General features: G+C 44.6%; 2 protein-coding genes and 2 long non-coding RNA genes across 7 annotated transcripts; 2 read left to right on the top strand and 2 right to left on the bottom strand.

Moving 5' to 3' along the window:
• Positions 1 to 273: 273 nt before the first annotated feature.
• On the top strand, positions 274 to 10,789 carry LOC125020203. Its single transcript, XR_007114177.1, has 3 exons — positions 274 to 474; positions 4,225 to 4,430; positions 6,650 to 10,789. It is a non-coding gene; the product is annotated as an uncharacterized LOC125020203 (long non-coding RNA).
• A 2,618-nt stretch (positions 10,790 to 13,407) lies between these two features.
• On the top strand, positions 13,408 to 63,393 carry LOC125019745. Of its 2 annotated transcripts, none has more exons than XR_007114119.1 (3): positions 13,408 to 13,722; positions 61,157 to 61,260; positions 61,339 to 63,393. It is a non-coding gene; the product is annotated as an uncharacterized LOC125019745 (long non-coding RNA). The 2 variants fall into 2 exon arrangements; XR_007114120.1 differs by lacking the exon at positions 13,408 to 13,722 and adding an exon at positions 58,740 to 58,995.
• trib1 (tribbles pseudokinase 1) lies at positions 19,581 to 27,338 on the bottom strand. The gene is made up of 3 exons (XM_047604705.1): positions 26,000 to 27,338; positions 24,906 to 25,198; positions 19,581 to 22,077 (listed from the first exon to the last, which is right to left on the bottom strand). The coding sequence occupies exons 1-3, from the start codon at positions 26,318 to 26,320 to the stop codon at positions 21,603 to 21,605; spliced, it is 1,089 nt and encodes a 362-aa protein (XP_047460661.1). The 5' UTR covers positions 26,321 to 27,338; the 3' UTR covers positions 19,581 to 21,602.
• Positions 63,242 to 69,547, bottom strand: cibar1 (CBY1 interacting BAR domain containing 1). Of its 3 annotated transcripts, XM_047604706.1 has the most exons (10): positions 69,367 to 69,540; positions 69,063 to 69,083; positions 68,559 to 68,793; positions 68,402 to 68,470; positions 67,502 to 67,603; positions 67,327 to 67,332; positions 66,270 to 66,374; positions 65,908 to 66,021; positions 64,923 to 65,042; positions 63,242 to 63,647 (listed from the first exon to the last, which is right to left on the bottom strand). In XM_047604706.1, exons 1-10 carry the CDS (start codon positions 69,393 to 69,395, stop codon positions 63,519 to 63,521), a joined length of 930 nt encoding a protein of 309 aa, XP_047460662.1. In that variant the 5' UTR covers positions 69,396 to 69,540; the 3' UTR covers positions 63,242 to 63,518. The 3 variants fall into 3 exon arrangements, with proteins under 3 accessions (XP_047460662.1, XP_047460664.1, XP_047460663.1); XM_047604708.1 differs by lacking the exon at positions 64,923 to 65,042 and having other exon boundaries at positions 69,367 to 69,547; XM_047604707.1 differs by lacking the exon at positions 69,063 to 69,083 and having other exon boundaries at positions 69,367 to 69,538.
• Between the last annotated feature and the right edge of the window lie 1,916 nt (positions 69,548 to 71,463).

Raw genomic sequence — 71,463 nt, 5'->3', positions numbered from 1 at the left:
CACATTTTGTGTTTTATTGGATTAGAACAGGTGATGCAAATAGGCCATAATGACTTATTCCCTCGAGCCCCTCGATGAAACGCAGCATATTGGTCATATAATTCTGATGGCCGATGGAGTGCAGGAGACGGGGAGACTATTGAGCGACAGCTTTTCTCTGCCAGGGTGCTGCACACAGCTGAGGGCATGCTCTAACTGGCACATGCCATCTGTCTGGAGGTTTGGGGACCGCGGTGTCGCTCCAAATGCGTGTCACTGCCGCTTGCACCGCGAAATGAGAGCGGGACGCCGGTCGATCAAGCTTTTTCACTGCAGCAGTTGGCCAGGGTTCAGGGAAACTGAAGAAGAGGAGGGAAGACTTCAGACAGAGGGAAGGAGATTTGAGTTCGAGGTCTGATGATCAGCCGGGACCCGGACGCCTCCTGTGACTTAATCAGCTTCAGGAGGTAGCCGGTCTCATCTCCCTCCGCAGAGGTAAGGGCTTTGTTTCACCTGGTTCTTTAGAGAGCCCATTTGTTCGGATGCAGTGTCAGTACGCCAAGCTTCCTCCGCTAATGATTCCTCAGGCGGTCGAGGTGCTGTCACGAACAGCTTTTTGCCAAAAGAGAGGATTGACTCCTCCCGGTACGGCACATCACTCTGCAGACTCCTGACTGCAAAGAGGTCAGCCAGCATGCTCCATGACATATCAGTATTCATGAAATTTCGCTTCATCCTCTGTACCCCCCGACTGTCTCTTCCTTGATCTCTAGACGTGTCGGGGGAGCACATTAGACCAAACGAGCATCTAACTACTAATTGCCGCTCATTTACATAAATGTGCGGCTTCCAGATGCCAGGAGTATGACTAGTAGGGAGGACAGCTGGCCGAGTGAACTCTGACCTATTCATTTTGTGTCTCCATGTTAGAAATGCCATTTATGAAAACCCCCTATAGTTTACAGTAAAACAGATATAATCAATGTTTTATAATAAAAAAAAAAGATACATTGCAGCGTGGAAAACTTAAAGAGAAAACTCTTCAAATAATTAAGAGAATCCATTATTCTAACCTCTTCTTCTCACACCGATCAGGCATAACATTATGACCACCTTTCTGATGTTCCCATGCCCCTCCAAAGCTGTGACTAATCTGAGAATATTCATGGGAGATGTTGTACATGTATCTCGATGAAAAGATGCCTCATGAAATCTAACGTGGAAAGCCATTGGATAATGTTCTTGCCAAAACTTCACACTTCTTTGATGCGTCGACACCAAGCAGATGACTACAAAAGTTGACCAGGTACACCAATTCGGCATAACATTATGACCGCCTTCATAATTTTAACATTTTAATTGTTTCGTTTTGAAACCTAGAGAATTAGGAGGTCAGGTCAACATGTTCCTTCAGGTGGTCGATGTTGTTTACTTCTCCTGTCGGTGGTTTTAATGGTTTTAACAGTTGGTGGCGTGGTTCACTTCCAGGTAGCTGGAAACAGTAGCCTGACAAAAGTCACTTTTGGATTTTAAAGTTTTAGGAACTCTTTGATGGTAGCCACCCGCCACACAGTAAAATCAGCATACCCAAATTAACACTGTAAGAGTTGATTTTAACACTTTTAAAGTGTCTATATGGGTCCACACCTCAGAGTGTTAATTTAACACTCTTTCGAGTCTTGGTACCTTTACTTAGATTTGACTCTTCTTGTAGTGAAATTTAACACTGCCTAACATCAACTAGTGTTAGTTTTAACAATGAACTCTCTCAGAGGACTATTTATTAACTACACAAGTGTTACCTCCATAACACTTAAAAGGTGTCAATATAATTCTTATAATCCTACAAAAAATACTTGGAAAATAAACTTTACTAAAATAAAATTGTAGTCATGTTTGGCTGTTCAAAAACATTAATTTTCAAACTTGCACCACAAATATTGGAACATGCAACAGTAAGGCACAATGTAGCATTAGCACCACTTTACCATGCTAGCTAGCAACTCCAAACCATTAGCATCATCTTATCACGTTTTATGAAAACATTTATTTTCAAACTTGCACCACAAATATGAGAACATGCAATAGTAAGGCACAATGTATGTATGTAGTGTTAGCACCACTTTAGCACACTAGCTAGCAACTCCGAACCATTAGCATCATCTTATCACGTTTTATATCTGTGGTTACAAAGTGCATGACTCGTCTCACTCAGCCAAAATGTCAAGCCAAATATACCGTTTACTGCCGTTACTCACTTTCTATGTTACAGTGAGGTCAGGCATGCATGCTAACCATGCTAACCTCTAGCTCATTAAGCAGGTGTTCAGGTGGTTAGCAACAGTGGGACGAGTAAAGTTTCCGTGACTCACCGCTGCAAAATGACTTTGGGTGCTTAACGCAACTACTATTTACCGACTGAGAGTTAATTATAATGGATTAACTCTACCCAGAGTAAAATTAACTCTACTAGTGTATGTTTACTTTAACACCAAGAATTCAACTCTTCTCAGTTTGCTGTGCAGTAAGTCCCCAGGAACTATATACATTTATTTTTTTTTTTATTTTAAATGTATGGTTGTCGGTTGTCTTTGCTACATTCAGGTGCTCGACTTAGTCATGTGTCGCTAGAAGTTCCTCTTGTGCCGAGAACATCGGGCACCTAGTACAGCGTTCTTTCATTTCAGTCCTAGAAACTGTTAAAAAGGTGGAGAACAAAAACAGAGCAAAAACTATGATGATGATTTGGGATGAAATGTGGACTGAACCTCATTATTTCTCAACCCAAACTTTGTTGAGAGGGAGGGTAAAGGAGAAATTGACAAAGAGTCAGACTAGACTCTTGCCTCTGGTGCTCACCATGAGGTCCAGCTCCTGCTCTCCAGTTGTTGCTTGAAACTCAGCTCTAACCCAAGACTGGTATGATGAAGAAAATCTGACAACCAAGCTTTCACTGGGGAAAAGGTAAAAATAAATCTTTATCTGTAGCTCCTCGCTGAGAGGAAATTATGAAAGACGTAATTTAGACGTAATTAAAGAAAACCAAGTACCAATTCAAAGTGTCCGCTCTCCAGCGCGCCTCACTCTTCAACTTTTAATGGACACCCATCTTTTCCTAACTCAGGGGACAAAATCTGAAAAAGGAAAACAGGGTATGTTGAATATCTATTAGCGTAAACTGTGAAACGTGTGAATGCTTAAACAGACAAAGTGTGAAAAAAGTTCAGTTTACTGCAAAAGCGCTGAAATCAAGACGCACGTCACAAAAGGGCGGCAAAGTAAGAAGTAAAGCGAATTGCACTGTAATCTTTATTCTCATCAAGTGAAAAGTACTGGAGCAAATCTAAAGAACCCCCGTTAACCCAGAAAATCAATTCGCCGTGGTATTTGCCGAGGCTGCTGTGCGCTGCCCAGGTAAGTTCACTCTTTATTTGTATTCACAGTGTGGGTAAAGCCGAGAATAATGAGCTCACACTCATGAGGCGCATTCTCTTCGCTCTCTGCCTGGCGGGTCAACCAAACAAGAGGAAATTCCAGCGGCTTGATTACGATAATAGCGGCGGCGCGGAAGACAAAGGGTGGAGTCATTTGCTTGGGGAGCGCAAGGCTTGAGAGTCTTATTCTGATTAGCAGAGGGGTGTTTTAGCAGCATGTAATATCAGGAATGTTAATAACAAACCAAAGAGTCACGCAACGCTCAATTTGAAAAACATCAAGTAGTCCAAAACTGAAGGGCATGTTGTTGTTGTTTTTTTGTTTCAGTGTTTCACACTGTATTTGGCACGATATGTTAAGCTTTCTCTATTGTTCTCTTCAGGGAAATACTCGGACACATCATATCTAGTTTATCAAAAAAAACACAAGGTTCCTGTTATTGTTTGCCGCGCTGATAGCGCTTCATTTTATTTCCGTAATTTGGTTTTTATTTTCAGTTTTATGCGAAGCAGTTTGCTGTGCTAGTTTTAAGTGCCTGCCCTATAAATAAACCTCATTATTACGTCAACATTGCCCTCGCGCTGACATGTATCTACCTGCAGACATTCATCACATTCAGCATCTCTTACCACAGGAGGCTGCATTCACGGCTCACAGCTCTGTGAGAGTGGGGCTGAGCTCTCAGGCCCAGCAGGAGGCTGCATATGAGCCCTATCATTAGGCAAAAAGTGTCACTATGTGCATGCGTTTGTGCAGAGACTATACTGGGATGCATTTTTTTTCTTTTTTCTTTTTTTTGGGGTCGTCCAGAACTTACCTGTCCTCGCCCGCCTGAGGCTTGTTCCGTACTGGATGCGGCACGAGAACGAGCCTCACATCCTCCACGCCTGCGCTGCAACCCATCAACCTCTCGCTTCAGCGGCAGGCGTGTGTGTCAACCCGCGAGAAGGTCCCTATGTTTGCAGAGGTCAAAGTCATCTGTCAAACCGGCGAGACGGCTGGCTGGCTCCACGGAGGTAATTGGTAGAGTTGCTTCCTTATAGGAGAAGCTTGACAAAAATCTTTCCGCGTGTCGGGGAGGTTCATTCGGGGGAGCACGGGCTTTTTGCTCGTGTGATATCTGGCTATGCTGAGAAGCAAACACACAAACCGAATGAGACGTATGGCATGGAAGAGACAAACGGTCTTGTGCACTGACACTTTTTGGCCCAGATGGAAAAAGCACAAAATATGAGAAGCGTTTACTGTATCTCCTACTGAAGCGCCCAGTGACGTCTCACTTGAGATGTAAATTGAGGCTGTAATGATTAAAGGAATCAGACCTGCAGCTTCACTGCTGTTAACACTAGATATGTGTTTGACTGAAGAGGTGGCTTGAAATGTGACATAGTTGTGTCTTAGAAATCACCCCTGGAGATGTTTTCGCTCCGGGCCAGGGATAACTTCCAATCACATTTTCAGGCCAATTTTATGGTTGCCAGGATACAAGACCTTCATATAAGGAGCGCTCCCAGTCAGACTTTAAGAATAGACAGCTGAGCCAAGTGGTGAAAAATCAGGGAGCTAGTTAACCATCTTCCCTCTTATTTCCCCTGTTTTAACTCCTCTCAGGAGGCCACGTTCCTGACAGCTGTGTCCGTTTCCTCGTCAATTAGCACGATATCGGAACAGGTGGCAGTGAAATAAGGTGGAACGTTAGACCATTGGCCACGGTAGAAATTACCAGTATTTGGTGAGGATAGCGGCAAAGTCAGTTATCAGACGCTTTTAGGTTGTTTCAGACATGTTTTGATGGTAGTTTCTTCTGTCAAAACCTGTCAGGTTTGTCTCAAACAACCTCTGATAAAAAAAATTTAAAAAATAGAAATCTAAAGAAAAGCTATCACATTATAGACACTGTGAATTGTGCCGGATAATAAAGTTGCATTTTGCAAAATTACGCTCAGGTCTTCCTAGCATTTTGATGTCTTAGAGCTCATTGTTTTAGTGCAGTAATCCACGGCTTGGGTGAAGCTTTTTTTTTCTTTTTTCAAAAAGCCCCAAATGAGCACATAAAGGTCACGTTCTACTTTCAGTGCTAAACAGACACAGTTACAACACTGAGTCTGAAGTGTCTTTCAGGAGAGCAAGGCTGCTTAAACATTTCTAAAAGGAGAGTAAATACTGGGCTTAGTCAGACACCTAACAGTGAATAAATGCTGTCGTTGCTCTATCCGCGTGCTTGCGTAAAATGGCAAATGTTTGCAAGACCATTGGCGATAACTAAGACGATATTACATCAGTGCTGTGTTTTCAGGTGACTTCGCTGCCCTCGTAAGGCCAAAACAGTCAGATGTTACTGCTTTAATGCAATTGTCACTATTATATACAGAAATGTGTACCACCCTGTCTAGTCACTGGGACATTTATGTACTTTAATACTGAGCCGACCTGCATGGCTCACTTTTCCAGTTAGACATCTCCAGAAAAGAACATTTCTATTTCTCAGCAGTAAAATATCCTCAGGGTGTACACGGAGAGACTTGTTCATTTTCGCCCATTTAAAGTTCCTCTAAATGGCATCTTACACCAAGGGCCAGTGACTTCCAAAGAATTGCTCTCCTAAATAGTCTGGGTCATAATGCTACTAATTAAACTCAAGTCTCATTGTTGTGTCTTAGCAGGGGGGCGTTGGGCCTGCGGCATTGAATCAAGGTTTTCTCAGTGTCCGTCTTCACATCAGCCCGTCCCCCCTGCTGTCTCTCCAAAATGAACGAGTCATTTCCAGGTCGCCTTAAAGAAGCAGTTACAGAGTTACCCGGCCCATCGCTTAAACTGCGCTTAAATGAAACTAATTAAAAGTTGAAAGTGGCCACCAATGGCGTTTAACGTGAGTGAGCAGTTTGTGGTGCTGAATCTTAAGCAGCAGATACAGCAGCTGTTAAATTAAGAGGAGATCCCTTCAGACAGAGGCATGTCAATGTGTCACGTAGCCCTGCTGATGATATTTCCTCATGTGGCCTCTGCAGAACTCTTTCAGGTTATTCCACTTTTATTTGCTCTGCTCATAATCTCTTATGGCTTCACTTGACATATAAAATAACATCAAAATGCACACAGCACAGACATATTTCAAGTTTGTACCCTGCACACACACTGTTAAGCTCCGCTCCTGACAGATACAACAATATCAATTTTATTTTGACTTTATTGTGATTGTGGATCCGTCTCGTCTGTTTTTTCTTCTACTCGTCAGGCAAGCGCTGGGCATGCGAGGTGAGGATGGGGCTCAGGGGCCCAGAGCAGCTCCATGAGATGACTCTGAGAGGTGCTACCTTCAGGCAACACTTCACTAAACAACTTTGACGCTCTCCTCGTGCTGTCTCATTCCCCCTTTTTTTATGGTTCAGTGGAGAGTGATTCCAGGGGAGAGAAACAATGGCGGGGATGAGGAAATGGAGGGAAAAGTGGAAGTAACTAGAGTAAACACAGACCGCTCAAGGAGATGGATAAAAAGGTGTAATGGAAGGGAGCAGCAATAGAAAACACACAGTCACTATTAATTGTGAGTGTGAATGTGTAAATGTGCCGATGACCTGGTGGGACTGCAGAAAATTGGAGCTGTGTATGTCCATGCAGTATTTAATCTATAAAACATGTAAAACTGTTTCCTGAATTAATATCCAAACATGGGGACCTGCACTACTAATAAGAAGGTTTAACTGCCAAATTTTAAAGCGAAGACACAGACTAGACCACAAGTAGAAATGACCCGACTGATAATGGGGATGTAATGTAGGTGTTGCTCGCATCAAGCTGCCATACAAAGGACCCATTTACTATGGTCACTTTTAAGTAAAAACATGCATGGAAATAAAATAGGCCCCACAATCGAACGTTGGGGTACACCACAGGAATAACACAAAGGTTTAAAGGCTTAAAGGTTACCTTAATGCCCACTACCTGATCTAGATCTGATGGACTCCATCAAACAGAGGAGCTGAACCAGTGCTGTGGTACATCGTGAAAGCTGAACTTGTGACATAATGTTAGAAGACATTTTTTTGAAAAAGAATAACATTTGATCAAGGCGGCAAGTTACTTCATTAAGTATTTATGTAGCTTGAATGAAGACATGCTTGAATGAGGACAGTGGAGAGAAAACCATAGAGCATCAGAGTGAGTGAGTAAGTAGGAAGATGAAAAGGTTTCTAGAGGATGAGCCGAGGGGACGGTTGGGGAATCAGGGTGCAGCGCCCAGGAGACCGATTAACACCATGCGTACATCTGGTCCACTCATGGTGACCATGGGGACAGCTGAGTTTAACGGGAAACAAGTGCCTTTATTCTCACCTTCCAGGCACTTTTTCATCATGTCTCCACTCCACTGTTTACACGGCGGATGAAGTGCTTCACAATGACTGGATAATTTGGCACTTGCATTGTGCTTTCCCATTATGAATCAACTCGTCTATTTTTACAATCAATTCCATTTTTTTTTCTTTGCAAGCTAACCTTGAAGATTGATTTGCTCTGACCTGCTTCAGCAAATAGAAACTCACTTAATTATATATTAAGTAAGAGAATGAATAAACTAGTAACATTATTTAACACATGTTATATGTACGCTGGCCTTAAACTTTGGATTCCTCCAAAGGAGGAAAGCTCTTTGATAATGGCTTTGTAAGCCCTCTGACGTGCTGCGATGCTCTCCAGCGCAACCGTAATTACTGCCTGACAGCGGGCAGAGGCCCCTCACAAAGGCTCGATAATCAGAGGCTGGTGATCGGAGCATGCAGCTCATGACCAAGGAAAGCAGCGGCGCTGAAAAGTAATTAAAGTCACCCGTAGTACGGAGCCATGCAAACTGCTCTCCCAGCTTGCTCCAACACCCCTCCTTGACTGCTCACTGTTCTGCTATTCTCTCTTTCCCCTTTTCCATCCTCATTCTCGTATCATTTTCTCTCACGTCCCGCTGCTCCACTTCTCCCTCCCCTATCTTCCTCTGAGCTCCCGTCTCGCTTTTCTCTCCCTCTGTCCATCATTCCTCCAGCCTGTGAGTGTTGTATTTTTTTCTCCTCTCCATCCATCACCTGCTGATTCATGAATGCAGCAGCTACACTTTATGTGCAAAAGCAGTGAATAAATGAACCACGGGATGCCTCAGCCCTCCTCCACGCACACACATTCCAAAACTGAGTACACCACAAGCTCCTGTCGCAGTCTACATTCAAATGTAATATAGCACAAATGCCTTAGGCCCAACAAATGCACACTTGCGTTCTTGCATTGTTTCTTTCCGTGTGTAATCTTTGCATGTATGCATAATTTATTGCCTCACGTAGATCTCTCAACCAACTTCTTCTTTTAAAGACGCCTGTCTAATATCATTCGCTGTGCGTGCTCCTTAGCTAATCACCAGCTAAGCCTTTGTGCTATGCAAAGAAGTGCAAGATTACCCCTTTCACTTCTCCCCCCTGTTCATAACCCCTTGGCTCATCCGTGGGGAGCTCAGAGTAAATGGAGAAAAAAAAAAAAGGGGTGAGGTCTTTGCGCAAGTATGTGGATTGGTGACCTAATCCCTTCTTCAACTTCTCATTTGGTTGGGGCGTCTCGGCCGCCACAGTATGGAGTTAATACTCACTCGATTAAACGCACACAGTCTTGCCCACTTAGGGACACGCCGACCAGGCAGCGAGCACTGGCGTGAAATGGAGGCGAGCAAAAAAGAAAGTGTTTGTGTTTATTCTCGCCCCTGATGATGAATAAAGTTCAGTTCCATTAGACGCAGCATGCTCGTCGTATTGTCATTAGCACAGGCACATTAAGTATACACTGAGTGATTTATAGAGGGGAGTTTCAGCTCGGTTTTACTTACCTGGCTCACCATCCTGGCTTTCAGCGGCAGTAGGATTTTCTTTTTTTTATTATCGTTATTATTGTTATTTTCAGTTAATAAAAGCTCTGTCCTTAAATCACCTGCTCAGCACCAGACAGCAGACAATTAACCAACAGGGCCGTAAAAATAGTGGAACATTCATCAGATAAAGAGACAGACCTTTTCCATAAGAGTTGGTCGAGACAGAAAACCAGAGCTAAGGGACAGTGAGCATGCTAATTCTCTAAAGGAAATAAAAATGATGGTAAATGAAGTGTATGTGCTGCTCACAAATGAATCATTTTTATATTTAAAACACATCAAATCACACTCTTATTGTGTGCAACGGTTTGGATATTATTAAAAAAATACTGTAGATGTAGTCATCATGTTTTGATTGCTGTAATGAATTAATACATAACATTAACATAGTTTCTAAGCAACCATGGGTTCTGGACGTACTCAGGTGCCTTCAAACTGTGCACTCTTCTCGTAAACGCACTTCTTGCCGCTGAGTTACCTGCTGTACGTATGCCCGGCTTCCTCTCAGGCGTGCAGGTTTGGACCCGAGTAAACGGACCTGACAAGGGTTAATGCTGCTGCTGAGTACAACTGATCTGTGCAGTTCCTCTGAGGTACAATGGGACCTATGTGTTGGACTTCTAATCCACGGGCTGGACGTGAGCAGCAAGTTGGCTAATGGCATTTGTAGAGAATAAGAATCATTACAAAGCTCAGTGGCATGAAAGGCTGCAGCCATGGCCACTCTATACTCATTTAGTTAACACAGCACTGTGCGGCAGACCAAATCCCCCCTACACTGCGCTCTTTGTTTAATTTTGAGCTAATCTCTTTGGCCAATGCGTTTTTTTTTTTTTACTCTGCAATCAGTTAAGGAAACCGCTGATTTATCATTTCTATAGGTTATAGATTAAGCAGCTTATTCAGTACGTATACCCCCATACGTAGCAAACAAACTCAAAAATCTCAATGAAATGGAAAGTTAAAAATCACTCTTCAAAACCAGGCTTTAAACGGTTTAATATTTATGTTATCCTTGTTTGACTTTGGTGTTTTGGATGCTCTTTTTACCCTCCTACACGAAATAATCAGCTCCTGTTGTGCCAAAATCCGATTCATAGCATGGAGTATGAAAAGCACAAAGTCGCTTAATTTCTATTCTCCTCACAGGGACGGGTGTGTGGCACGGAAATTGCTTGATTGTGCCTGAGCTCTCAGGTTTGTGGGAGAAAGCTAAAAAATATATATATTTTTTTTGTAGGCAGAGACTGTGCCTTTTGAACTAGGCAGCCCTGAAAGCACCGAGATACCGTGTGCCCCTTGAAGCATGAGTGACATGCATGAAAGGGTATTTTTGAGCGAAAGTGCAGATGGCTTCATTTCAGATTCTTCACTGAGGACAACTGCACTCGAGGACAGAAGAGGAGTGGAACATCTTGTTTTTAAATCGTTGTTTTTCCCATCTTAATCTCACCCTTCATTTAAAGTCCACAATTAAGACATAGCAAAAAAAAAAAAAAAAAACAAGAGTTGCTTGTAGAAGTTATTTTATTTAGATATATGAGGAGCTTACAGCATTTTTACATTTGGTCCACAGCTTCCAAGAATTATTCAGATCCTTACTTTCCATCCCGTGCATACTAGGACTGGTTTGGTTTTGACCTGGATTAAAAATATCCAGAACTGTCAACAAGGTTTCATGAGTGACACGAAGCTTTCAGGGACCGCTCCAGTGCACCCCATTGTCCCCATTAGCAGCAGCCATGAGTCAGTGATGTCAGTGTCAACACTGCAGCCTGAGTGCACAGAGCTGGTGACGGTATAATACATTTCCCGGAAACCTCGGTGGAACATACAATGGAACTCCGGACTGAAATTACATGCAGGCTATTTCCTATTCTGCTGCGGCTTTTACAGATAAATGGATGTAATGGCGAGCTCATGTGTGATGTAGAACGTGCGGTGTATATTCGGTACTTCAAATTGATCTTTTCTCTTTCGCCGGACTCGTTTACCTGCATGGGAGGCATTTATTCTACTCAGGCCAGCACAGTCAGTCCCTGGCGTCCTGTGTTAGAACGGATACGATAAGGAATAAAGATAGAAATGACACTTTTAACATCAATAAAAGCAAGATCGGTTACTGCATTTTAAAACAAGGAAACTGATTCTGAGTATGTTAAGATGGACGTGTGAATAATGGAAGGAAAGTTTCAACAAAATGTTAAATTAAATAAATGCTCTTAATATACCAAACGCGCCCAGTACTTCAGTATCAACCTATCTGATATTTAGCAATTAGAATCAGGATCAGAATTACTTCATAATCCCAGGGGAAACAAATATCTATAAGAGATATGTACAAGTGCATGAAAAGAAAGTGAGTGAGTTATTGCACAAAAGAAATTCATCCAGCCGACTGACTCAGAGCGTCTGACACTCAGAGTGAGGAGCTGTACAGGTTGATAGCCACAGGCAGGAATTATTTCCTGTGGCACTCTGTAGTGAATGGAGGTGCTGAAAGAAGTCCTGCGTCTGACCAGCACGTCGTGGAGTGGGCTGGACATGCTGTCCAAGACGCCTTTCACTTTGTGAAGCATGACACCACTGTCACAAGGTCCCGCTTCACTCCCACAACGTCGCTGACCTTGAGGATCTGTTGGCGTTGGCAGCCTGCTGCCCCCAGCATGCAACAGCAAAGAAGCTCATAATGTCCTGTGAGTCTGTGGTAGCCAGGGCTGTGGCTGATGTTGAAAGACCTCAGCTGCCTCAGAAAATGGAGGTATCTCTGGCCTTTTCTGTACAGGGTGTCAGTGTTCTTATTGTCAATTTGAAGCCTCAGATACTTGTAGTCCTCAACGACATCCAACAACCAGTTAAAGATGTTTTTATTCTATTTGGTGGAGGCCAGAAAAAATGCTGATTGGTACCACAGACAGATGTTTTTTTTTGTGTGTGTGTGTTGGAATACATTTTAATACTCTATAAAACCCCAAATATTTGGTTATTTCGTGTTTATTTTCCTCTAACAAAACTATGTCTGGAAATTCCTGAGTTTGGCTCTGTGTATTGTTTGGGCAACGACAAGAAATGTGAAAAAAATCAGTACAATTTCTACAGTTTCTATAGTTTTGCAGACTTCCTCATTGTTCAGCATTGTTTCTACTGAGTAACATGTAGTTTGTAAAGTAGGAAACATTCTTCTTTAATCTGCTAATAGCAGATCTTTGCCCTAACATGCCCACAGTTATTTACTTCAATAGTTATTTGCTGCAGCACAGCAGATGATAGTAGTTAAATGGAAGAAAACAAAGATCAACGCCCTCTACTGGACATTTGTTGTCACTGACGTGGTCTAGTAAGTCTGACATGGGCGTTTATCCATAACACTGAAGCTTAAACTTTTTTTTTAAAAAAAACGAACAAACAAAAAACATCAACAGTTGTCGATGTTTGATGCCAGATTTATTTTCCAAATTTAAACAAGAATTCTTAAAGAAGAAGAAAAATTACTAACAGGGAGACCTCTTTTGGTCTAAAGTACAAGTACTGCAGAATACCAGGTGAGTGCACATACCTGAGACCTTGTGTTCAAATGTGTATGTTTTGTTATATGTTTTGAAGATTAAAGCAGTTTCTTCCAAAACGAAATAACTTGTTTTGTCACTATATAATTTATCTGTGATGTTATTTGATCTGAAGTACATAACCAGTAATACAGTAAAGCGTTTCTCTCCTCTATACTGTATTTTTTCACTGCTGAATGCCAATGCACCTTTCTGAATCGGTGGGCTACTCCTCGGTCAAGTACTACTACACGAGAGAGAATTGATCTTATGGTGTGCCACGCTTATATTGTAGCTCCAGTAATACTTTCTACTTCTTAGTTGGAGGAAATACCATTAGCTCCAAATAAATCTCCTGAACTAATATCAGTGTTGTAAGTAATTGTTTAATTATAGAATAAAAACTGACAAATTTAATTTAATTTATTAAAAACAAAAAAGATATATAATAGTAAACTTAATAATCAGTTAACATGTTCTTTTTAATCATAATAAATCATAATAATATTCAAATTGACAGAGACTTCCTGTTGCGATGAAAAGGTCAAAGTTCAAACGAGGGCGAGGGGGCGCACGCGCGCTCTGAAGATGGTAGTCACAGCCGGTTACAGCGGTAAGCTAGCTACCTAGCTACAGGAGCTAGCACTATAACTAAACACTACAAATACAAACACATCTGAACGAGTTCGAAACGAGTTTTTATTTCAAGAAGTGATGAATCGGGAAAGAAGATAATTGAAGTTGCCGTCAGAGGAAAACGCGGACGTCGCCTCCAGGTGGCGCTGCTCAGAAACTAAACCCACCGACTGTGATGTGGATCTGTCAGCAACAAACGAAGCTTTCTGACAACAACAACAACAACAGGTATGAGACGATTCCCAACTGGTCATGTTTATTGCCATGTTAATACTTTATGTTACTGGGTAAATCGATGAAGAATTCACTGAAGAAAAAATTCCGCAGCTCGTCTTTTTCAGAGCAGCGTATGTAGTAAACTGATGTTGGGCAAATACTCTGAGCCCAGTTTACGTCAGATTTTAGACAGGATTTCAAGCACAGTTGTCAAACATGAGGCCCGAGGGCCGAAAGCTACTGAATGGTTGGATGTGTCATTGTGACTGTAAAGTGCTTTGATGAAAAAAAAACAAAAAAACATTTAACTTCACTTGGACTACCCCTTCAGACCCTGTGTCCATCACAATGGACATGACATATTTGTGCCTCTAAACCAACAAAAATGCTGTGTGTGAGTCCTGGCGTCCATTGTAATGAACATAAAAAATTTCTAATAAAAACATGAGTTGGCAAAAAAAATAAAAATTCCCTTTATTTCTATGTTAGAGAGGAATTAAATTCAGTTGGACATTTTTTTTTGCCTATAAAAAAAAAAAAAAGGCATGTCTGAAGGGGTTAAGTCACTTTTTTGTGGCCGTCTCTTGTCTTTGATCCGGATTGCTTTCATTTTGAAACCTTGAGTGTTTGAACTTCTTCAGAGAGTCCGGCCTGAGTCTGAAAACCCCAGCTGATGTTGGGAACGGGTTTCTGTCCCCTTGCCGTCCACACAGTTGCAGTTTGACTTGGAATTCACACACTTTATTTCCCAACTTGAAGACAGTCGTTGCAGATTAAGTTGCGCCATCGTCTTCTTGTAACGTGCTGCTAGTGGCGATTTTTGTGAGCCCTCTTTTGGTCAAGGAAAGGTGCAAGTCATGCGTGGAGTTCGTTTTAATTTGCCCGCTTATTTTCTCTAATGTTATAATGTTATTATTTAGGGGCTTTTTTGTGGCAAATACTATTCTAGTCTGCTACCACCCTACAGCATCAGCAAGCAGAAACAGTTCTTTTTCTCCTGCTTCATATTTGACTTTAAAATTCAGGGTCACTGTTGTATTTATTTTACATCTCGTGGAAGTTTTCGTGTCTCAGAAACGATTGACCTCACAACGCACCGAAGCAAAGCTCTTGCGATTATTTGCTTAAGCTTCAGAAATTCAGAAAGCAGAACCTGGAGCTCCCCCCCCCGTCCAAGTTCGACAGGAAGAAACCTTGAGCAGAGCCCAGCTCATATGGGGGGAGCCATCTGCTTAAAGCTGGCTGGGTAGGAGGAAAAGGTGGAGGTGGGACAGAAGAGAGAAGAGAGGGGAAGAGATGAGAGCCATGAGCATCAAGGTAAATCATGCTGCATATGCAGGTGCCACCTAAGGTCATGTCAACGGCATATTTAAAAATATTTTTTTCTGTTTATTTGCCTGCATAGAAACGAATCGTGTTGACAACTCATAGTCCCCAGGAGCCACTTTGCTCGAAATACCTTCATCAGAGAAACTCTCCTCGCGCTGCCTCTCTCTCTGCCTAAGAGCCTGTTGACCCAGACAACATCCAAGACTCTCATTTACCTCCAGTGGAGGCTCGCGCTGTCGGAGAAGGGTGAAGATTGTGCTTTTCCACGTGTTCCTGGAAAGTGCACTTTGCTAGAGCTGCAAGGACAGCGACTGTTGCCGTTTCTCTTTAATCTGCCGGTTATTTTTGCAATTAAAAGCACCCTGTGGAGCTTTTGATCACTGGAAGCTGTGGAGCAGTGTTTATGTGGACAGCCGGGGACTCAATATTAAACGAAGAAGCATCAACTTTTTTCAAGGACCTAAAAGGTTCCCTCAGGCCATTGGTTGGCTGCATTTTCTCCGTTTTGAGATTAGGCAAATTAGTCCACCAAAAACTGCTGTTTTTACACTTGCTCTTTGGTTGATTCTTTACAACAACTTGTTCCAATCTTGCCCAGTAGGTGGCGATCATACAGAAGGCATCACTATGTGGTGATGCAATTCCCTACCCCTAAAGTTCCTATATTTTCTAAAAGTAAAATAATGCAATATTTGCCTTGGTTTGTCTATTAAACATCACAGAATAGTGACATCTGCTCAGGTCCCATGGTGATCCCATCTTGTTTTGTCAAATATGGAAGTTTTAAAGATATACAGTGCAAGCAGCAAGATAAAAGCAGCAAATCCACACATTTCCAATCGCTGCTTATTAGTTTTTGTTGCTCTATATTTTAAAGACTTGATTTCAGCTTAAAGTTTTACAAAATATCTGTAGTACAGTCTGAACATTTGAATGTACACTGACCGGGTGCGACATTATGACCACCTTCCTAGTATTGTGTAGGTCTCCTTTGCGCTTCCAAAGCAGCTGTGACTCATCAGAGAGTGGACACGGGCCTCCCGAGGGCGCCCAGTGGTTTCTGGCAACACAATGTTGTCGGTGGGAGTCTTTGGGTCCTGTGGGGTGAGGGGAGGAGCCTCTGTGGATCATTCCACACATACCTGATGAGTTAATTTGGAGGCCAGGTCAACACCTTGTGACGCCCTTTTTTTTAGTTGTTCCTGAACAGTTTTTCTGTGTCTGTGTGTCATCCTGTTGGGGATGACTGCTGCCATCAAGGAGTGTCATTGTTAAGGAGTCGGGGTGTCTGGTCTGGCCTAGGTTGGTAGTACATCCAGCATCTAAGCAACATCAACACAAATGCTAGTTCCCAAGTTTCCCAGGAGATCATTGTATTGTCACAAGATGGTTATTTGCTTCTTCTGTCAGGGGTTTTTTGTAGCCGTGGTAACTAATGATGAGACACCAATTAAGGGCTTGATTAAGATAAATCCCAGCAAGTTTTCTTTTATAAAACATAGAGGATTGTTCAGTTGTTGTACCCAAAAACAAGGGTGTGATATTCACTCAGCACCATCATCCGTCCTGACACAAAGCTGTAGTTTACCGTGTCTCCACAAGATCGCAGCAGAGATCCTAACTTGATTTTATTTTCGGCCACATAACATTCCAGGTATACCTGGAATTAGAGATGAAAGGGGAACATAGCAACCCTGTTATAAGCCCTTCTCCCTCCACAGGACGATGATCAACACAATACCTCGCATTCCTTGAGGGATTTGTGTTTTGAAATAAATCAGGTCAAAGAGCCATTTAAACAGAGGAGTCAGTTTCCATTGCATCAGTGGAGCGGTCGCCCGAGCCAACAAGTTCCAGGAAGAAGAAAAAAAGAATTCTTACTCTGATCTCGGAGTGGAGACGGTAGCAGGTGCTTTACTGTCAACTCTCAGATCTGCTTCTTCACTTCCTTGTGTGGCTCGTCTGAGATAAACAGGGAACTCTGCCGCCTACGTTATTTACGCTTTTTTCCTGTACGCTCCACATGGAAACTCCTGAGCAAACCACACAGCTTTCACTTTAAAAGCTGAAACCCCCACAGGGATATTTATTTAAACAACGCCGGTGTCATTACAACCATTAAGCACGGTTGTCTCAAAATAGTCTCCAAACCTCCTACCAAATGCCACTATTAGCTGCAGTTTTTCATTCATTAAATGAGGTCATGGAGGTTCAAGGACGTATCTGTTTATGCCTTTGTGTGTTTGTGAGAGACACCCAATGAAGAGGTTGCCGTCATAAAGAAGTTTGTGACTCTCTTGTTTAAAGGTTTAAAGGATTACGTGGTTGGGAAACTTTAATGATCTCGGATCAAGAGGAAGGATGAAGTTTACATTTGAGGCCAGGGGACAGAATGAGCTCACACAGTCTACCTGAGTAGCCTCTGTTAACTGTTGTGCTTCGTACAGTTGTTCATCACAAACCCTTCCTATAACTGGAACTTTCAGTAAATACACTGACTTGATTTCTCGCCGCTCGTTAAGCAGCAAAATGTTTGTATGCTAAGTAACAACCTCAATGAGGACCAGGCTCCAATCTTCAAAGGGTATATTTTGCATTTTAATCCCTACAAATAAAACAAAGTCTGCGAGGGTACGAGTATGTGCCTGACTGTCACCATCAGGCTAAATTCAAATACATATTGTTTCGAAAGATTAAGCTTTTTCTACATTTACGCCTAGCATCTACACTTGTCTAGCATTTTAGGACTTGTTCTAATTTAGTTGTGTTTTAGTCTGGACGATAAGAGACATTTGCAAACAATTTCAAATGACCCGCTGTAACACAGTGCCACCTCCCGGGACACCCAGGGTCGCTTCTAAAATTGTCTTATGTTGCTACTCGACGGTGAAGAATTGTCTTAAAGAAAACCCAACAAATCCGGTTCATTGCGCCCCATCACAGAAGCCTTTTCTGGAATATGTCAACATTTACTGCTAGGTGTTCCTTCAACACGAGTATGAAGTACAGACATTTCTGACCTGACTGTCTATTCTAGCAGCTGTGCTTTTAAATTATGCATTTTATTATGTAACTACTGTTCATATATACAGAAAGAAGTTCATGGTTTGAGCGACTTGCAACAACTCCGGCGTCCGGCAGTCTTACCAATCCTATATGGAGCGCTTTGTTGCCATGTTTTAGGGAGTGTTGTATGAATAGGTTGGGTGGTCGAAGGTAGAAGACCAAAATAAACATATTAATGTCGCCCTAAGAACGGCTTTTAGGTGTGTTCTGCTGCGTTCATATGAGCCGCGAGGGAGCGACCAGCTACAATACATTTTTAATGGAGGCTGACGTCGGACACAACACGACGGTGAAGCCAGCTACAACTTTTCCGTCGCTCCTCTGCCTCTGTGACGCGTCGACCAATCACGGACCTTTGCTTCACCTGTTGCCATGTGATCTTTACAGTCAGTGCCCGCCCCGGTGTCGATGACGTCGCTTGAATGGCACTTGAACGTAGACTCTGCCACAATGCTGTCAACGGTGGCCAAGTTGTAGCTTTTGTTTCTCATAGTGTGAAGGCCATTTATTTCCATCTGCTTCATGTCTCCATAGCTAAATCTAAGCAGCCACGTTTATATTGAGGGCACGTATCAATTTCCTTATTAGACTCTCGACACGACCAAGACTAATCTACCTGTGAGTGCACAAGTAAACAACTTTTTCTCACACCTTTACCACCACCAAATCACTTCTCAAACACGCCCTTCCCCCTCACAGACGCACACACACGCATTTCTCCAGATATAGTCACTACTTGACCTACCACTAGCCTACTTTTTAGGGGCCCTACTGTCATTCCCAGAGGAGCCCAGCTCTGATGTGTTAGGCAATCGTTGCCTTGGCAGTTTCCCAGCAGCTGAGACACTTCAGCTACCCTGTTGATACCTAATCTGACTCTTGTGCTCACAGGCGCACACACACACACACACACAGTCAGGTATGCACGAAAACACACCCGCACAAAGCTTACGCAAGCCCCGGCCAGCCATGCCTAGGGTAGTCATAACACATGGAGGGTGGAGACATGCCAAGCTCTCATAGGTCAAACAAAAGGTTCACAAGCAAAAGTGGATATGAAAGAAAACGCGTATTTGACTTTAAATTGCGCCGTTGTCCGGTGTTTGATGAGTTGACCCGGAGTTCCACTTGTTACCGCTCAGGCGGAAGAAAACAGAACGAGAGCAGCTCCCCCTTGTGTATTCCAGGAAAAGACACTGACCCAGTATTGACATTTGTGTGTTTGAGGAGTTAAATGTTACATTACGCAAAGGTCAGAGAAGAGTAAACGGTTAGAGGCAGAGATGGAGAGGGAGTTTTTCCCTCTCGCGAGGATGAAATTGAAAGCGCTGAGGGGGAAGAGAAAACGCATTGTTCTCACATTGATGAAGGGCTGTGGGGAAAATTCTTGCAGGGGAAACCTTTGAGGCGCGCGGGCGAGCGGGGCAGGTGTTTGAAGCCCCGAGCGGCGGCAATGAACGCAAAAACAAGCCGTGTGAAATATGTAAAAATGTGATCTTTATTCAACAACTCCACACATATTTAAAATATACATATTTACACGTTTTGTACAATGAGTATAACTCTCGTGTGTAACCTGTGCGGACTAATAAAAGCCTCTAGGTTGTGTCACAAATACATAATTCACAGTGCAATATGACGATTGTGCACCCGTGTCAGTTTACTCTACACGTCACGTGAACGCGTGACTCACTCTACATGTATGTACTAGAAATTAAATCATAAATTACTTTACTGCGAGGAACATTTCAGATTGTCACAAGTCTCTCTTTAGGAAATGGTTAAAGAGCAGTTTTGTTAGCCGACTGCGTGACACTAAAATCAAATGCACAGCACTTCTCAGGTATGCCAGATTTTGTACCGTTGGCAGCATCGTTGAATCAGAATGAAACAGATGTCTGAGGACCAGTAATAGCTGAAAGTCGTCAGCTTGTCACAACATAAAGCATAAACTGTGGCGCAGCATGTCACTGACTATGAGGACCAGTCTCCATGGATCCGCAGCTTTCAACTGAATAAAAAAAAAAAAAAAATGGAAAAGGGGAAGAAAAAAAAAATAGAAAAAGTACCATTAAAGCGGTGGAACCGTCTGAACAGATTCTTCCAGCCAAGGTCAGAAACATTCTCTACAGACACGCTCGAGTGTTGAGTCATCAACAGACAACCATCATCGAATATCGCCTGACTGCGACTGATTCAGAGTCATTCAGTTTATGAAACACAGTGATACGGGCACAACACTCGGCTCGGCTTTGCTAGGTTGACATAATGTTCCAGCGGAGATGAACAAAACAGGTTCAACTGCTCAGCTGAGAAAGTCTTGTTTTTTTTTTTTTTTCTTCTTTCCGATTTCGTGTTTCCTTAAGTGGATAGCTGACACGTTTCCTAAAATCTACAAACATTGTTAGACCGAGTTAAAAAATCTGTGTATCTTTACTTCTGAAATCCCCGTGTTGCCTTCAGGTGTAAGAATCATCCAAACATCTCTGTTGCTGCCCAGGCATGTGACCAGGTCTCTAAAACCAGAGTAGCTCCTAGCATTTTATTTCAAACCAGAGGCCTTAGTGTTAGGTTTTGCTGTGGCTAACTGCACACAGGCGGGATTGTTTACAACATCAGATCAGATGCTTTCTGTTTGTAACCGTCATATATTGGGTATTTAGCTTTGAGCGTGTTTTATAAACGCTTGATAGTTTAGTTTTAACAGCTACAAATTAGGTCCACCTTCCTCCGTCGGCCAATTACAAGGACACGCGTTAGCCAAGTGTCACTGTTAGTTGCTGACTGCGTGCGACACGCTTTTTCCCATCTTACACCAGTAACACCCTGCCTTTCTCAACCTTCTGTGCATGGTGTGAGATTTGTAAATGCTCTCCGTTCGCGGAGACGTTTGCCAGATTGGCAGCGAGACACCTTTCGTAGTGTCCCGCTGAGTATGACACATCAGTCCCCTGCTAACCATCTCTCTCGCTTTGTGTCCGCCTCGAGACGTCGAGCTCGCGCTTGGCCTTCCTCGACTTGATCGGTGAGTCAGCTGGCGGAGCCCGCAGCCTGGTCAGAGAGTGAGAGGAACAACATCCTGGTCTCCTCGCCTTCCCGTTTCAAGATGCGTGTAACGCTTCGCGAATCCCCACGAGTTCAGGCCGAGAGCGGGCTCCGATGACTACCGTTTGCCAGGGGTTTAACGACTGTGATACACGTATTTTTAGCGCAATCTGGCAAATTCTGAGTCACTGTTATTTCTTTTAGCACCAAATAATTTCTAAAACACACACATAGAAACACAATGAACGATCATTGTGAACAATGCCCTTAGCAAGTAACATGTATACGACAACAAAATACAGTACAGTAAGTTTTGTAGAAAGCTTGAGGGTGTATGTACACACAACAGTACACAAATGGGTTTCTAAAAAGTGCCAATGTAAAAAAAAACAACAACAATGAATCCCTCATAGCAAAATGCTGATTTGGTCCCTTAGACTGACTCGAGTCCGTCAGCAGAACAGATCGTCATCTTCCTCCACGTCAAATGACGGCACCATTTGTTCCACCGGGCTCACTTCCTGCTCGCCCAACGCCGCTTCCTGGGACGACGGCGGCAGGTGGAACCACGGGTGAGCGAGCAGCTCCGCCGCCGTGAGTCTCTCCCAGGGTTCTTTCCTCAGCAGGCTTTGGAGCAGACACTTGGCCTTGGGCGACAAGCCCTCGGGCAAACAGCACTGGCCTCTGCGAATTTTGGAAAACAGCGTCGCCGGGTCCGGGTCGTGAAAAGGGTAGCGGCCGACCAGCATGGTGTACAGCATGACCCCGAGGCTCCACATGTCGGCCATCTTGCCGGAGTAAGGCGTGGAGCCGCTGAGGATCTCTGGGCTGACGTAGGCGGGGCAGCCGTGCGTGTCCGACATGGAGTCATCGGCGGGGTCCTCCAGGACGCGGCAGTCCTCGAGGCTTTCTAGTCTCACCTGTGTCCTGTGGAGAAAAAAGTCAAAATAAGGTCATGGTGTGGCATTTTAAAGCACAGGAAAATGAGGAAAAGGTTTTGTTCCGTACATAAGCGAACGTGTTCTTCTTTGAACATTTGTCCCACGACCACAGCTGCAATAAACAACTTGCACTGTGGATTCGGACGAATTCTGAGAGGATCTTTCCCTAATCTGCGCAGCTGACAGATGGACGGACAGTCACACACATAGCGTAGATTAACACAACACACGCACCAGTGAACTTAATATGACCCAAGTACACCACAGTGATTCCCATTTAAGAAACGGAGCTGCCTAAGCAAATTTCCAGCGACTTCCTGGCACTGACATGGCCCCATAAACACACATATAAATATACTACTCCAACACCCCCTCCTTCTTCCGTGCTCTCACACACACAATGCTATATTTAGCCATGTTAATGACAGGACGTACATTTAGTCCTGCACCAGAGCCGCTGAGATTGTGAGAGCGTGTTTGTAGAATGACATATATACCAGTGCTCACAAAATGACTGATTCCGGAAAAAACAGAGCATATAATGGGAAACTCTTGACGTCCCCAGGCCCCAAAGAAAAAACAAAAAAAACCAAAAAAAAATCCAGTGACGGCACAAGCTATGCAGTGCTTTTAATTAAAAATTAACTTGTGACTGATATTTATGAGGGGGTTTTTTTTGCAACACACAAACGCACACGAGCAGTGTTCTGGTTTATCTCGCGCTCAGGCTCCGTCGACTCTGAGAGACACTTCAGTTGTCAGACGGAGTGACGGTGGGAGAGGAGAGGAGCAGATAGCCGCGGACGGGGGATGAAAAGAGTGACGGCCACTGGGAGCGAGACCGAAAGTAAATGATATTTAAACACCGAGATAGTGGAGGAGATAAGTCGGGAGAGGAGACAGAGAGATGGAGACAGAAAAGGAAACAGAACAGAAAGAGTTAGAGGGGTGGAGAGAGTGACTCATCCTTCTGTTGAGAGTACATATCCTCCTCCTCCTCTCTCCCTCTCTCTCTTTCTCGAGCCGGGGCTATCTGCACCTGGGTCCCACACTTGCGGCGCCAGCCATCCCATAATTACCCTCAAATGGCTGTTGCCACATCAGTGACGCACGGGAAGGCTGGCCCGACAGTGAAGCTCTGCATGCCTCGCAGTGCTAGTCACCTTCCCTAAACTGGCTTTTCCAACTGCACTGTGTGTGTGTGTGTGTGTGTGTCAATGAAGATAGCATTTGTCAAATTGTTGTGACTTTCCCCGGCTCGAGTGCTGCATTGTTGGCCGGGACACTGCACCGGAGCTCGAGACACGTCCGATTGTGAATTTTAGGAGGAATGTTTGACGGACCGAATGAGGTCACGCCGAGCCGCGGCACCGACGCGAGGAGACTCGCGCCGGTGCCAGCCTGCGATTGGGCGAGAGCGGCAGCGCACGGAGCGGGTTCCATTATGTCACGCGGACGTTTAATGTCATCAGCGAAACCTGCGGGTTTGTTTTGAAAGTCGCAGCGGCGTCTGTTTTCGCGGCGCTGCAGCGCGTTGCCAGCGAACCATAAAAAAAAAAGAAGTCTTTGTTTAAAAAGAAGCTGTCATCCCACTACTTTAAGGGTCAAGTGGGTCTTGTGGGTTGATCTCCCAGCTTTAATGCTGCAGCGTCTCCACAGCCTGCGCTGGATTGCAGGCGCGGAGACATTTAAACTCGGCAGCGGATCGCGGCTCTGAATGGATAATCGGCCTTCATACAAACATGCATGTATGGACACACACAAAGAAAGGAAGGGAGCTATGCAGCCTCCCTCCTCTTTCCCCTCTGCACATATATACGCTGTGACTCATCGCTCTGCAGCCGTATAGCTATCACAGGGACGCAACCGACTTCGACTTCTCTCGCTGGCTGTCTGCTCTCATTCATCCGCCGTGACCCTGCGAGCCCAGAGGTCACGGCTGGAGAATGTTACTGTTGAAAAGTCTCCATAAAAAGGGGCCTTTGGAAAGCCGAAGGGGGGGGGGGTTGTTGTGTGGGATCAGCGGGCGCTTACAGGAAAGAGAGTGACGCAAGGGCAAAGAGGCGACAAATAGTTTTGTAAGCAGGGGTCTTGTGTGTCTTCCTCAGCAGAACGCAGCACTCAGAGATGCAGACATAAAGGCGCACATACGTGTGTGTGTGTGTGTGCGCGCGTGGGCGCGAGTGCGTGGGAGCCGGTTCGAGCGGGTAGCGCTTTGAACTCCTCTTTCGCGGATGAAAGTGCGTTTGAATGAAACCTTGTCGGAGGCACCAGTCATTCTGTAGCGCGGCTATGATGTAATTTATTAATAAATAATGAGCAATAAATATATTCCGAGATATAGACCGCAGAAGGGTATGATTGTCTCATTCAGCAGCCTCGTCTCGCAGCTCTGCCAAAATACCACCCACCACATTCTCGCATGCACACAAAGGCGCGCGCGCACGCACACACACACACACATGCAAAGCAAACACACAACATGCATACAAAGAGACACGTCGAGAGTGAGAAAGGGAGACAGACAGAGAGGGCGAAAAATCTGGGAATCTAAGCAGTCTGCCTCCACAAGTACAGAACCTCCTACTCTATCTGTGCCCACATCGATATCTGCACACATGGCCTGTGTGTGTATCAGCTGCTGCCATGTTTGCTCCCCGTCTTCGCTGGCATGTGCTGCCAGACTGCAAGGATTTAACTTTAAGAGCGCCCGGATGAAGTTAATTCATGCTTTAACCGGATGCCACTGAGAATACTCTACGAGGAAAGGCGGACGGTTTGCAAAAGCGAGGCTTCGGGTGTTGGGAAACGCACCTTTTTTCATCTGAAAAGACGAACTTGCGCAGCTTGAGGTCACCCAGCACGATGCCCGTCTGATGGCAGTGCGCCACGGCCTGGGCCACCTGACGGAAGAGCCTGCAGGCGCGCTCCTCGTCCAGCCGGCGGCAGCTCTTCACCAAGGTGTGCATGTCCCCGAAGTCCTTGTCCAGGAACACGTAGGCCTTGCGCTCGCCGAGGATGATGTCCCTGACGCCGGCCACGTTCTTGTGGGACGGCAGGACCCCGTAGGCTCTGATCTTTTCCTGGTACACCCCCATGTCAAAGACCTGGAAAGGAAAAATGAGAGTGGAGGAAGAGGAAGGAAGAACAAGGCAGGGTTAGGAACAGAAGGGGAGGAGGCAGTGGGTCAGCGTCTTCTTCTCAGTGATCATTTGAGGAAACAGCCATGCAAATTTGGCAGCGAGATAACAAAAGGAAAAAAAAAAACAAAAAAGGCGTCTGGAAAAACAAGGGTATGCTTTGATTCCAGCTCAATACACAGCTTTTGCAAAAGCATGTCAAATGAATCACCGGAGCGTAAAGCGATTAACTTCATTAATGAACAAAGCCAAGAGCCTGCAGGTCTATCATGCAAAATAAACACACGGATCTGGAACTGTGGAGAGCTCCATCCTTATCTAGACGGATCCTTCTCATGATAGTCCCATTTTTTTTTCTTTTTTTTTTTTTTGTGCCACACATGTTTGCATTTTTGTGAGTCACAGCGTGGCGTATTGCGGTGACGCGTATGCAAATGAGCCCGGTTGGGTGACACAGTGTGAAGCCATGGAGCCGGGGATAGGTGCACTCCGATAGGTAGGCTGTCTCTCCACAGCGCAACGCAGCCTAGCGCAGCTTTGGTAAACACATTTTTTAAAACGGACCCTTATATAGTTCAGCGTTTGAACATTATTAAGCAACGCTGTTGTGACACATTTCGCGTGAGAATGACACTTGGTGAAAAGGGAAAAAAAAAAAAAAAAAAGTCAGCTAAATACGGATGACATGTCAGACGGGCTGTTGAGCAACGCGACGTCTTGAAACATCATTCATTCAAAGAAATTGCACAACGACCGGATTGCGCATACCTTACACAGTAGCTCATCGCCGGTGTCGGTGTTCATCGCGCTGTGCATGCTGTCCCGGTCCGCCAGAGGTAGAAGCAGGAACGGTCCTATCCTGGACGGTCCCTGGTGGGTCGGCGGGATCGGGGTAGAGACGGGGCTGACGGGGGAGCCGGGAGAGGTACCGAGGAGCCCCTGCGCGTCCCCGGCTTCTGCGCCCAGCCTGGCGCATTTAGCCGGCGGCTGGTCGTCCGAGTCCAGCCGCTTGTGCGCGACTCTCCCGGCGCGGATGCAGGTCGCCGGGCTGCTCCACTGCAAGTTCATCCTGATGTGCCGATTCACCATTAAAACCAAAAAAAAAAAAAAAAAAGGAAAAAGAAAAGAAAAAATCTTTTTCCTTTATGTGTCCTTTCCCGTGATGATTACAATAAGCTACAAACTCTGCGCTCCATTCCTCCGTGTGAGATTCGGAAACTTGAGCAGGTTCTCGGATGATAATCCAACGCCTCCTGGAGAGCAAATGCTCGCGGCTCTGACGCGTGTGTAGTCTAATTTTTTGTTGAGAAAATCCCGATCCCTCGGAGCCCACTGTGGGAGAGACAGAGAGAGACAGAGGGAGAGAGAGGGGGGAGAGAGAAGGAGAGACGCCTCACACTCAGAGAGGCTGAGAGTGAGTGAGCTCTAGTGATGTTGAGCTCTGAGCTCAAACACTCCGCCCGACCAGTCCAGCCTCCTGGTGACACAACCATTGAGCAATCCTGTAACGGCACCGACTCCAGCTCAGCCTCGGCTCTGATGACACAGCCCACTGTATTACCTTTCACGGCAGACAACCCGAGCATATGGTTCAGACATTATCCTTCCATGTCTGTCATGAATCTCCACATTCCTGCTCTCCGAGATTTTTGCTGATACCAAAGAACCTGAGCGGCTGTTTTTTTTTTTTTTTTTTTTTTTTTTTCTCTTTCTCGCAATGAAGAAATCATCTGTTAGTTATCAGGGCTGCCTCATCTAGCATGCACATGCTTTAGACAATAATTAACAATCTTTAAATCTGACTCAGTCCTTCCTTAATGTTCAGCTTTATTACTAGTTGTAACCGTTTCTCCGCGGACCTCCCGCGCGGCTCCTGAGCCGTTTGCTCTCCAAATGTTAGGCCTCCGGTGTGAACTAGCCCGTACAAAGCTCCAGTGTAAAAAGCCCTAACTCTGGCTGTAACATCACCATGATATTTTCCCATGCTGGGCCTGTTTGTTATGTGGATATGACTCACCCCCATAAAGCAGTAGTGGTGCCGGGCTATAAGAAGCCACATAAAATATGCTAGCGTGGCTCCGTAAACAACATCATAGCAGCTGGGCTCCCAGAGACGCCGATCTTAACTTAAACTCTACTTATACACAACGAATGCGACTAACTTCTGCGAAGCCCGTGCGAGAATTATGCAATATTCTTGAAAAATATAATCAGTGAACTATGGACTGTAACTGCAGAGGAGCTGGAAATTGAAGAGTGAGGCGCAGTAAATAGGTCAGCTCAAAAGCATTCCTGTAATGAGGAGTCCTGAGATGAGTTTACGGTATGAAGCAATTATAAATGTGCATGTTTGTGTGTGTTCGCCGGGGTGTGTACACACGCGTGACCATGCGCGCGTTGCGCAAGAGTTCTCTCTTTTTTTTTTTTTTTTTTTTTTCCACTGCTTTATATTGAACAAGCGCAGTGGCTGCAGTTAAGCGTTCACTAAAAACGCAGGGCACCAGCTGGCCTGTGTGTGTGTGCGTATATGTGTGCGTGCATCACTAATTTATCACCCACCCCGCTGACCGTGTACAGAAGCGTGCCGTTTCTAACGCGGCCCCCGTCCGCGAGAGGTCACGCACTGAACCAGTTCGCCTCGACTCCCTCGCCAGGGTTCACGCGAACCTGTTTCTGCGGGGCTGTCCAAACATGGACGAGCTGCAGATTCCACAAGAATGATGGCTGTTATTTTTAGGCGAGCGCGCTCTTTCTTTGTGCAGTGGTCGTCCCACGAAAGAAAAAAGGTGACTCACCATCTGATTGATGTGTGTGTGTGTGTGTGTGTGTGTGTGTGTGTCGGTGAGCCAGCGCGTTTGTCATGCAGCAGAGCAGGCACTGGAACAGGTTTCCCCTCTCTGTCTCTCTGCGGTCCCTCTTTCTCTTTTTAAAAAAAAAAAACAGGATGAGCAGTCACCGTGGGAATGGGCGGCAGCGGTCCTGGAGGCCGAAAGGTTTATTGTTATCAGATAATTGGTGTGGACCATCAAAGCGGGCGATGTTTAGAGCTTTGTTTGTGTGTGACGCAGGCTTTAGGTGTACACTGGAAAAACTGACTGGCTCGCGTCGGCCGTGATTAAAGCGCTCGCGTGCGTGTCTGTGCGATATGGGTGATGTGACAGTTTCTATCAGCGCATCCGAGAGTGTATGTTGAAATCGCGTTAATGTTTCACAATATATATCATGTTGCTAAACAGCAGGTTGTAACATTATGAAGCCGGTCGGTCAGTGTGTTGCCTCGTGGCTCTGTGCTGCGTGTGTGTGTGTATACAGTGTGTAGTTTGTGTAGGAGTGTGGCTGAATCCCCATACCAGTGAGCTGGAAGAGAAAACAGTATTCAGGGCATGCTCTCCCTTGTTATAATTAGCTGAGTCACTCACCACTGGCAGCAGTAAAGAGAGGCTGGGAATTGATCTGCTCTGAGAATAGTTCATGTCTGATCTGGCTGACAGCCAGCCATCACTGTGAATTATTCTTCATTTAGGCTGATCTGTCGCAAGGCAGACGCACGCATGCAGAAGTTAGAAGCGAGCACAGCAGCAGCAGCAGGACTGGACAGAAATCAGGACTCGCAAAACCTCCTCAGAGTAATATCTTGATCTAGTAAAACCTCAGTGAAATAGCCTTTAAATTGTCCTCACCACAGCCTCACATTATTCACCGTCTCGTGTTGACACTGGAAGCATGGCAGAATAAGCTGAACCAAGCAAATAATAATTAAAAACAAAAAAATCTCTCGCAAAGTATATGCATTTTGTGTTTCCACAGGAGAAAAAGAACAAGTGACATTAATGCCTTTGTTCTATTGATGCTCCAAATCACGTGGCCGACTGTGAGGGACAAAAGAAAACAAACAAAGGCAAAACTTCAGAATGCTCTAAGCCGAGATGGGAACAGTATTTATAGACGCTTAAATCTACTTCGTGCTGCTTTTGTTGAGTTCAGATGAAGTCGTCGCAGAAGCTCCGACGAGAACAATGTGACATGAACGCAGCCGCAGCCAAGACAGTGAAACCACCAAACTGAACCAGCTAAATGCTATTCATCCACTACAGCGCAATTACATTTTTTACACTTAATATCCATTAATATCTGTTGTACACGTTGTAATCTTTGTTTATAACACTGTAGCGATGAATAAGTATCCTGTAGGTGCACGCCAGTCTAGGTGCGCTGTAATGCAAACGTTTCACCTCCTCTGCAGTTGCAAACAGCAAATCAGCTTTTCTTTGACAAAGTAGCACGTCTTTGTAATATATTAAGCGTTATAATTCCAGCCAAACTTTAAACCCACTGACACCTCAAAAAGGGTCACTTGAGGATAAAAGGAAGTAGGGATAATGTATGCAACAGGAGCGTTTTCACACGTTCGTAATCTTCCTCTATTTGTTTGATACCGCCTGCTGCCGTGGTTTCTTTCATAAATCTTTTTTTTTTTCTTTTCCAAATGTCGGAGTTGCCTGCTATTATGATTGCGTCCCTGGTCAGCTGCGAGTTTCCCGGGCCCAGCGCAACTCGGGCTGTAAATCCTGCCTCCAGTGCAGAAATGCAGGTCTTAACGCCGTGAGCGCGCTGCACCCCGCTGTTGTATTGTATATCTTGACACGAGCTCCTCGACTGTGAACTTTATGAACTCGACCGTTGTGGTCTCTTCCGGAATTAGTCAGCAGCCCACAATAACCACCTCCACTGAGCGTGCCTTATATTTTTACAACCTAGATTGACCTCAGGGACGATCAATCAGACCAGGAGCTGAGATAGAGATTGTTTCATGTGGAGGGCCTCCAGACTGTAGTCTGGCCAACAATTTCTGCCTTCCTTCGCTAGTTATCCCAATCTGTCCATCATTCCTCCTTTGATCTGTCGGGTCGAGACAGCGTTAGATTAGACTGAACGTCTCCTTGGCAGCTCGCAGATATTCGTGCCTTTTCAAAACGCGGCTCGATTTCATTCTTTCGTTTTTTTTTAACCGTATACCGCGTTCCAGTTTCACAGCGCACGGCCCGTTTAATTGTTTTATTCTGGAACATACACCTACACATTGTTCCCCATCGATTGAAAACATTCGTTCTCACACAGGGGAGTTGTCATGTTTGCACACACTCAGCACAAAGACTTCCCCAAAGGTCTTCTGAGAAGCTGCGAAGCATTAGCTGAAAACATTCTCCATCTACTGGGCGGTTCACGTGTTTACATGAGGTCTGCGTGTGAAGAGAGTGCTGATTTTTCAAAGAACAAAACTTCTTCCGGGGAGAAATTCTAAAAATGTTTTTTTTTTAATTTTTTTTTTTTTTTTTGGGATTCTGTTGACGGTGCCAGTTCTTGCCAAACTTAATGATTCGCAATGCATTTGTAAATGCTTTGTCATCTTTACCGTGGTTTCAGACAGTTCCTTTTAAATGCTTTTATATATTTATATGCAGCATATTTATAACATTTATACTCTCATGATTTCTGTAGAGATGGGTGTCTAAGAGAAAATTACAACATTACGTTCTATTGGGAGACAGTGAATGTCAGTAGGAAATTTAATTTCAACAGGAGCGAGAGCGAGGTCATCAAAAGATAAGTGCAGCCTACTGTGTAGTGTGTGCGGCCCATAGTGTGTCCACGGCCACTCTTGCTTCCACCTCTTCCAGTATATTTAACACAACAAGACTTGTTGATCTGTAACTTATTAACACCTGCCAAGTTTTGTTTTGAGCATTGATACTAGTGTGAAGCCTGATACAAAAACAGATCCGTCTGACCACCAGTTTTACCGTAAAAGAAATGGAAGTAGCTACTGCGACGTCACCTGTTTGTTTGTCGGCTGTCGTTTCGAAGCCTCATGCTCGGCTTTTTAGGGTTATGCAACCTCGGTTTTCCGGAGCCGGGAGTGACATGAGGGTAGAAGTGGAGAGGAGCGCGGGCTGGATCTGCGCACGTTGTACCGACTTGTCAGCCCTGGAGTAGGCTGAAATGTAGCCTGGTTTGCTGTTAATTTGATCTAGGTGGGACCATAATTTACTAAATGAACGTCACGCTGTCATGAGGAAGGGTAGGAACTAGCGACTGAGACCATGAACGTCTGTAGAAAACATTCACAGAAATGTCTTTTTTTTTTTTTTGGGAAAGAATGCAACTTTAAAGCACTTTCACTTTAACTTTGCCCTTAGGCTAAATGTGCTTTTTTTTCTCGCTAGAGAGAATGGGTATTACCTAATATTAACCTGCCCAACAACTCATTCTTGCTTGGTACAGATGCTATAATTATCGGGAAGCGACTGACACCACGCCTCCAAAGGAAATCCCCTCGTTTATTGACTGCAGTAGAGAGAAGCCCTGTCTAACACCTATAATGTAACGTTGAGGCCGCGCTGTATTCCTTCACTCCGCTTAAAGCTGTCTCAGCTGTCATTGGGCGGGTTACGCCTCGGACAGGTCAACATGTGTTTGGTTTGTGGGAGGGTGCTGGGGGATCCCGGAGTACCCGGAGAACGGGGAAAACACGCACAGAAAGGCTAAGCACTGTGCTACCCGACGGGTATGTCCTGATGTTAGATCGACACAAATAACACGCAGCGCAGCTACGGTTCCCGCGAACGCTACCGAGTTACCGCTTATCAAGAATTCCCTTTTTAAATGTCTGCGGTAGAGAGAAACTCCCATAATGTAATTCTGAAGTGATATCATATGATTCGCATAATGTTTACGCTCACCACATTGCATTCGTGGTGTTTATCATTTTCCACTGATTTCTTCGTCAACCTGCGTTACTTCCTACTTCTGTGGAAGAAATCAATTTAACTGACCGCAAATTCACAGTGTATAGTTATTGTTTTTCGGCACAATAGCCATTCCCAGTAAAGGTCACATAAATAACAGGCATTCCCCTTTCAATCCTTTATCAGCAGAATTTCTTTTGAAAAGATCTGCTCACTTCCCTTCACCTCCTCGGAACATCATTTCATAACTTCTCTCGAGTCGCTCTTTAACACATGATTTCACTGAAATAGTTCGCCTTATACACAAAAACTCTTCTCCGGGATGACTCAAGGGGTTTCCTGTTGCTAATGGGAAGTGGATAGAAATTGTGCATGCCTGTGTGTGTGTTTGTGTGTACGCGGCGGCCGCGGCATGCACACGTCACCACCATACTGTCACCAGCGACGTTACACAAGCTGTTTTTGCACAGACAGGACTCCATGATGTCACTGCGAGTGGAATGAGAAAACACAGATTGTGAAAAGGAAAGGAGAAGTGGCTGCATGTCGTCTATCGACTCTGCTGAGGAAAAAATGTGGAAACATCTTTTTAAGAGGAAGGGAAGTAGACGAAAGCAGATCAAAGTGGGCCTTGTGATTCCAGTTTGGTTTGATGGATGAAACTCAACGTTTTGACCAGTAGGAGTACGAACCTGTCTGTTCCCACGTCTTTAACTGCGAAGCTTCCTCAGTCTTTCTTTTTTTTTATAACAACTATTCAACATTTACATGCACTTCCTGTTTGGATTGATAAGCCATGCAGAGGTGAGAAGGAACCACGGTCTCAGCTTCCCTACTGTCGGTGTCATTTTCTAAACACCTCACGCTTCTCACGCTTTTCTCGCAAAGAAACCCAACACCATATTTAAATGATATCGCATGACCTCTGTTTCCATGACACCTGTAGTTTTTTTCTTGAGCTCGGTGCAATTGTTAACAGTTGAGACAGTTTGTCGTACGAACTCTTTGTAGTGTCAGCCCTGGCCCGAGGCCGCCCCGCTCACAGCGGCAGCGCTTTCTGTCGTATGCGTCGCAGGTAAATGTTTAGCGCAGTCAAATGGGACGGGCTTCGATTTGAGGTAATTTGGTCGGTGGCCAAATGACTGAACAAATAAAAATTTGGACCGGCCCTGCGTGAACTGTTAGGGGATCGCCGGGAGTGATTCATCGGCAGGAGATTATGGATGTTTACAATTCGAGGCCAGCGTTTTAGTGTCGTGTTTCAGGTGTGACGGCAGCCGCTTTGAAGTGTGACTTTTGCACATAAATTTTCCGTACGAAACAGAATGAATCTCGACTGACAGGCTAAAAATAAGCAGCTAGCTACAGTGGCTGCCTGCTAGCTTCCTCTTCTGGAAGGGCTTGTTTATGAGACGGGTTGAATTTAGACCTTGACAGATGGTGATAGAGAGATGACTCATCCAATAACCTGCTCAGTATATTTTTGAAAGTCCCTGCCGTCTCCAAATCGCCTCCCAAATAATGATTCAATGATTTAACCGACCAGGTCAGATCACATGCATGTTTAATTCTGTTTGTATTTAGAAAGAGATTCCTCTAAAGCCCCAAAACGTCTCAGGTATTTGTAGCGTTCAAGGAAAGGGTCAGCATTATAGCGTAATCTATTGTGATGTGCGTGTCTGAACACGGTTTTCTTTGAATAGTGAAAGTTGTTGAGCTGCATTATTTCAGCGTGAACCACAGAGTCAGTCCGGCTGACGAATTACAGAAGCGCACAGCTAAAAACACGTAAACAAATTTTCGTACTTGTTCCTTCACTTGTCCGTGCTCTTGTTAATATTCCCTCTCACTCGCTCCCCCCCCAAGTGTTGCTTGCCTTCATTTATTTGATCTGCGCTGTTAAAAAATATTCTTTTACAAACAGCGCCTTAGAGGATGGCACATGAAAGTGCCATCCGGCATTAATCTCCTCCGCGCTGCTTGATGAAAGATAAGCTACAGCTGACGTTCAAAGGGGGCCGCCTGCTTTTAACATACCTGCACTAAATTGTGTTCACGAGCGAGCCGAGCCCCGGCCCCCTTTTCATTTCAGCGTCTGCGGACGCGAAGCAAGACATAAGAGGCCGGATCATCATTAATGACACTTCTTGCGAGCGAGTGAGACAGATTTGCAGAGAAAGAAACTCTTTATTTGTTACCAATCCCCTGTACAAGTCCCATAACCCCCAACCTCTTTCCACGGCGAGTCAAGCGGTAGTGAATTTATCAAAGTGTACGAACACAAGAGGGAGAGGGGGAGCTTAGCGATTGGAAAAAGCAATTAATTGCAGGATAATACCCCATGTAACAGGATTTCAATGACTGTTAGCGCCGCTCTGCTCCAAAAGGAGATTTATTCTCATAATCCTGTGATGAAAGGAATGGCCAATTATTTCCCATGCTTTGGAACACACTGCCTGAACCAAGGCTAGGCCAACGGGAGGAAGAGGAAGCGCAGGAGGAAAAGACAAAAAAAATAAATAAATAATATACCGGTGTGTGTGTGTGTATATATATATATAAAATCTGTGTGTACATATACACACTTACCGTTCAGCCAGCAACTACAACCTGTCACTCCACAAATTACCTAACGCAGAGCCTTTAATGATATGATTGCAGTACAACTCACGGGAGTAAGATGAAAGCCGGGCACCGCTCCATTAACTGCAGACTGTGTGGCTGCTCAAAATTAGGCTCCGCGTTTCCTGGCGTTTCATCAGTTTTGAAGGATGTTGAAAATGTGGGTTAACATTCGTGAAGTTTGTGTTTGAGTTTCCACGGCCGAGTGTCATCATAAAGGAGTACACACGACGTCACCAGAAACAGACGCTAAACTCTCTCGGGGGAATGAATCCATAGGCGTCCGTCCCCCGGTGAATTGTGATGGTACGACGTCCTAATTAAGAGGAGACTGTGGACCAGACTGGGGCAAATTCAGTCTCACAGAAACATCCCAAACAGTTGAGCAGCTTTGAAAGTGTTGATCTGGAACTTATTTGAAGCCGTTTTACAAGGTGCATATTCCTCAGTTGGAAAAATATTTGTGTGCTGCTTCTCCAGAACTGATGATCATATTTTTCCACTAACTCCTAAAGGTATCTTGCAGATTGCTTTGTTTGGAGAGGATTTCAGATTTCCTCCTCAGTTATGTTTCAGTGAGCCACACTCCCAATAAAGTGGATGTAAATGGATCATAATTTGTTAATTTTACATGTGAACTGTTCAGAGAAGAATCACAAAAGCAATTTGTGAACGTGGCGAACATGCTGACTGCAAACTGTGGCAGCATAACCTCTCACTAATGGTTGTAAATTGCAGAAAATTGCAAGTTTTATAAGTCTTGCGTAAACCAGACGTATAATATTTGTTTTGTGTGCAAATTAGAAGGGACTAATGGAAATACAAAAGACATGCTGTTGAGTGTGTTTATTTTCTTCTATCTTCCTAGTGTTGCCTTATGTGTCAGAATAGATGTAGACTCGACATTATGAGACAGTATTATGCATGTTGCTGTTCTTTTCACATGTGTTTTTGGATGCGTAGAGCACCATGAATAAAATGTTAATATCTCTTTCTTGGTCATTCAATAGCAGTACGAATTAGTGGGAAAATGGGAACTGAGTCTTGTACAGTAGCCTGCAGCCGTGCCAATCATTGTGTGTTTCCCGTTTTTCTTGGCAGTTGCTTAAACGCCAGATAAGGTGGACAAGGTCCGTGATGATTACGCCGCATAAGAATAGTTAGTCACTCTTGAGTCTTTTAGGGCTTTGACGCAAAGAGACATTGTTCTTGGTTTTGGTGTCGCCGGTTCAGCTGATTCAGCGCACTGGACTGGTGATTGAACAAGTGGGTCAGAGGACTCTGTTCTTCCACGCAAGTGCGTAACCGACCATTGGCTGCTGTTTCTTTGATGTGTTCAGGGCACAGGTGACGTGTGCTGATGTTACAACCTGCCTGGTGGGCCGTAGATGTGGATTTGATGTGGACCTTTAGGCTCTTGGACAGCTACACATAGCTGACCCTCCTTGTCCGTCTAGAATACATCATTTAATCATTCACAGAGAATAAAAACACATGTGGACCCCCGAGGCTACGGACATCAACAAAACCTAACTGGAGTCGGAGGTTGTAATCCAGTCACTGAGTCAAGATTGTGGTTAAGTTCGCACTGTGACTCACAAAAGACTCAAATAGTTCACGTATGTATTTCAAAAGAAGCATCTGGAACTCTTCCACAAAAGGGAGACTCGTGATGATTGACTTGCCTACACCTAGAAAGGGTTACAGGGTTTAACGACAGTAGTGAGTAATACTGATCTCGACGACACCCGGGTCTATGGGGAGGAGGTTCTGCATCTGGCCGACTGGTGCGGGTGGAACAGTCTTCTTCTGAATGTCGACAAAACAAAAGAAGCAATTGTTGACTTCAGGAAGTGCACACCCTGCCACTCTCCACTGAGGATTAAAAACACAGAAGTGGAGGTGGTAGAAAGTTCCTGCGCATTACTAACAGTCTATCCGAGGCCCAGAACACCACATCTCTGAAGCGAGCGCGGCAGCGTTTGCATTTCTGACGCAGAATGTGGAGGATTCATCTGCCCACAAACATTCTCACCGCTTTCTATGGGAGCACCGTCGAGATTATACTGACCAACGGTATCTCTCTGTGCTGCGGACTGGAAGGGACTCCAGATAACGGTGAGGACGGCAGAGAAGATTATCGGCCCTCCTCTTCCTTCCGTCAAGGACGTGCCAAACACTGTCTGTCGCAAGTGGAAAACATTCCGCATTCACCTTGGCTGGTCATCCTACTTTTCCTCCTATTGACTGGACGCAGTGAAATAAACTCCTTTAATGGAGGAGCAGCCAAGTCATTCATTACCCTATACACTAGACTAATATCAGCGAGACACACAAAGCTATGAGAGTCAAGAGTTTACGCCTTTGAATGATGATACGATGGTGATAACTGGATGGCTTTTTGTCTAGTGCCTTGACAGTTTGTTTATAGAACGTTTGTAGCTGAGCAAGTGTACTTTTCCCAGCTTGTGGTGCGGTATGTAATATATGAAATAGTTTGCCAGCATCTAAGGGAAGCTGAATTCGAATGTATCTAAAATTTTTTAGGTTGAATTCGACAGCATTACACACCTGCTTTATGTGTTTCAACTGCGAGTCGACAGCAATTCCCAGATATTTAAAATGTGACACAGGCTGGATCTTTTCCCCCTTAACAGTGATGTCTGGCTGGTTTTCATTTGCTCTTATGTAAAAGTACATGCATGTAGTCTTACTGATGTTTCGTGTCAGCCAAGACTCCAGCCAAGTGGAAATTTTTGCCATTGCTGCTGTTAATTTGGCTCCCACTTTGCATCTGTCTCTCCAGTGTGCAAGAATAGTCATGTCATATGCGCACATTTGCGTATCGACTTCAGGACATACGAGGGAAAGGTCATTAACATGTAAAGTAAATAGTAAAGGGCCTAAAATTGAGCCTTGCGAGACACCGACAGAGCAGTCATTGAATGATGACATCTTATTCCCAACGCTGGTGGATTGTCTTATCATTGTGAGGTAGGACTCCATCCATTCGATTACATCATCAGAGAAATTAAAATTTGACAACTTTTAAAGAAGAATATCATGGCTCTCTGTGTCAACTTCTTTTTTTCAGATCCAAGAAGACAACTCCTACAGCACTCCCACCGTCTAGTTTTGATTGGATTTTTTCAATAAAATAACACGTAGCCATTTCAGTCGAATGTTTTTTTTTTTTTCTTCTGTAGCCAAATTGCATGGGATGAAGTATCTCTTCTATCTGTACTTCGAGAAAAAACTGAGACTTGGCTCTGTGCCTGCTCTCCCTGAATAGGGCCATCTGGGTATGATAACACAGAATGATGTTGGAAAAAAAAAAGAATCATTGGAGCCAGTTAAACAATGCATTCCTGACTCTGCTATATGCAAATCATGGTGTATGGTATCATAGTTTCCGTGCAGGAGGCCACTGTTCTTCAAAAAAAAAAAGAACAGTAACTATTTGACAGTCAGCGGGCAGTGCTGTTTGTTTAGCGTTCCCATTAATTGCCGCGCCATAACCTCACAACGAACCGGAAATAAACACCTCGTGTTTTGCTCCATTTCTATCACAAAGCATCTCTCTACACTAGTTAGATCACATCTTGTAAATAGTTTTTTGTGTTCTTTCCAGGTATCTTACTGGATAATATCAGGATGACTGTCTAGCTAAAGCTCTGTAAAAAAATAAAATAAAAATAGCTTTCATGCAGCAGGAAAAATATCCCTGAACATCTACATCAGTCGACCACACAGTGACAAAGAAAATCCTGCTTGTGTTGCATAAGTGGCCCAGTCAGAGGCCAGACATTAACCCAAAAGATATGCTGTAATGTGACCTCAGCAGAGCTCTTCACACCAGATGTCATAACAGTGCGGCTGAGCTGAAGCAGTTCAGGAGGCATTGTCCAAAATTCCTCCTGGATGTTTTGCAGGTCTGAGCTGCAGCTACGGGAAACACTTGCTTGAAGTTATTGCTGCCGAGGGACCATTTATTAAATCCAAGGGTCTGCTTACTTTTCTCCAAAACTGTGGATGTTTAACGGGTGTTCAATTAAAGATCATACGTTAAGGGCACGTGTATTTTTCTGTACTTGTGGAGCGTCCAACTGGGAAAACAGAGCTGTTGTACACGTCGTCAGCGCACAGACGTCTTGCGCAGATTTCAGCCTCCAGGTCAAAAGTCTCCATTGAGATTAGGGTCGTGCAGACTTCTTTTGAATGGTGATTCACTGCGCCGATTGTCGTCCAGTCAGTCAGACCTTCAGGAAACGGGTTTTGTCGTCAGTCCTGCACATTTTCGACGAGCGCTGAGTCAGTGGATGGATGCGTGACAGTCGAGCGAACGGCACGTCCTGCAGCACGCGCTCAGGGACACGCAGCTGCGCGTACTTCAAGTACCTGGAGCTGCTGATGTGTTCCTTCCGCGGGGAGAAAGTGTGTGCGTCCGCGTGTTATATCCAGTGCTGAATGGGGGTTTGAATGCGTTTGCGTTTCTGCGTGTAAAAGGTGTGGGCGGAGGTAATTAAGATGTCAGGAAACATGCATTATTAAACGCAACACAACGTAATAATGGCGAGGCAGCGTGATCTGTCATGCCCGGCCGCTTTAACAGCCCTGGGGTGTTTGTGTGTTTTTTCGCGTGCGTTTTAGTGGAAGTCGGTTTGACGGAAGAAAAGCAGTCTTTTGTTTCTTTTTCCGTGTGACTCTGACGGCTTTGTGTCATCTGACAACGTTTTTTTTTTTTTTCACTGAGAATGAAAAGATAAATAGATACAGTATGACCTATTTCAGCATGAGTGCCTGGAACAGTAAGTGCCCCTCTCCTGATACCGGTTTTGCTCCATGAGGTCATTTTCGCTCATTCACGCCACAACAAAAACATGCCGTGTGGGGCGCTCCGGCGAGCGCAGTCGTGACAAGGCCATCACGCAAATTAGGACAAAAATGTTCTATTCGCGGCTCAGGGAGCTGAAGAGGAGCCGCGCTTGTTTGCGCTACAGTGTTGAGACAGGGCTTAGGTGTTAGGCAAGTTACCAGGCTGTGACTCAATGTTTAGTGTTGATTTTCCCTCAGTGGTTAGCGTTATGTCATTTTCCCTCCGGGTAAATTCAGAAGGGGTTAGGTTGATCCGGCCTTTTTAAATCCAGGTTGAGCAGCGCTACAACAGATGGAATGAGAGACTTGAGGCGGCTCAGGGAAAGTTGTTTTCACAGATCTCAAAGAAAGAAAAAGGTATGAGCGTCAGTCTGTAAATCAATCAAAACCTATTACTGTTTCTACTGCAGGAACTTCAGATAAATGCTAAATCTTACAACTGGCGAGTCTACGTTTGGCAGATGAAAAAGGCTCTGCTCATTCTTTGAAGGATTTACAAATTGACGTGCGCATCACTGCAAGATTAATATCTGCATTTGCCCAGCTAAGCAGAGCAATAAATTACAGACCTGTTATTAGTTTTGCTGGGCTGTATCTATCAAATTTAGATGAATAAAATGAATATTGCCAGTGTAGCCATCGCCTGCTGTTGTCAGCTTTCACGATGGACTTTTAATGGTTTCAGACAACAGCACTGCATTGTGCAGTGTTTCTAGTACAGTTAACCTGCAGCAAGGTCAACGGTGAAGTCGTGCCTTTGTCGTGACTTTGTTTCTCCCCCTCTTGTTGTCCACTGATGTTGTGCAGCAGGCGTGGGTCCTGGCACGTAATAAATTCAAGAAAGCTGCAAGAAATCTCGTTGTGTTTTACCATCCTCAGGCGTGTTCCATTTTCTGTGGTCTGTGGTGTTGTGAGCCCCTTTGACGTGTTATTATTCTTTACCGAGCCTGGCCGCGCATCTGAGAGAACAGCTAAAACCTGCATGGAGGTTTGCCTGGAAATAAGCAGTGAATTTTTCTCTTGGCGTGGAGAGAGGGGGGGGGGGGGTGAGGAGGGATCAGCTCTCTCTATGTGGGGATCTTTTCACCTCGCCGGCAGCTCCTGAACTTCTGAAGAAGACTCGATCCGACAATTTCTATATGAGTGTCCGAACAGCGCGTGACGGGCGAACAACTTTCTATTATACGACAAATAAATAGTTTCACTTCTTTGTATAGGTTTCATTTTCTAATGGAACCTTCACACCTGTGTTCTGGGGGTTTTTCTTAAATCTTAAACCAGGAGTATTTCACAGCTATGTCGGTTTGTTCTTGCTGCTCTGACTCAGCAATTGCACTTCGTCCCGGAACAAATCAACCGAGGTGAGACCGTTTAAGGAGGATGCACTTGCTCCCCGTTAGTTTGCACCACCAGAAGCTCATATTTATATACTACCAATTGTATAAAATGTATATGTATCCAAAGGTCGGAGAAAAATGTTAAATTTTTATGATTTGAATTAAAGTGACATCATCATAACTTTCGGTCGGCAAGCTACTCAGAGCCTAGAGAGAGGTCTAATTACAAATACGTGGACTAAATGGTACTTTACTGCCTTTACAACTAGTTGTAAACTTCCTGATTTAACTGGCACGTCCAAGGGACAGGTTTGATTATGGTTCACTAGAATAGATGGGACTTCCCGTCTCCTCTGGCAAGATTCCATTGATCTTTGGGTTTAATGATATTGGAAGTATTACTTGCCATAAACTCGGAGTGCGTCCTATTTTGTGTCTGGTAGTGAGTGTCATAACATGAACGCTACTGACGTGAGCGTGTCATTTGGGCCTCCAGGTGAACTCACCCCCTCAATCCTGCTTCTTCTTTCAGCGCTTTCCAAAAAGAAACACCAGTGGTGAGGTATCCTCGTCTTCACCTTTAATTGCTTTCTTGCATTTATTTTGCAATCCGTCCTCTCATTTCTAACCTGGAGCACCCAAGGAAGCCACCAAGAAAAATTTCCTCCAAGGCTTTCCTACCACAGTCCTGGTTACCGTAGTCTGCTCCACCTCTGTCGCTGGAAAAAATACCATTGATGTTTGACATAAGACATGTTGCTATGGGTGGACAAGCATAGAAAAGCAAAACACTGAGACCTACACCTGTTGCCGTTTAGCTTAATCAGCGTCAGTATGCACTTGAACTTGGCAAGGGCTTGAATGAATGTACCATGACGTTGATTAGCTATGTTTCATGTGATAGCGTTGGGACCATCACTCCTCAAGATCATTATCCTGTGAACATTCATTACTGTGAGCTAAGAAAGATTTCATTATCAAGAATGTTCTTGGTAAGTATGTCCCGATCAAGTATTTTTGTCCCCCGAGCAGATACCAATCTTTTAATATTCAGTATCGGCTGATCCGATCTCCCCTGGGGATTCATAAAGACTTTTTCTACTTTATTTGTATTCTCCTAGACCACGTCCACTAAATAGTGCTGGTACCTTGGCTCCAGAAGCTCAAGCAGACATTGAAAACCTGGGTTCTCTGCTGCAGAAAATTCTGTAATGTTCTATGTAATATTTTTTTCTCCTTGACGCTGTCTCAAGGAAACTTTTCTCTTCATTTAAACGCACCTTTCAGAGTTTGTTGTTGTTGGTTGTTGGTCGTATCAACTGACAACCTCCTACTACCACCTCCCCAAACATCTACATTACATAATTTACAAATTTCTGTCTGGCTGACTTAATTCTCCAGACTAACGAAAGTTCCTCCATAAAGCAGAAATGTTTGGTCATGTGATTCTGGTTCTTTTTAGATATTTTTTTTTTTTTTTGGCAGCTTTGACGCTAGTCAAACCATCGTTAAAACAGAAGAGGAAGAAGACATTTTGACGCTACAAGGATGTGGTTTTGGTTTTGTGGCAGACCTAAAATAAGTAACTACAAAGGACTGGGCTTGGCTGAAGCCTGATACTGATCTGATCCGATCATTTTAGAAATGCCTGGATTGGCCCCAATACCAATGACCGGGACGTCCCTAGTATTTGGAATCTTTTGTATCAGACCGACTCATTTCCTGGCCTGGGGTTGTTTGTGTTGGATGAGACCATCAACACCATTTCCATGTTTATGGGGTAGATATTAAAATGTATGTGTCATCTGGAGATAAGGGGAAACAGCTAGCTAAAGCTCACACTGCTTGACACCAAACAGTAGTGTAGATGATGTGAAAGTCGTCAGGAAATCTTAGCAACAAACATGTCAGGCTAATGTTCAGTTTATTTAATAATTACGTTTCCAGACTGATTGACAGGTGGCTTTAAGGCACGTAAAACTTAAACAGCCTCGTAAAACCCGGCTCTCCACTTCTGCTATGCAACCCATAAAGTTTATTATTTATTTTTTTTTTTTATTAGACGCCAATGAACACATTACATCTGTGCCTCGATTATAAACACATGATGTGGATCCTCGGAGATCATTGACAGTGCTGAACTTTCTGTTTATTTGAACGCTGTCAACAATAGGACTTACTCAACCATGCGGTTGATACCGTGAGCTGGGTCACGGTTCGAAGGTTCGAAGGTTGGGTTGAGTTTAGAAAAAGTTTTGCTGTCACGACAAGGGAAGGATAAGGGATAATTCCCCAAAGCCAGAGAGAGAGCAACGTACACATGGAGGAATGAGCTTTTCCACCGGCAGAACCTCCCCGTGTGTGTGTGTGTGTGCGTTCACGAGACAGGAGGAAGTCTAACAAGAATCCACTCCTACACACGGCACACACAATAGGGAGGTCCATTGTGTGTGTAATTCTCTGCTATTTGTCGAGATAGTTTGTGGCTTGTGTGCGAGTCACTGCAGCTGACTTCCCCTGTGGGAGAAAAACAGACGGTGAAATGATATACGCTTCTCTCCGGATTATCATTCTCCACACAAACACACAAACATCTACGTGTCTGAGGACCTTCCACTGACACCGTGATAGCCCCTTACCTTAACCTTGACCGTGATTGTAACCTTTACCCTCAAACCAAGGTTTAACTCTCAATATGTTGCAACGACGTTAGTATTCCACGAAAAACTGGACCGCTTCAAAAATAAACATGACCACACACATATATTGTACTAGTTTTGTTGTAATCTTATTAATTTCCTGAAGATTTACCGTTAGCTGTTTGCCCAGCGCTAACGAAAACCTGCAGTAACCTCGCCGTTACCTTAAACTTAGTCCTCATCCTTAGATTTATTGATTCACACTGACATCCAGACTTGTCTTTTGTCCCCAAAAGGGAGACCAGCCCTTACAATGCGACTTTGTAAACAGATTTATGTCCACACACACATGCAGACGTGCATGCACACACACACACACGCACACACACACACACACACTGAAACTCCTCTAACACAAGCCAGATGCTCCCGGAACATTGTAGGAGATGGAAAGTTATCCTCTTCATTTTCAGGAGTAAATATTATTCACCGGTTGAAAGGTAACTGGAAACAGCCGGACGGAGAAGGAATGAAGCTCCGACAGGAAAAAAAAAAAAAAAAAAAACTGCACGCCAGTAATTTTCAGGCGTTTTGCGCACAGAAGTGCAACGAGAAATGTAACACTTTGTCACCTGCTCTCCGGTCATGATAAAAGAATGAGGCAGACAGTAAAACGAGACCACCGTGATCGCTCGCAGGCTTCGCTCGTGTAACACTCACCCTACTTTCTCAGGTTTTACAGCCCCTTTTTGACACGTTCAGTCCTGTGCAAGTGAACCCTACAGCCTCTGCGTTTACGTTTCATCATAAAGTTCCTCCACCATTATGACTGTTATTGTATAACAGTCACAGTCATCATAGTCTAGTAGTCTGGTATATTTCCATATCAGTACAGTTGATGTCTCCTGTTAAGTTTAGTTTTGTTGAACCCATTCAAAAGGGATCGAACACGATAGGATGTTGACTTGTTTACAGCCTGTCTCTGGGCTCTGGGTGTAAACAAGCCAGTACTTAACCTAGATTAGATAAATCCCTTTAAAAGGTCACATAAAAGTGAGTACACCTGAAACCAGCTCCGCTGATTAATTACCTTTCTGGGACGTTGCTGTGAAGTGTTGCAGAATTGCACCCTCGACCTGGCTTCTCCAAAGAGATTTTATTTTTTTGGTAATAAGAAATACACCAATCAGCCATAACATTATGACCTAATACTGCATAGGTCTTTATTGTGCCTCCATAACAGTTGTGGGCCTTCTGAGGGTGCCCTGTGGGCTGAGGGGAGGGGCCTCTGTGGATCAGGTCTGTTCCAGTGCATCCCACAGATACTTGATCAGTTTGGGATCTAGTGACTTTGGAGGCCAGGTCAATACTTTGGCATGTAAGTAACCAGATCCGGTTTCCCAGCAGAACATTGTATTGAAACAAGATGTTCAATGTTCAACTTCTCCTGTCAGTGGTTTTAATGTTGTGGCTGATCGGTGCGTAGGCCACCTCATCTTGAGCCCTTGACATCCCCGCGACCCAAAGCAGAGCGGTGAGCATCACAGTGTGACGCTTCAGTTCACCTTAGTTGTTAAACATGACAACGTGTCAGAGGCCTCAGCTGTGTGGCGACACTTTAAACTGACGTGAGGGCGAAGGCAAAGGCGGTGTGGTCGGATCTGGTCTCCTACGGTGGCTCAACGGGCACAAAAGGTCCCCTTAGTGTTCCATGTTAATATTTTGTGTTGTTTGACGGCATCTTTGCTTTGCTAAAGTCTGTTGCCACGTTGCCATGGTAGCAAATTTCATCCACTGTCTAACCAGTAACGCTGCTTCTCGCTTTGTGTTAGCAACTGAGCTGAACTATTGAGCGCTCACAAAGACGATTTAAAAAGGCCTTATCCGTGAATTCAGATGCTCGTCCAGCTCATTTATTCCACGCACAACTGAGCGTCTGCTGCAAGCAGAGTAAACTACGGCTAATATTTAATATACAATTATCTCCGCAAAAAACCTCCCGACTGACCAGCTGCTCGTGCCTGTTCCTCGATGTTAACTTTGCGAGTAGGATGTTATGTTTAATGCCAAGAAGAGTGGCCAGAATTAAAACGTTTCAATAAACAACTGTTAAACTTCCAACATTTCCAAACACATATGAGACCCGTCCCCGGAGGACAGGGCTCCTCGTCCCACACAGCAGGGAAGGGAGATCAGAGTCTGGGCTGAATCTGTCCAGATGTACCCCCCTGTATCCTGTCCAGCCCAAACAAATCCTCTCACAGGGAGAGCAGGATACTCAGCTCAAATCCCTGTGTACTCCTCGGTCGGGATATTTCTCTCTGACTCAGTGTGTCTCTCTCTTCCTCTCTCCATCTGTCTCCCCACCCTCCTCTGGTTATCATCCGTCTTCTCTCTTCCCGGTGCATTTACTCACCCCCGTCTCCCCTCCTTCCGTTAACTCGCTCCGTGAAGGGCATTTGGAAAAAAAAAAAACGTTACGCTCAGGGGGATGTTTACATCAGCGAGTGATTGATGGGACGCAATGAAACAATCTAACCTTGAGCAGACAGAACATGTTCCGAGCGGCCGTAGATCAGAGACGCACATCTGCCTTCGGAGACGGCGGCATAAGATAGTGTGACATTATTAAGGAGACAACAGAGACAAGAATGAAGTAATGGCTGAACCAAGGCAGAGTGAGCAAAATATACGGAAATCTTTAAACTGTTTTACGGGTTGGTCAAGGCTGGGACTGTGATTCAAGACGACTTCAAGTTTGATTTATTTAGACTATGAAATATATATAGACGCAATTTGAAGAACCCGAATTTTATGGAGAAATGCACAAAAAAAATTCTAATATTGTATATATTGTATATTATTATTTTGAAGCATATATCGGAACATCGGGAAATTTTCCAGACTTTCATTTGAATGCAGTACTTTTATTTCCCTATGGGCTTTTATCTCGCGCGCAACGAGGGAGGTTGCATTGGAGAGTAGATGTTTACGTGGACAGTATATCCAAAAATGTTCATGAAAGGCAACTGGACTTAAAGTAGAGTTTCGTGAGTTCGCGAATCAGTTTCCGGCGAGAGATTCTAATTTAACGGTTTTACGTGGACGCTACATAAAATGATGTACGTGTACACGACCTGAGACATGAAACGGAACGGTACATTTCTGACACGCATAAAAGGGGGTTTTTTCCCCAACTTCGCTGACGTTGCGGCTGTTGTGGAAAACCGAGATCATTCAGCGCAAACAATGCAAACAAGCGAGGCGAACCCACACCTACAATGCCGCTGCCCACGTCAATTCCGGCGTCATTCATCTTTTGAAACACTTGTTTGAACAACCTGTTACTTCTCCGCTGCCGTGTTCTCATCCCTCGGCTGCAGGTGAGCCGAAATAATCTATTGTTTAACGTGGCGCGCTGCCACTCGAGGATCAGCGTCTCCGTCCTTCTTCCTGCGCTGTGTACAGGACGGCATTCCACGCCCGATATAGACCCGAGTCGTCAGGAAAAATGTTTGCAGTGACACATTTGTCAAGATAAGATATCTCGCGGCGAAGCTTCGGAGGATGAGCATACCTCCAGTGTTAATATTTGTCTCTGCAGAATGTTCGGTTATTGTAGGAGGTCTCCGAGCGGGAGAATGACTTGCAAGAAAAATGAATATAAATAATTCTTATCAGGAGGCTGTGAAGAGGTTGCTTTTGTATGACTGTATGACAGAACCTCGTTTTATTCATGGGGTGGACAGTGATGCGTTTTTAATGGTTCCCTGAAAAGTTTAGAGCTCCGGATTTGTTTGAACTCCATGTTTGACTCGATGAACCCTTAGAAAACCAAATGCTTCTCACAGCGAGATAATGAATATAATCTCCAGCGATTTTGATGTTGGGAAGTGAATGTCATGCACTTTGATGTAACCATCCATACACGGATTCTTTGTGATGCGAGGATGATTCAGACATGCCTGTTTTCACAGACGCTGTTACATGAATATGTATGAAAGGAAAACAGCCTGTTTCGACCTGAAACATGCTTATTAAGGCGCAGAAATTCCACCGCTCCCCCGCACAGTGTGTGGTCTGGAGCATTAATCAAACAAAAAAAAAAAGGAAAGAAAAAAAAAAAGGGGGAACATTTTTACATTTCAAATTTGCTGCCTTTCAAAAGCTCCACTGTCTGTGGGTTATGCCTCGTACGGGACTGGCAGACAAAGGACTGCACAGGGCGCGGTGACTCAAGTGACAAACGGGTGGTTTTGGAATTCGCTCGGCTCGGAAAACCCATCATTATTGAGAATGCGAGAGTATCGGAGCTACTCTGCAGCCAATTAAAATGTGACCTCGCGTCTCGCCGTCGGATCGGTTTACACGCGAGACATTTCGCATCGCGTAGCGCCGAGGAGCTCGAAATGTGGCGCGCAACCCTGAGTTTAGATGAGCTGCTTGCAATTAGCGCGCCACGAAAGCGAAGGCAGTTTATTAAAGTCAAGAAGAGGGCATAATGTAAACAGTAATAAACAACCGCGGACGCTCGAAAACGCTTCTTTTGTTTCTTCACGCGACTAATTGCGCCTTTGAGTAGGTTGAGTGTTCACAGAGGGATAGTTGGGTTACTTTGAAGTGGTGTCGCGTGAGGTACTTGTACACAGTCGGCGCATTAGCTGCAGTAGATGGCGGTCGGCACGCCCCGCGATTTGGTCAAACCATTGTGCAGCTTCGGTGTATTAAATATGAATTAATGTGTTAACACTCCAAAGTTGCACAATCAAACTACTGACTAAGGCAGAGGTGCCGCAGCGGTTCCCATGTTCTGCAAAAACAAACCGTTTTGTCACTAATCTAAGTGGCTTCTTCAGTTCCTCCAGTGGACCTTGTTCCGGTGTATTCTGGGATACACTGTGACCTGCATGACCCTCACAGTCAAGTAAATGTACTGTGGTAGTTTTGAAGAGGGAAAGGACTTTCTCGCAGCAAGATAAAGCAATGATAAAGCTCTAAAAATAGTGTACACTTACACTGTTAAAGATTTACGTAGGTGGGCCTTGTTTAAAGATAAGACGAGATTGTCCTACATTGATCTGAAATGGGACAGTAGCATACAGGATTAGTTAAACAAACTAAGTAAAGAGTAGTAAATATATTTAAACACATCTATATTAGACTTTTTTCCGCGCTAGGATGACTTTATTGCACATGTTATTGCACAGGTGGCTAAATTGCTCTGGGGTTTCCAGACTCTGGGTTCTATAAAGTGTTACCGACGCTACGCAAAAACAATCGAATTGAAATGTGTTTTGCCGCCGAACCACGTCCGCGGCGTCTCAGATTTTCGGCGCGTTACTTCTGCGTCCAACTCCAAACCGGGGGCAAGCCCACCACAGTCGACTTTGGGCATAACACAGCCCGCAGCCCGCTCCGCTTCAAAGAAACCGAATTAAAAATGACTTAGGTGGCCAGCGATGTGTACAGAACGGAGGGAATTCAATCCCCCTGTTAGTGTTACAAATTGTGTAGATAAAAGTCACAGCACAACTGCGGAGGATGTTTGTCCCCATAACAAACATTAGGTTTGATGTCGTGCAACAGGAGAACGGGCGGCGGTGGGACTCCAGCGCTGGCTTTCAAAGCCACATTCTGTAATTACATTGCAAAACCACCGTTGCTCGTTTCAGCACTTCTCCGAGCCGTCCGCATTTGTCACCGCGGGACAGTAATTCTGAACACGTGACGATTAAACAGCACGACTTTCCAACAGCATTAGGCCGGGGCAGCGGAGAACCGCTGAGCAGATGACTGACTTACATCCTGATTATGGGAGGAGCAGACATCCGTATGTCGCCGCATGGGGAAGTGCGCTGACTAATAGGCTGACATGTGTGTGCTTATTGACGGTAAGCAATCTTGGTACCAGGCGCTGGCTGGTGTTTGTGTGGTCAGTAAACACAGGATTCCCATTGGTGAGGGGGAAGCGGTAACGGTGGCTTGGACAACAACAACAACAAAAAAAAAATCACAAAAGAAAAAAAAAAAAGAAAAAAAAAAAGAAACAGTCAGCTGGACTTTGCTGACTATTTAAAACAGGGGTGGAAATTGAAAAAGTGATCTGAAATCTGAGGCTGGTCGGTGTTCCTCAGCCTTCTGGTAAAAATCCTCCTGTCTCCGGCGCTGACGGTAAACACAGATCTACCGGGAAAGGCAGAGAGGATATTACCCCTCCGCGAGTGCACACACAAAAACACGCATGCACACGTACGCACGCATTGGTATTGAATCGCTCATTGTTGACAGGGTTACCTTGTTACCGAAACATCTCTTTCACCATCCTTTTATATTTGTCTTTCGACACAGGTGTTCCGCTTTCTTGTTTTCTGTGGTCAAGTCAGCCTTTACTCCCGAGTTAATCTAGGTTTATTCATTTATTGATGAAGCTGCTTCTTCTGCTTTAATGGAATACTTTTTTTACTTTTTTTGGAAGACTTTTTTTTTTTTTTTTTAAAGTTTAGTTCAACACTTTCATTCTGGTCCCTTTCCATTTTTATTTACTTTGTGTAGGTCAACAGAGTTCAGACGCATGCAGTTCTCCGAGCATTTTTTTTTTCCGGCAGGCTGCTTGAGGCTTTCACCAGCAACCTGTGGCTTCCAGAGGTAATGGTTATGCAGGAATGCAAGCTGACTTACAGGCTCTTACAAGTTGAGCCAACACCTATTTAGCAAGGCATTTATGCAAACCAGATGACCTTTTCGAATATCGCAGGAGCGACCGGTAGCCTCCCGTCACTGTGGGCCACGATTAAAACAATATCAGAAAAAAGGCGACGGCACATGATTCACATCCGCGGCCACGATGTGTTTTCTGGGAGGTGTTATTGAGTTCCACAACTGTTTGTGATCTTTATCAGCGCGTTGCTCAACATCAAATGAAACTGAAAATTGTGCAAACCCTGCAGATTAAACACAAATGACACTGGTGGAAGACAGAAAGGAAAAACATGTGAGAAACCTTCACAACCCCCCCCCCCACCCTCCCACCCCCACCCCCGCCACCCCTCCCGCCTTTCCTCTTTCTCAGAACGTTGCTATTTGCTTTGGGCAAATGGGCCGCAGTTGCACAACCGTGCAGCAACCAGGCCTTCAAAACTTCACACACTCGCAAATGGACGCGCTCACACACACACACACACACACACACACACACACACACACACACACACACACGCTCAGTCTGCAGTAAACACTGTTTGGAAGAGCTAGCTGAGGCAATCTGCTGCGCTACAGGATTGTTTTTCCACTTCAATTTAAACGCCTCTCAAATTAGAAACACCTTCTTTTACTGCGCTGAACCTTCTCACACGCCCGTTCTGATTCTTTTATTGAACTGTGACACAGGGAGACCTCGGTTTCATAAGTAGCCTGCTGACTCACGCTGCTTGTGAAATTGCACAAAGCCTCGCGACCTTGACTTTGTTTGGGTTTTTACATCCCAGAAAAACCTCTTTCGGCACATAAGCCCCAGCTCGTCCTGCAGCGCGCGTTCGTGAGAATCCCGTCCTCCCCGCGTCCAGTGGCGTAACTCGGCGATGGGTGGTCTGCTGCCGCTGCTCCAGATTTCATATTCACTGAGCCACTCTTACTTGTTGGGATCCACTGAGATTACCGAGCAAAAATGAAAAAGAAAAGAAAAAAAAAAAAAGTGAAGTAACTTTCACAGTCGCTTTGGGAAAGTCCGGACTCAAGTCATGGGACCCACTCTGTCTACGCAGCGTAAGAATCCAAGCGATGTGTGGCATTAATCTTGGTTAGGGTAGAAATCCAGCTGCAGGGCTATTGCACCATCCTGCGATCAGGTTGAAGGAACAAGCCCAAAAATACAATACGTATTTCAGTGGAAGTTCCCCAGAGATAATTATCCAATAAAATTCATAGGAATTTGTGTTGCTGTTACACTGTAGCACACCGCCCCTCCCTCCCACTCACCTTTAATTTCCTTTTTTGTAGTCCAACAAAAACAGGGATCCTTGAAAATGCCATCTGTGCCACCCAAAAAAAAAAAGTAGGGACAAAGCGGCTTTATTCGTGTTCTCTAGAGATTACGAGCTCAACCTCGTACCCATCCCCTCCACCCTTCATGCTGCCCTGTCCTTGGCCAGATCAGACAGTTTTGCACCCCAGGGTTTGGCCATATGCCCTCATGTGAAGGTTGGCCCTGGTAGGCTATTACGCGAGCCCCAGATTGTCACCTCTGGGGCTGGGGAAGGCCGGCTAATTGACTTTAAAGCAGACTGCGTGACGTCTATCAGGACGCAGTGACCGAACCACTGACGGACAAAGGACAGTTTATAGATACTTAATCAGAACTTCCTCAGTGCGATCACGTATGCAAAGTGACGTGCTTTCAGAGGAATTACAGTCATATCTGTGAGATAAAAATGTAACATTTGATCACCAGTAATTCCCCTCCAGTAATTCACCATCCAACTGAAGGACCATTTGGACATTTAAGAAAATAAACTTTTTCTTTTTTTTTGTTTGTTTATGTCTGTGACTAAAGATCAGTAGTGACTCAAACAGCAGCAGCCAGGAGACGGTTAGCTTAGCACAAAAACTAGAAGGAGTGAGAAACCGCAATCCTGCTGCTTTCCAAATTAAACAAAGCATTTAAAAGTTCTCTAGTTAACACATCTCACCGGTTTAAATTGTCCCAATAAAGTGCAGATTTAAAGAGGGTTATGTGTCAGAGAGTTAGGTGAAAACTTTTTTTTTAAGGGGCAGATTTCATTGACTGGCGAATAAAGCCAGGTTGTACAGCCTCTGAGAGTGATCAACAGAGTAATCAACGGTAATCAGTTCTCTTGAGCTCAAAGTCAAAATCCGTGTCAAACCATACACTTCAGCTTTGTTAAATCTACAACTGATCCTCGTTGCCATGCTTCCCTTCCACTTCCTGCGCTCCTTTCATCCCCGTTAGGCCATTTAAGGACGAATCATTGTGGGGAGGCGACTGCATAAACGGTGGTTAATGCGGTGTTTGATGAGACGTCCAGGGCAGCCCGCTGACGGAGATGAGCCAGGACGAAGCGTTGTGCAATCAATGGGCTCGGTTAATCACAAAAGATCAAACACAGGCTCCATGGCAACCGTGCCACATTTTCCAAAACAAAGACCTGGAAGGCGTTCAGCGCGCGCGGCGGATGTGACATGGCGCTACGCATGGACGACACAGGGACGATCAGCAGTGGCCCAGTGTTTATTTAGAAGGATGGGTGCACAGCGGTTACGTACTGTCAGTTTTAGGATCGTTGTCAGCACACAGACCATGTGATAAGCCATAAGTGAAACCTGGAATATTTACAATAACCAGCTGCACCCAAAAGAAATACAGTGTACCTTTTTTTTTTTTTTTTTTTAGCCACACTTTGCATTGGTCTGCTCGGCCACCACTTTGGAATAACCAAAAACATCTCAACAGCTTTCGTGAGAAGATGAAAGAAGATCCATGCGTGACTTTTGGTGAGCACCTGACTTTGTGTAGTGGCATCTAACGTCGGGTTTTCGCTAAACATCTCAACAATTTTTAAATGGGTTGCCGAGAAATAAGCATAGAGGATAAATCTAAACATGTACCTGTAGGGATCACCTTTGTTTTTCAATTAAAAACACCACCAGGTCATAGTTTTCTCTTCTCCAGCCACCTCTAAATTTACTGGATGGACTGCCATAAAATTTTGGTGCAGATGATGAATTACAATGACACTGGTCAATAATTCTTTCACCTTTTTCTTACGTGAAATGTCCCAATGACTTCTCACGACTTTAAAATACAGATGTTAAAAACTTTTCGATCCCTTTTATAACGGTATTAACCAAATTTTAACCCAAATGGTTCTGACGCTAATGCAAATACTGTCAGCCACAGCTGTGCTTTATATTTAGGGATAGCTAGCAAATGGTAGCATGCTAGTGTTTTAAACAGATGGTGACCATAGTGAAAATTTGATAATAAAAATGTCGTTTGCATGTTATCATTGCCAGACACAGGCTTTATTGTCTTGCTCAAGGGTGTGGTCTGTGCGCCGGGGATTGAACCACCGACCTGACATGGACGACCTTCCCCAAGTGAACTACTGTGCGCCGCGGAGTATTGACACCGGTTCAAGACAGACTTTGTCCACAAAGTTCTCAAACTTCCTTCAGCTGTGGGAGAACTTGCTCGTGCGTTCTCTGTCCTAACGGAGATGGGCACCCATGCTGTCGGTCTATCAGCTAGCAGCAGGCGCCGTCCGCCGGCCACCAGTGATGGGGTCCGTCTGCTCCAGACACCAGATCTGTTCGAGTAAACTCTCTCGACTTGGCTCTCACGTCCAGATCACGAGCCAGTCCCCAGAACAAATGTTAAAGCTCTGTGATTCACATACTCATAACTCAAGTCTTCAACTTCTCTCTCTCTTGCTCTCTCTCTCTCTCTCTCTCTCTCTCTGACCCCTCTGTGCCCTTGTTTATTTATTCCTTCTCCTCGTTGGGTTTTCTCAGCCCCCCCTTCCCCCCCCCCCATCCCGCCTCCACTCGCTCTCGTCTCAAATTAGTGTCAAATTCCCCAGTGTGCTTGTTATGTTTGTTTCCAATGCACCACCGACCGAATTACAAGTGCCCTATTCTTGGGCGCCTTCTATCACTTCTCATTGATGTGTAAGAGGTGTAGCGCTCGGACAGTAACGCGGCTCCATCTGTGTGTGTGTGTGTGTTTGTGTGTGTGTGTGTGTGTTTGTGTGTGTGTGTGTGACAGGGCAGGTCAGTCATGAGAGCGGAGAGCCCGCATTCCTCTGTGCAGCACTAAATCCTCATGGGATAGACCTCATTAGTGGACTAGCTGTTCCCAGGCTGTCTGGTAGCCGCTGCGACAATGTGTGTGTGTGTGTGTGTGTGTGTGTGTGTGTGTGTGTGTAAGTGAAGTCATCGGTCTGTAAGATCACACATACTTTTGTTTTTTTCCCTAGTAAATTTCCTATTTAACTGTACCGCGATGCTCCGATTCTATCCAAGTGCCTGTGCGATGTTTCAAAAGACAGGTCAGACCGCTGTCGCCGGCTTCCTCCCTGTGTTTTGACATGTGATAATCAGTGCGGGAGCATGTGGAGGTCGGCGAAAGTGGACGAGATGTTTTTAAGGGGCTAGCTCCGCTGATGGGCTCCCGTCAGCCTCGGAGAGATCGCACACGTACGCACACACACGCACACGCACGCAACGTCGTGTCCTCTCGTTCCACCGAGCCGTCACGTCACGAAGCGTCCCCGAGAGACGCTTAACACGTCTCTCAGTGACTCCGAGGCTCCGGGGCGGTCGCGCTGTAGCTCTGACCCTACGCTGTTGACCCGAGCCGGGCCTGACAGCTTCCCATGTCACATCCTGTCTTTGGTTTCACTTTATTTTTCATCTGGAGGACGGGGTGGGGGGGGTGGGGGGGGCAGTGAAGCATTAAGGGGAAACGCTCTGTTCAGATTTTTCAAAATGTGGAAGGAGAATGCTGTCCTTGTTGTGCAACAGGGGTGACGGATATTTTTTTCCACTCCTCATGACCCTGCGTGCGCGTCTCAGCCACTTTCACTTACCTGATGACCCGGTGGGGGGGGGGGGAGTTGCAGCAGAGAAGGAGATTTAACCCACATCGCCGTTTTTGCATCGCTTGCCACGCGGCTCATTTTTTTTCTTGAAAAAATCGACGTGTGCGTGTTCTTTGAGTCCTCGACGATACGTCGGCCTTTAGAAGTGCGCGCGTCCGTTGTATTATTTCCTCCTTATCTCAGCCTTGGCTCTGGATATAAGTGCAAGTTGAGCAATAAAACTTGAGGAGCCACCACGTGCTCTGCGTGTTTGTCTTTCTGCCTCACGTCTCCTGCTCCTGACTCACATGGGGATCAAGTTGACACCGAGCACCAGGTGGTTGCACTTTAAATAAGAGCGGCCCGTTCGAGCAGGTAGCGCCGAGTCGGCCCCTCGCGTCGCGCTGAGTTTTTCTGTTTATTTTTTCTTTCGTTATCTTCGCCGCTAATTGAATGGCTCGCAAAATGTGCAAGTCGACTGTTAAATTAAGCCTTCGCCAAGGTTCAGATGCTGTTAATGGCGGTAAAGTTCATAAAGATAGTTTGATACTGTAATGGGCTCTAGGAGCGATAAGGCCGATGGCTTGCAGGTTAAGTGCGGTGTTATACTAGGAAGTGGTTGGGCAAGTGTAAACATGCTCACTGGCCGCTGCACAAATAGGCTTACAGTGACCCACCGATTCCAGGCGGCTGGCTGAGGAGAGACACGGGAAAGAAAAACAGAGCAGGAGCAGAGATATTACAGACTTTCAAAATGCACGCACACACACACACACACACACACACACACACACACAGAGCTACACGTCGGGGGCTGAAGCGACAGTCAGCTCCTGCGCAGGCCCGTGCCAAGGCCTCCCTCGTCGATCACAACACAGCTCTGTCTGATAAGCACCTTGCACAATTCATGCACTGTAAAAAAAAAAAAACAAAAAAGGGGAAAACTCAAAATGCCAAGGCACTAAACTTCAGGGAAATGTCAGCTTTGTTTACTGGAGGTTCGAGCACTGGAAGTGGTTGGTACCCTATTGGGCTGTGACTCTTTCCGACATGTTTAATTCACACATTCCAAATGTTGCTCACGATCACAAACCAACACACAGTCGAGTGGCTGGAATCCGTGTGCTGGATACACACACGTCAGATTGACCTTCATTTGACGTCATATTATTTCCATTTATTTGTTTTTATAATTTGCGATTGACAGCTTTTATTCCTGACAACACCACTCCTGAAATGTGTCACACAAATGCTTCAAAACAGTTCCACCTGCTCCTCCGATGGTTTCGTTTTCCACCCATTTTTCTGACTCATGCTCCCAAGAGTGGCAACAATATGGAGGTTACAAACAAGATTCTTTTGCATGGGTATTTGCTTGCTCCACTTGTATAAATAGCCCACTATTTGCAAAAAGAAAAGGAGAATCTAGTTCGGTGACTCATGACATATGATTCAACGTTCTTGCTAATTTTAAAAACCTACGTATAAAATCATTTTCCTGTATGAGAAAAACTTGCCGGTGACTTTTCACCTTATCGCACCATGACCAGTGTGCGACAATAAACCGAAACAACACTGACTAACATGCCGCGGGCTCATCGTGTGCCACCAAAACAACCCTGGCCCTCCGAGGCGTGCGCTCTTCTTAAGATCCCTCTGGTATTTGGCACCAAGAAGTTAGCAACAGTGCCTCAAAGTCCCGTAAGTTGCGCGTCGGAGCCACCGCGCATCAGACTTGTTCCCGGCACCGTGTTGTCAGTTCAATTTTGTCCCTCCTGAGACCAGCGGCCATAGTCACATGACCCTTGTCAGAGTCGCTCACGTTTGCACACCTTCTCATTTGTCTCGCATTTTCAGTGCAAGAATGTTCGCTTACAGTCTAATCGCGCATCCCAGACCTAGAGATGTGCCAGCGTTGCATGCTAATCACCGTTTACTTAAAATGGGAGTGGTTGTATGTTCTGGCTCGTCATCATGTGCTATAAGCGTAAATTTTCTTTTACTGCGTGTCCTGATTAAAAATACCAACAACTTCCTTGACTTGTAATGAGTCACTGTATAAATTCTAACCGAAGCAAACAGAGCTCATACGTTTTGACTGAGTCAGCTGACTACTCCGATCTGCTGGCGTGTGTTCAGGTGGCAGTTTTTTTTTTTACAGTGTAGATGCAAGGGTACGCAGTGCACGCACACACACACACAATCTTGTGCTTCTATCTTGTTGAGGACTCGCCATTGACGCAATGCTCTCCCTAGGCCCGAGACACTCTTAAGTCTTAACAAGCGCAAAAAGCTGTGGAGCGACACAACTTAAAGACGAGACAACTCACACGCGCAAACACTCTCTCTTTCCGTATCCCTCCTTTGAAAGTGAGTGATTTCGACATCATTAATAACGGCTTTGGGGTGGGATGGATTGGCAGGTAGAGTATGAGGCCAAACCTGGATATCAGGTCCAGCAGAGAGACGCACTCACGCACGCACAAAAACGTCTCTCGCTTGTATTCGAAAGCAGTGTGTGTGAACTGCAGGGAATCTGTCAGCTTACACACAATATGTTTTCAATAGCACATAATCACCTGTGACTGTGAATCGCTGTTTTCTTTGACCTCTTCATATCTACAAAGGGAGTGGCCGCCATGTTCCCACATTAACCTCCTGAGACCCAAGGTTTTATTTACTCTGCACAATTTCTCCAGTGTATTTGGGATCAGTAGGACCTAAGACGTACAAAAACCAGGCGTCATCTTTCGACAGGAAGTAGCAGTTTTAGAGAAAAACAACGTCCTCATATGTGGACAGTGGGATTATTTCATTATTTACATTATAATAAAGTCACCGATGTGTGACAAAATATAAAAATGTTTATTTTAGAACCTGTACATGGCTGGGCAAAACGTCCTCAAACGCGTACTTGCTATTTAGCGAGGTTGTAGCTCGTTGCTGTTGATAAAATTTGCTAAATTTGCACGTCACATCAAACCAGAAAAGTATAAAAAAATAAGTTTTAACCATGAAATTAAACGGGGTTCGTCCATTTTTGTCCTGTGATCGTCTGTAGAATGAATCAACTAATGTATTGCCCCCTACTAGATGGCAGACTAAAGTGTCCACTAATGAGGACAATGGGTTTAAATGAAGCAGAATAAGCTGCAACAAAACCTAAAACGTCCCCATATGAGAACGCAGGGCCTCAGGAGGTTAACCCACAGCAAAATACTTCTCCTAGTGGACTCATTATTCAACGTTCGATGTTAAGTGTGATTGATACGATGGTGGCAGAGTGTACGACAACTGGATAAGCAATAATTTATACATGCGGAGCTTTTATTTTCGCGAGGATATTAACCACTCATCAAAATCTGCCACTCACACACATACTTACACATCAGACTTTTCACTTCCCTCTCTGTGTTTGCAAAATCTGATTTATGCTGAGGGGAAAAATCCAGCTGACGCCACGGACGTGGCATCTGAAAGTAAACAAGAAGTCACTTTCCACCTTATCACCGTGAGATGATATGTGGTAGTCGAGCGCGGGACAGAACGTTCACACGTCCCAATACATATTTATAACGCTCCAGCCGTGTTTGAAACGTAGACGTCCCCTGATTTACGCGGGCACCCGTGATCCTGGAATGTGAGGCCGATACTGTACAATAACTGTTATGACTTACTGCCCTTGACAACAGTGCGCTGCCTCTCATGCCGGCGCATAAATCAGGGAAACAGGAGGACGACTTCCTGCTGTAAACAGGTTCGGGAGCATCGTGAGGCCCCGTCTCTTTGTAGTGGAAGGCACGTGACTGGAGGCATGCATGCGGCGTTCGTGTCACACATTAAAACTTACAGTCTTGGTTAAACACGTATGTTGGCATCCGCACACGCAGGAAGTCCCAGAAAGGGGGAAGGAACTTTGACAACCGCTTTCGGAAGAGAGAGCAATTCCAGGTAGTACATTATTTTAAGTTCCTCTATTCAGCATTCATGTGTAAACACTGACTGAGGGCTTTATAGCGCGCTGGGGTGAAGTCGAAGCGGATTCGAGGGATGTGTTTGTTAACACTTTTACGACATTATTACACAAACCTTCAGTACAAACTACTCAGTAATTTAGTACGTGCTCATATGAGTGAAATGTTACAAAATTTGACATATTTGCACAAGACACCCATGTTTCTAAGTATGATTAAGTGCCGTACACACATAAAGCGACTAGCAGCTACAAAGCCACAAGAATCAATGGACTTTCAATGAAATTTAGCTGGTTTTAGTGATGATACATGAGAAAAAAAAACTTTGGCACAGGTGCCGAGTTGAACTTCTAATTTTGAGTCGATGCGCAGGCTTCCCCAAACGTTTCCTGCAGCGAAACATGTCTTTGGTTTGGGCTACCACGGACGTTGTGCGCTTGTTTCACTCAGAAATATTTGGGGTGGCAAGTATACAGGACGGTTTCCCAGGCAACCGGGGCCTGAAACGTTCACTTAAGAGACAAACTGTCTCTGCTTGTTTTTATACTCCCTATCTGAAAAGTTTCAGAGTGGAACAAGTGGCGAACGGATGAAGCTAGCTCCTTTTTCCGTCACCGCTCACCGTTTCAGGAAAAAAATACAGTGGAGGCCGCCACGCCGACATCTGGGCTCACCTAGCTTAAAGCCCACTATCAGCGCGGTGGATTTCGGGGTAGGAACCAAAGTTGTGCACAGTGTGAGAGAGACGAAGGGTTATCTTTAACTTATCATGTGTTACCAGCCAAGAATTCGCTGGATTTATTCATTTATTGGAAACTTATTATGCTCTAGCAAAGATCTAGCAAAGATCTGCTTGAATTTTTTTTTACGGTTCTGGATGGCTGTAGTACTACCCAGTTGTCTCTGCAGGCGTTTTCTTTCTCTGTATCATTTGTAATGAAACCTGACAGGGCTTTGAAGCCGAACGTGCTGTTGAGAAGTTTCTTCATCCATTTCTTTACGTTTTTTATGCTTCGTTTGTTCTTCTATCACCGCCCTCGGCAGGGGAAAATGTTTTTCTGCAACCGCACTATGGATTCTGCTTGCTTTCCGCAGTGCTACTACTGCACTGACGAAGCAGAAATGGAAGCAATTAACGTTGTCTCAATGAATTAGTGTGTTTAATCTAGCTATATATTTTTGCTAAAAACAAAAAGTCGGAGAAGTAGGAGTGCTGCCTGGAACTAAGAACTAAGTTACTGAAGATGTTGCTCTTAGGTCCAGGGCAAAAACAGTGGAAAACAAAAGATACCAAGACACTCATCTGAGAAAAAAATTCCTTTAATAAATTAGAGCAAGGCATGGTCAAAAGCAAACACTCGACGTGTTTCGGCCCAGGGCCTTCGTCAGGAAGCGAATGATCTGGCTCCAAGGAAGATCTCATAAAAAACAAAAACATGTGAGAATATTTTTGTTTAATTTAATTTGTTTCTTTTTTTTTAACGCGTTTCCGCGATCACCGGGTTCACGCGTTGCATTCCGTCGAATCTTCGCCGTGCGTTCCATTCACACCGTGCATGTTTTGTTCCTCCTCCGCGAGAGTATCAGCGAGCGATATCAAGGTCTGATCCGATTGCGGGATAGCTGGTCGTGTGTGACGCGTACGCCGTTCAAAAAAGGAAAGCGGAGACGCACTTTCACTCGTACGCGCAACCTTTCTCCGGCGGTGTGAAATCCCGCGAATGTGGCGGGGTTCGGAGTTCTTGGAACGCCCGCGTCGCGCCACCACTGTTTTCCAGAGAAAAACCATGGAGTGCGAGACACGCACACATGCACACAAACATACACATGCCATGGCGGTGCTGTCAGTGAGTCAGTGTGTGAGTCACACTCCGGCTATGCTGCCTCTAGTTTTTCTAGCAGCCGCCAGCACGGCACTGCATTTAATATTCCAAGCAGCCGTACTGTACGGCTCCGTGGCACACATTCACATGCGCTCGCATATGGATTCGCCGCGCCTCCGTACCTACACGCTCATTATTGCCTCCCGGCCAAATGTTTCTGCCCAATTAAAACTGGGGAATTAGACTGACACACACACACACACAAACAACACACTCCCCTTTAATGCCTTTTCTCCTTCGTTCAAATGCACGCAGACAAGCGCAGGCAGAGAGATGCGCACTCGATGTTGGGGATGACTGCAGATGAGTCAGAAGGGGAGAGGAGGGAATCCTTGGCTCTTTGTGTGCCAGATCTATAGGTGAGGCAACGATTCGCTTCCGCACCGCAGCCACTAACAGGTTTGACCTATGAATCAATCCTCTTTTTGTTCCCGTAGGAGAATGTGCGAGGCTTCGAGGATGAGGGAGAGATGGAAGGCTGCTGCGCCTAAAACGTCAACCTGTGTCGACCTCAGAGGCTGAATGTTGTTCAGTTTAGCACCTGTCTCGTGGTGCTGAACTGGCAAAGCCGGCACAAACAAAGCGTTGGCTCCTCCTGATGCGGCGGATGCCAGGTATCGATCAAAAGGACCGAACCGCTTTGCGAATGCAAATTGCCGGGGATCGGCAAGTTGTCACTGTTTGCAGAAAAAAAACAAACAGACAACAACAAAAGAAAAAGCACACGGAGATGGAGGTGAAAAATATTCACATGCTAAAATTAGGGTGTCATATACCGGATGATTTTGGATTGTGGCTCAAAGCTTCAATTTACAGCTTTCTAAATGCAGTAGGTTTTCCCTTAAGGAGGGAAACACACACACCGCAGCTACCCACAGGCTGAAAAGAACACAATGTCTCCGTATCAGTTTCCCAAACTGAAAAAAGAAAACTTTTAAACATCACCCTCTGGTGGCGCTTCGGTGCACGACACTTTCCTCGAACCCTGATAAAAGCGGGATTTATTTACCTGATTGTGGTTTATTATTGTAAGCGCCAGGTGTTGAATTGAATGGAAAATCGCATCGAAGGGAGAGACGGTGCATGCGAAAGTAGCTGCATGAAGCTGTGCAGCGGGTGACATGCGCCGTGGGCGTCGGGTTTTATAGGGTGGCATGACGCCGAGGGACAGTGAGTCAGAGTCAATGATAAGGACCGAGAGCGCTGACTGACCTCCCTCAACCGCCCCTTTCTCTTTGCATCTCGTCGTTCGCACGTGGGTCCCCCCCCCCCCGTCTGTCTGCCTGCCTGCCTGCCTGTCTGTCTCTCAGCCTTTGTTCAAAGACGGTGACTCATAACTTACCCTTTCCTTCCCTTTCTTTTTGTACCACCGACTTTTGACTTTTGCTTCAGTCACTTTTATTCCGTCAGACACTTTTTCTATCTCGCGAGCCTCCCGCCGCGATCGGGGAGTGGAGCCTTCAGGTCTATTTGCGATTGGAAAAGCTCTCTCTGACTCACTCCCTCACACACACACACACACAAACACACACTTTATAGGTGATGACTCATTGCGACACAGGCCATTCAGACCCACGGTACACCAAACTGGTACGTGAGTGAGCGTTAGCGTGACTGTGTTTGCATACACATTAACCTTTATGTGCATTAGGGTGCTGTTGCGCAGGGGGCCCGTGACACACCACTTACACGGCTTTTATCTACCGAGCGCCTGAGATAATAAGTGTTGCAGTAAAGCAGGTTCTGGAAGCCACCGAGCTTTGTTATCCGATCTAAAAAACAAAAAAATAGTTCCTCTTTGTAAGTGCATGTTGTGTCTTTGTTGAACGGTTGATGAAACACGCGTAAAATGCGTTGTGTGTTTACGCGCGTGAGGCCAGAGGCAGAGAAGAATTCGCCGTGACATGGGCAGCTGAGGAATGATAAATATGTTGAGTGACTCATGCAGGACAGGCATCACAGGAGCCGTCAGCTTTCACCGTGACAGACAACACATAATGTAACACATTCGCACATAATGCGCTCCACCTATACGGGGTAGCGTCTCGCGCCCGAACCTATATCTCCAGACACTCACAGGCAGCGCGCTGCGGAGTGTCCCCGACTTCTGTTGTACCAATTTTTTTTTTCTTTTCTTTCTTTTTTTTTTGTATGTCTGCGGAAGAGATGAGTCACTTTGCTGCGCTCGTCACGTAACTACTGTCACTTAGACTGATTCACACATTTCTAAAATAACAATCAACCCCTCTGCCTGCGTTTTTATGCAGAGCGACTGAGGGTACACCGTGTACTTTTTATAGAAAAATATTCCTCACAACAACACGAAGCACGAAAACCGACTCCTATTCACATTTTATTGGTTGTTTTTATTAATAAACACCATAGGAGTAGCGTTTTGACTTGTGTGTGCTATATAAAAAAATAAGACATTAGTTGGCTGGAATACAAATTGTAGTAAGTAAACAGATTTCATAGGAGAAAAAAAAATAAGACATCACAATACTGCTCAGACCACCTGCGTGAGGCGGGTTTGGCAATGACAAAGCTTTTCTTCTGCAAAAAAAAAAAAAAAAGTTCATAAACCCAATAAAAACAAATTGGATTAATTTAAGAGAGCTTAATTTTCATCATCTGTGTCCTCCTCTTCATCCTCATCACCCTCCTCCTCTTCAGATTCATCTTCATCCTCCTCGTCGTCCTCTTCCTCCTCCTCTCTTCTCGTCTGGCGGCTGCCGGCTCTTTGTTGCTGTGACAACGGATAAACAGTTTCAATGCGAGTAAAACACTCAGCAGGTAGTTATCTGGCTGGCACAGGCCTTCTCCGGGATCCGTGTTCTCCGGAGCATTTCTAGTGCGGACAACGCAGGCACCGATGTTAGACTGGACCACGTTCCTGAGATGAACTTCATCATTAGAACCATTAGAATATGATTTTCTACGCTGGACACGTGTACAGTTTAACAGCATTCTTTGCCCCTGTGTGCCAATAGCTGCCTTTTGTTTTAACCTGCATGCAGGATGTCTGGGAATCCACTTTAGTATCTCAACGTCTGACTGCAACTGCGAATCTTGTTTATCGGCGATTGCAATTTTTTCCCCTCAGATGAAATCAAGTCACGGAAGCAAAATACGATCTCGAGATGTGACGCAAGACGCGCTCGGCTTCGCGCGGTTATCTGCCGCCGAACATCTCCAGATAGATAACTGCACATGAACACACCCTACGAGATCTACGGAAACCTGCCCTTCAAAAAAAAAAAAAAGGGACTTTTAAGAGTATCTGTGGAGACAGTTTAGATTAGGCAATCAATAATCCACAGGGCAGTGCAGCACAACTGTGGGGAAACAGGAAAACTGTGAACGTGGGAGGAAATGCGTGATGTTATTTGCATGCAGTGGTGTGTGGGAACTCAAACGGAATGATGGGTGGGGGAATGCTTTGATAAGACTCGCCGTCACCGAGCGCCAGCCTCTGAATGTAAGAGACAGGCTGCTGGATTGGGACACAAATAATAATCTGAATTAAAAAGGCCTTAAAACATCTTTCTTCCTATTGAATTGAGAGGGGTGGTGTTAAGCTTGGATAAACCGTTCAATAAGAAAATATTAGAGCCTAATAACCATGTAGATGCTTGATCAGCTTAACCCTAAACTGACCCGCGCTCACGCTTAAGGCTTGTTTCTGTCTGGTTGGAATAAACAAATTCTTTCTGTGTTTCTGGGAGTGACAGAAACATGGCAGTGGCAGAAGTGACGCTTGTTTAAACTTCCTTGACAAGATAAGTGAAGCTGTGGGCAGGTTTCCGGTCTGATTAATGTTTTAGGAGATGGAAACACCTATCTCTTAACACATCCTTTTATTTCGCATCCATTTAAATATTTAACCCTGAGTCAATTCAGTCACGTTGAAGAGGTATTGTCCATGTAAGAGTAGTCGAAGATAGAAACTGGTGGAACCTAATCAAAGTGGGATCTTTGGGGTGGACACTTACAACATCTAAGGACTGTATCTGTATCTTACCTGTAAGGTGCCCGTTGTGCTCAGGAAGGACCCAGTCCGATCGAGGGACGTTTTGGAATTAGCTCGCACTATATCTAGTCGTGAGTGGTAGTCAGGGGGGTGCAGGGAGCTCCTGAACACCTGCCAAAGACAGTAGGAGGCGCTATACTTTTCCATAGAATCAATCACTCACCCATAGGTTACTGAATATAATTAAAATAACACACCACACCAGTGCACATTCTCAGTACGCATCGTCGTTATAGGAGAGTTTTGGAAAGTGAAACACCACATAAAGAAGTAGTAACCATCAAATCATGGCCTGGGCCGCAATCTACTCTGGTCTCACATAAACAAAGCGGCTCTGAAAGGTATGATTCTGACAGCAAACACTGCAGGCTGCCATTAAAAACCACACCAGTGTTTTCACTGTGTGGAAAACAAACTCGGCGGTGACTCTCGATCAGGATTATCTGCATGCCTCTCATTGTGCCCGTTTCAGATGATTCAATCTCCAATGCTTTGTACTATGAGTCACTGACAAACAGCCTTGTCTCGGCGAAGGAGTTTTGCTTCGGTATGAATGGAAGGGAGGTGATTCAGTGCAAAAATACACAGATGAGATGGCAAGGGATGGAGGAAAATAGCACAAGGGCAGGAGGAACCTCGGCTCGCTGGATGTCATTGATCCTTTGTTTTCTCACTACATGCTTTCACTCTTGAAATAGTGCAAATCACTCACCACTGTAAACAGAGGAGAGTAGCAGGCATGGCTGAGTTAAAGGGTGTCGGCCAATAGAAAACGCATGAACAATGTGTCTATGAGTAATGGTTGCATAAGAATTTGGACATCTTAAATATGACCGAGGGCACACATCCCTTCTCTTTCTCATAGTTTCAGCGATGCGTCAGATGACATCAATCTGCATTTTCAAACAAACGCGTTAAAGCTGTCGGGCTTTAAGTGACAGGGAAACGGTTAATGTCGAACTGAGCATCCGCCTACCTCCAGGTCCTCCTCCTCGTCCACGCTTTGAATGCTCTGGTAGGCCAGGGTGTACACCTCCAAAGCCTTGGCGTGGAATGACATTTCCACCGTCACAAACTCGCCAAATATTTTCTACAAGAGTGTGAAGATAAGGAACATATTTCAACTCTGAACACACCTCAAATGAAAGAACCACAACTGCCTGCTGACCACAAGACGTGACGGCTTCTGAAATTAGTGTTTCAGACAACTGAAGGAGGATTGAAATGTGTGAATAATCACTGTCTGGTTTCACAACCGCCCACTGCTGCAACGGACATACAACGTATTCCCCACAACTGTTTTGATCTGAGGTGCATAGAAATGTCGTCGAGTTAGACCTTGATGTCCCGGATCTTCTGCTTCTCAAACTCGTCTATGGTCTCCTCCAGCTGCTTGGTGGTCCGTGTGGCATCCATGGTGGCTCTCTGCAGCTCACTCTCAGCCTGGTGGCCAGAAAACAGCATAACATGTAGAATATTTCTTCCACTCTAGACATATCTATTAGAGATTAACAAAGTTAACTTTAAAGACACTAAATAAATAATCAGAATAATAATAAATATGATACTATATATTGTATGTGTTTTTGCGCCCTAGAGCATTAATCAGAATACAACTTTATTGAAATGCATGTTGTGGTTCTGTCCATTGTCAAGGGTTGAGTTTGTACCTATACGTTGCCCAACTTTATAGACAACACTGAATTCATTCAGTAGAAGAAGAAGGACCCATATTTTCAACAGCGCTTCCCACAATGTTTATCTTTTAAGGTTTACAAAAAAAAAAAGTTGTCAGCCACAGATTAGTTTAGCTTTGTTTCGGAAACTCATCGCATCAACTGACGTTTACTTCATATGGGGCAAACGTGCAGAAAAAATGGATTTATTTCTACCAGACAGAAGCAATCAGATCAAGCATTTGCATGGTTATAGCCGCAATCAAAGGTTAACACCACCTCTCTCCGTCCCATTAAAAATTCCTTCCTATCTGGCCGGTCTGTCCTGACTCAGGTGGTTACATGAGGCATTTTCATTGAGAAACTCTTCCTGTTATTAGTGGAATGGACTATGGTCCGTGGAAACGTAGAAACCGTGTCCAAATGTTTCGCAACGGCCCGACAGTGACCTTCCTCTTGATGATAATTGGCGACGGATTATGAGTTTACAACTGGGTTCATTGTTGCGTTCATGAGGTGCTTATAAAACTAATCTGTGACTTTTGCTGCATTTGCCAAACAATGGTTCACTCATCTGTGGTCAAAACAGGATTTACGGCATGCTGGAGATGTGACTAAGTGTAATCTCTGTTCTTCATTTAAAAAAAAGAATTGAAATGTCTGTGGTCGTATGTTCATACATCACCAGCGCTGAGATGCACAAATCACATGGAACGCACCTGAGACTAAAGGCTCGGTCAAGGAAACTACAAAAAAATATTATTTAATTATTTAGTAACAGTAATTAACAACAGACAGTAATTGATACTAAACTGATTATTCACTGAGATGTAACATTAAAGTCTGTTCGATACTAGAGGATTTTAAAACAGATGAGAAACAAAGCAAGGATACAATGATCTGCCTGTCTGAAGGGTTTCTATGTCTGGTCCTCTCAAGCTGAGCCATCTGTTTGGCTTCTCTGTCTCTGGCACTCTGAGTCGTCTTCAGATCCTCCTGCATGGATGCACAAGTACACAAGGGCACATCGGTCACAATGAGAATTAACAATAACTGTCAGTGATACACAATTTACATCTGTTTGTTTCAGTGGCTTAAGAAGATAATCTAACATCAAAGCACTAAACGTGCCTCCCTGTTAGAAGTAGTAAAGCCCAAGTAAACCCAGTTGTGCAAGCTTTTGCCGGATCTTTACTACGAAACAGTTGGCGTGTTTAGCGAATGGTTTAAAGGTGTGTTGTTTCGGTATTAACACCGCAATACGTGCACAGGAGGTAGTCACTCTGCAGAGAATCCACTGCAAACAGGACAAAATAATAAGCAAACTGCTGCTTCAGTACATTTTACTTCAAAAGATATGTTAATAAAAACTGTAAGCGAGCACACAAGAGAACAATACCAGTTTGATCCTTTGTGGCAGCACCCCTAATTCAGACATTATGTGACATACCCAAAACCACATGAGACAAAGACTCACTCCACATACTTTGAATAGTGCTGCATGTGAAAGACTCTGGACGCCACAAATAAACAATGATGTTTCTGTTGTTTCTTGGTGAAATGTGATTTAAATTAATGTTTTGCAGACTAGATGATGGCAATTATGCCACGATTACCTGGATTCACTGAAACAATACCGCCCTCGTGTGGCCATGAGGTGGTAATGAACCTTACTAACCAAAACAAATGTCTTGTGTTGATTTACAGTAATAAGTGGATTAAGCTACATCACGGTCACTTGCCTCTCTTGGAATCAGCGTAGACGTTGTCAGTAGGACTCGCATTAACACTTACCCTTTTGCGTTTCACGACAGCTCCATAGCTTTTTAACGGCTCTATGACTTTGGCTTCAAGTCTTTCCACCTGTAAGACAAACGTCAACTTGTGTCTTATCCAGCGCATCTGGACTGTGACCGTTCAGTCAAGGAATTTAAGAGTTCTGGGGGCCCACCTCAGCTTGGCGATAGTCTTGAATCTTGGCCAGGTGGTCCGCATACTGCTTCATGCCCCTCTTAAGGTTTGGCGTTTCTGTGTCCGCGTAGACACCGATTTCCCGGACCAGAAGGTCTGCCTTGTCTCGAAGCCTGGCTGTTTTGCGGACGTAGCCGGCAAACAGTTGGCACATCTCTCCGAAGTGTTTCTCCACATTGGTGATGTTTTCCTGGATCCTCCTCGTCTGACTGTCCCTGGAGAGAAGGAATTAAAAGCAGCATAGCAGTTTAACCACTTATGTGCATATTTTTATATATTTGTGTAGGGAAGAAACTATCAAAATGTCTATTTTTGTGTGATAAAACACAAGAGAGTGAAGTTTGTGAAAACGTCAAACTGTCTGACACCAGCCATCTAAAGCTAAACCATCCTGTGGGTGTGGTGCACTGTTGATGCCACAGACATACATTTAGCCACCCAAGTTTGGTGAAACCTCTTTGTTTGGTGGCCACGGACTACTTACTGTTTTCCGCAGTGCGATTTACTGTGGAAGTTAAAAACAATAAAAAAAAATGTCCGTTTAGAGCTCAGTGTAGAGCAGTCAGTTTGGGGGTGAATTAAAACAGACGTCTTAAACATGGTTTTCAAATAGGTAAGCGACATCATTTTGGCGCGGCTAATAAGAATAACGTTTTAAAACACTGAGTAGTAACGTAAGCTAGCTAAATTATTGAACCGTGTCCTACTGCTCACCGTGTCACTGTTTCCATTAACGCTAGCCTAGACGTGTATCACTTAAATAACAAAGCCTGTGATTTATCTCTTACCTCACTCTTGCATCGGGAGTACGGCTCATCTCTGCAGACAGAGAGTAAATATTAAGGGCGCAGCCACGTTTAACGGAACCTTTTTTTAACGATAGCTAGCTAACTATGCTATTCTCCACCAAGCTAGCACGCCAGTCCCCCGTTTCCATGGAGTTCCATCAGCGTTTCCGCCCGAGGAATGCATTCTGGGAGATGGAGTCGTTTGTTGATTTACTCTTTTTTTGTAACTTCTGCTTTTTACTGCATTATTAGTATTAGTATTATGATGATGATGATCATGATTATTATGACTATTATTATGATTATTTCCCCCTGTCGAATAAGCTTTCAGATAACACTACTACAACAACAACAACAACAACAAATAATAATAATAATAATAATGAAGGTCCTTTCATAAAAAAATATTTATAACCTTAAAAGTGCTCATTAAAGGGTTCACTTGTTTCAATTTTAGTTTTCTATTTAGTCTTTTTACCTTTAAATATAGCTTTAAATCTTATGTCACAATAAGAAAGAGAAATACACTTTATATTTTGCCTTGCCAAGTATTCATTGCTTCATTACAAAAAATACCCACAATGAAAATGAACATGAAAATGAAATGCCTTGAAAACAATATTATCAAGCCAAACATTTTATAGAGATTGTTACTGTCACCTCTAGTCTTAGCTCACATCTGAAAGATAAAGTATTATATACAGTGTTGGAGCTCTGACCCTGCTGGTTTTAAAAGTCTAGTTTATCATGCCAAGAAATGTCAACCTATAAAATGAGTTTAGAAATCTGTGATATTGTGCCATAGCAATTAGCGACATCAACCAACATGTTTAAGAAGTAATTGGCCATCTCCATGGTTTCCGCCCTTGACATTAGTAAGTGAATATTCTGCTGGAAAATCCAAATATTTGGCTGCTTTCTATGATTTCACTAATTCCCCAGAGAGATTAAGGTACATTGCAACGAAGAGGGCCAAAGTATTGCTTTTCAACAACAGCTTGACTGTTTTTGATCTGGTGCCAAGAGCAGACTTTGTGATCAGTAAAATGAATGGAGGCCCCATTGTAATTCCCTCCTCTGTGTTTGGGAATGCATGAATGTCACCAGCTGCCACGTCTGCTCCTCTGTGGAAAATGTCCAAAAACTTTAATTATCACGCTTAATCATCCGTGGGATTGAAGCAGGGGAGATCCCACTGTAACAGATTGGAGATGTAAAACACGGTCATTGCATTGAGCTGTGTGCCTGGAATCCCACGAGGACCTGGTTTCGTACTCGCTCTCTATCGTACAGCTGATGCTGGTATAGATTCCAATTTTTCGGTTTCGTTAAAAGCGTCTGATAGGACTCTCCTCTAATACAATCAGGTGCGCAATTACACCTGGAGTTTTTAATGCCAAGGCATTTTAAATCAGGTGATCTGATACCTGCCAGAATCCTTCTACTGAAATAACCATCACCAGTATTGTGATTACAGAGAACAGCTATAAATACTTAATTGAACAGTTTAATTTAAAAGGTATCTTTACAGGGGTTTTGGACAAAATCCATACAAAACAACATAAATGTTTAAAGCAAACAGTAAAAAAATGCTTTTCTGTTACTTTATGACCAATTGGGTGTCAGTACGTTTCATCCAAAAAAAAAAAACTATTTCAGCAATTTCAACCTCTGTAATGTTCAAATCCAACAAGACAAATTGGAATCGATTTCCCTCGGTGCGATTGCTCTGCTCGGCCACATGATGGCAATCCACTTCCACCCGACTTTGCCCGGACCCTTAAATGGTTACAGATGGATACTGAATCGTTGCTCCTCTCTCCTTCCTTCATGCATAAAAAAAGAGATTCCACTGAGTTTCTCCTCGCTCCTTCTCCATCATCATCACATATTTACATTATTCAAAGCTCCCTGGCAGTGACCCAGGACTAGATCCACAATCCCAAAACGTTATAACAAATATAACAGATGCCTGTCTACAGTAGCTGGTATCCTGAAGGATCATTGTGTTGAAAGAAGCCTGGGGCTGTTGAGATATTTGCCTTGGCTTCAAGCAAATGTATTCGGGAGTGGTGGCTTCTTTTTCTTATATATATA

Source organism: Mugil cephalus, chromosome 14, assembly GCF_022458985.1.
Source record: "Mugil cephalus isolate CIBA_MC_2020 chromosome 14, CIBA_Mcephalus_1.1, whole genome shotgun sequence".
Taxonomy (NCBI): domain Eukaryota; kingdom Metazoa; phylum Chordata; class Actinopteri; order Mugiliformes; family Mugilidae; genus Mugil; species Mugil cephalus.
The sequence above is the reverse complement of the archived record's forward strand: the minus strand, read 5'-3'. Positions and strand labels throughout refer to the sequence as shown.

What these genes read in the sequence shown, in the direction of transcription:
- cibar1 (XM_047604706.1), bottom strand. Translation starts at nt 69,395, where the DNA reads ATGAGCCGTACTCCCGATGCAAGAGTGAG. An exon ending in AAGACTATCGCCAAGCTGAG is followed by an intron (nt 68,471 to 68,558) that starts GTGGGCCCCCAG and finishes TTTGTCTTACAG; the next exon opens with GTGGAAAGACTTGAAGCCAA. An exon ending in ACGAGGAGGAGGACCTGGAG is followed by an intron (nt 65,043 to 65,907) that starts GTAGGCGGATGC and finishes TGTCTTTGGCAG; the next exon opens with GTGTTCAGGAGCTCCCTGCA.
- trib1 (XM_047604705.1), bottom strand. Translation starts at nt 26,320, where the DNA reads ATGGTGAATCGGCACATCAGGATGAACTTGCAGTGGAGCAGCCCGGCG. An exon ending in GCGATGAGCTACTGTGTAAG is followed by an intron (nt 25,199 to 25,999) that starts GTATGCGCAATC and finishes TTTCCTTTCCAG; the next exon opens with GTCTTTGACATGGGGGTGTA. An exon ending in GTCTTTTCAGATGAAAAAAG is followed by an intron (nt 22,078 to 24,905) that starts GTGCGTTTCCCA and finishes TTTTCTCCACAG; the next exon opens with GACACAGGTGAGACTAGAAA.